This window comes from Sciurus carolinensis, chromosome 18 (genome assembly GCF_902686445.1).
Source record: "Sciurus carolinensis chromosome 18, mSciCar1.2, whole genome shotgun sequence".
NCBI lineage: Eukaryota > Metazoa > Chordata > Mammalia > Rodentia > Sciuridae > Sciurus > Sciurus carolinensis.
In genome coordinates this window covers 14,056,922-14,117,315 of record NC_062230.1, presented here as the reverse complement: position 1 = coordinate 14,117,315, position 60,394 = coordinate 14,056,922, and the positions used below count along the sequence as shown (strand labels likewise).

Here is a 60,394-nt window from a genome sequence, read left to right as displayed (position 1 = left end):
TGTGAAAAAGGGCATTTAAGGTTGTGATTGTTTCTTTTAGCTGTTGCTGGTTGTCTCCTTGGGTGGAAAAGCCCCAGATGACCATGAGACAGCCCCTGAGATAGGCCATGGCTCCTGGTTTCAAGGTGGGAGAGGGGAACTTCACCCTGCAAAGAGTAGGTGCAGCCCCTTTGTTAGCAGGGCAGACTCACTATAGGCCAGTGAGACCTATGGACTTGGGGGTTGCTGTGGCGTTAGGAGGTGCACAGATAGGAAGCCTGCGCTGTTACTGTCTCATATTCTCTGGTCCTAGTCTTGGAGAGGTTCATAAGCTGGGGAGCATGTTGCCCTGGCCCCAGCCTTGTGGCCCCTGGGACCCAGCTGATGTCATGGGGCAGGGCGGGGCTGAGCCTAGACCGAGCCTGCCTTTGCTTCTGCCAGGATAGCAACCCTGTTCTGCAGCATGCCTTCTCACCAGGTCACTGGCCCTTCCCCAGCCCAGGGTAGCCCAGCCTTGAGAGAAATGGAGCCCAAGGACCAGCAGCTCATGGTAAGCACTCCTCACCCCTTGGGTCCCCTGCCCTCCCAGGTCTTACTTCCCTTATACTCTGAATCCACCACCCTGGGTCAGTCTACCATGTCCAGGGCCCCATCTCTGCTCCCCATTTCCTTCCCAGAGATCTAGTAACCCCTGCCCTCCTCACCTTGTCTCTAGACTCCTCACCAGCTACCCTGTTACCCCCGCTCTGAGGGAACTTAGGACCTGGACCAGGACCCAGATGTGGTCAGGACTGTGTTCCTCAACCCCTAAGTAGGCCCCACCCAGATCTACCTGTTGGATGATGACTGGACCTCAGTCCTGACTTTGGGGGAGCTAAGGTCAGGGACTGGTCCCTAGTGGACCAGTTAAAGAGAGACCAGCAAGGTTGGCTACAGTTCATATATAGTCCAATCCCAGTTATCTTCCATGCTCCACCCTCTTAGAAAAGACCCCCAGAGGATGCAGACATGCAGGGACTGTGGGTTTCCTTTGGGGAAGTAGAGTGCTCACTGTTGGCCTGAGGGGCTGGGCTTGCTGTGCCTCCCTCCTGGGTGGTTCCCTCCATAACTGTGTGGCCTTCGGCAAGTGCTTGCCCTTTATGTGTCTCAGTGTCTTCATCTGTTCCACATGGGTGACATTACCATATATTTCTCAAAGGGTTGCTGCAAGGCATAAACAATCTCATGCCAATGTTAAGGTAGGTCAGGGGCTAGGGTGTGGCTCAGTAGTGGAGCCCTTGCTTAGCTTGCATGAGGCCCTGGGTTCCATCACCAGCACCACAAAAAGGTGAACTGTCCCCAGAGGGCACACCCTGCTTCACTGAGTGTGTGTGGGAACATCATAGGAGCACAGGAGGGAGTTTGGGCTGGGGGTCTTGGTGTTTGAAGAAGAGGAAGGAGCAGTCCTTTTTTTAAGTATCTTTTTAGTTGTAGATGGGCATAATACCTTTACTTTATTAATTTTTATGTGGTGCTGAGGATTGAACCCAGTGCCTTACACATGAGGGGTAAACACTCCTCTACCACTGAGCCACAACCCTAGTCCCTAGGGAACAGTCTTAAAGGGACCCCTGTGAACGTGCTGCTCCTGCCCTACCCATAGGTGGCGCTTCGAATTCGTCCACTCAATGCAGCAGAGCTGGAGGAAGGAGCCACCATCATTGCCCACAAAGTGGGGGACCAGGTGAGGTTGGGAGGCACAGAGGTCAAGTTAGGTAGCTGTGAAGCTCACCCAGCTGTGCACATTTACCTGTGTCACTCATTCTCTCACTTGACAAATGCTTATACAGTAGCTGTAGCTCCCACCCAAGGATCAAGTGGAGGCTGACAAGGGACCCACCAAGTTTGCTTTTATTAATACTGTGTATAATGTTAGGGAGTTCATCAGAGTTGCTGTGGTAGAAAGGCCTCTGGTGAGACACTGGAGCAGGGCCCGGAGGCAGGAGAAACAACAGCGGGCATCAGGCCAGAGTTCTGAAACAGCCAGGTGTGGCCTATTTGAGAAGCAGCCAAAACCCTAAACTGGAACGAGCAGGAGAGTCTGGGAGAGAAGTTTTAGTGGGCCCAGGTCTAGATCTGCTGTCAAAGTCCCAGGAGATTCTCCTTCATAGCTGGCTTACTGCCATTGCTAGGGATTTCTCCTTAGAGACAGGTTCACAGCCAAGTTTCCCACATGGTTAGCAAACTTTTGCCATTGATTGTCACCTGCAAGAACAAATGCCAAATTTGGTGTATGTCATGGTCAAGTGGGTAGGTTTTCTCATTTGTCATTAGGAAGATGTCTTCCATGAGGAATGAAATGTTGCTCTGGGGAGGTTGTTTATGGTCAAGCCCAAAGGACTGAAGATCTTGGTGGTGGGCAAACCCTGTTGACAGCTGTCCCCTGGGGTGGGAGTACCCAATCCTGATTGGGCAGGTCACGAAGAAGACAAGTGGACGGAACATTTTGGGGGTGGATGGTTGACTGAAAGGTCGGGATGAATTGGTGCTGAAGTTGGGGAAAAATAAGCTAAAAACACAAAACTGCTGTTATATTGAGAGAGCAAAAAGTTTTGCAAGAAAGGATGTGGATCTGCTATGAAGGCTGTGTCTTAACGTCGGAGCACTGAGCGTTGCTCTACTGAAACTCATGAGGTAACCGCATTGGTGCTGTCAGTGGTGCAACTGTCACTTGATAGCAGCAAGTGAGGCAGTGGTGGAGAACTGACAGACGCCACCCCCAGCATGCCGGTGTGCAGATATGGTGGTGCAGACCCAAGCTCAGTGGGAAGAGGGGACGAGTCAGGTGCAGGGCCTGCGCTTCACACAGGCTCATGGCATCTCACTGCACTGTAGATGGCTCACTCTGAAAACAGTTCACATCACCTGTGGTTCACCATTTTAAAGTGCAACATCCAATGATGTTTCATCCATCTTTGGGACTGTGTTACCAGCACCTCTATCCAGTGACAGAATGTTTTCCTCTCCCTAAAAGGAGGCCCCACTCCTCTTCCCCCTCTTCCTGCCCCTGGAAGCCACCAATCTGCTTTCTGTCTCTATGAATGCTGGACATTTGGTTTAAATGGAATGTTGAAATATGCAGCCTATTGTTTCTTCCATCTAGCCTGAGGTGTGAGGTTCACCCATGTTGCAAAATGTTTATATATTTTTTAAACTTTTTTTTTGGTACTGGAAATTGAACCCAGAAGTGCTTAAAACACTGCAGCCCTATTTATTTTTTTATTTTTTATTTTGAGACAGGATCTCACAAAGTTGCTTAGGGCCTCTCTAAGTTTCTGAGGCTGGCCATGAACTTTTGATCTTCCTGCCTCAGCCTCCCAAGTCACTGAGATTACAGATGTGCACTACCCACATGTGGCATATTTAGTTTTAACTTTTTATGTTGAAGTAACTTCAGACCAATTGAAAAGTTGCAAGAGCTCTACAGAGCTCCCACATTCCCTGTGTCCAGATTTCCCAAACATCTTCTCATGTTTGCCTGTCTCCCTGTGGTACAGACCTTTTTACTGGAGTGCTTGGACTAAGTGGTGGGCATTAGACCCCTCCCCACCCAAATATTTCAGCATATGTCTCTTAAACACCAACATTCTTGTATCATCAGTGCAGTGACCAAAACCAGGAAGTTCATATTGATCCAAATATTATCTAATCTATAAACACTCATTTTGCTGATTTTTTGCTGATTTTTTCTCAATAATGTTCCTCATGATAAAAGAAAAGTATTTTTCTGGTCTAAGAGCCATGCAGCTGTTTTATATTTGTTTAAAATTTACAGGATTCTCAATTTTTTCTTTTTAACCTTTATTTGTTTTTGTGTGGTGCCTGAGAATCACACCCAGTGCCTAACTCTTGCCAGGCAAGTGCTCTACCATTGAGCCACAACCCCATCCGCAATGCACCTGATATTTGTAAACACCCAGGACTCAGTGCTCTCTCATTGTCACATAGTGATATAGTCACGGAGCCCTGACTATGATCACAGCCTTTTTATTGAGGAGAAAACTGAGGCCTAGAAAGTTAAGGCAAAGGATCTGAGGCCTCCCCGCTGATAAGAGACAGGAATCCAGGCTGCAGGGCTCTAGAGCACCCTCTGTGGCTCCCAGCACCACTGCCCTGGCTCTGGGTTGGGAGCCCCCAATAGAGGCTCATCTAATTCCCTCCTGTGACACAGGGCTAGCCTGCAGTGGGTACACATGGGGCTGTTCCTGCAATGTCCTGTCCAGTGATCCTCTGTCCTTAGAAGGAGAAGGAAGGCACAAGAAAGAGAGTTGACTTATGTCATGGAAAAAGTGCTGGCCAGAGCCAAGAGCAGCCCTGGGGACCTGGGTCCAGCCCTGTCATCAAATCCCCAAGAACGTCTAGTAGGCCCTTGCCTCCCGGGACCTCTATTTCCAAAGTTGTGAACAAATGGAAGGATCAGGCTGTAGCTACTTGGTGGGGCACTTGGTGTGGCCCAGCAGTGTCCCTCAACTCCATGGTACTTCTCAGGTCACCACCAGCCAGGATGTGTTTGGTTTCTAATTGCCTCTGTCTCCCCTACCTCCCAATTCCCTGGGAAAGATTTCTTTGAACCTCTCTGTCCCCAGAGAGCCTAATACACTTTGCTTCTTGATTACGCATGAGGTTGGAGACACCGGGTGGGGGTTGTGGGGCACCAAGCTTTCAGAAACAAAGCATGTGGACAGAGGGTTTGGGTGGTCCTTTTGTTCTCTTTCCTTTCTCTGGTTTCTCCCACCCCTGGCCCCAGCCTGAGGCAAGAGCAGAGAAGGAATGAAAATACTTGGAGCCTGTGGTATGACTGCAGTGTGAGGTGGCCAGCCCGGCACTTTACAGTTTATCCCCTTTTGTCCCTTTAGTTTGCGGAAGGATTTGTCACACGGGTCTCGGCCCAGAGTGTGCACTGCTGATGCTGGCCTGTTGTGCTGAGCTGGGCTATACCAAGTGAGGCTGGGTTGCCCTCCTCAGGCTGCAGTTTGTCCTAGGGACATTTATGGGGTGAGTGTGAATGTGGCTGCAGAGCTCAGCAGTACTGGGTTTGCCCACAGTCATGCTTTGGTGAATCAGTAACAAGAGACATCACCCCCTCAGAAAGTGAGTGGAGAGGGTGCCAGAGCGGGGAGTGGTTCTTCAAATGCACTACCAACTTGAGTGCAAAAGCCCTTCTCGAATCTAGACCTCACCCCTGGATGTGGTGAGCCCTTCTGGGGTTCTGACAGCCCTCCTCTGCCCCCTCTCTCATTGCTTCCAGGTGGTAGTGCTTATGGACCCCAATGAGGATCCTGAGGACCCTCTGCGTGCACACCGGTCACGGGAGCGCACCTTCATTTTTGACACTGTTTTCGACCAGCAAGCATCCCAGGTGCCCACCCATCCTCCTTCCCCCGTCATATTGGGCTTCAGCATCATTTGGGAGGGACTGGTGGCCAGGCTATCTCATCTCTCTTCTCCCCAGGTCTCCCTAAGGAAGAAGGAGGGTGTGGGCAAAATACCCATCCCAGGGTTCAAGAGTAGGAAGCCCTTCCATGGACACAGGGGACACCAGAGCCTGGCACTGCTAGGGGGCTTTTCTTTAGCTCATTCACTCACTTCTTCATTCCACAAGGTGGGGCCCTGTCCTGCCCCAGGTTGACACAGTCCTTGCCCCTCAAGGTGCACATTCCAGCAGAGGAGGCAGATGAGAGCAAGGGGAGAATAAGCTTGTTTGTGACATCCACTCTACCATACTAGGCAGGGGGTGGGCAGTGAGGGCCTTTCTGAAGAGGGGCAATTTTGCTGAGATCTGAAGGAAGAGTGAGCCAGCATGTGAACAGAAGAGGAAGGGGTCTGGGTAGAAGCTCCGTCATACCCATTTCACAAGTGGGGTGCCTGAGACTGCAGAGCCACATAGGCCCAGAGCTGGGCACTTGGGTCTAGTATGAAGATCCACTCTCTCATCCTTCATATCACCACCACCAGTTAAGGACAAAACACTGTCCAATATGTCATGTGCCCCTCACTTGTGGGTGGGACCTGGATATTCCACATTACAGAGGGATCCAGGGCTTGAGGTATGACAGTAAAAGGGGGATTGAGCCCAGTATTCCTGAAATGGGCTGTCACAGTGCCAGGGTGTTGGAGCCTGGGACGTTTGACCCAAGTCAAAACCCAGATGAGGATGTAGGACCTGACTTATGCAGCCCTGTGGCGAGTGGTTCCCTTTCACAGTGAAGCAGAAAGCCAGGGACAGCCCTTACCTTCACCCCAGACTCCTTTTGTAAGAAGCCTGGGCGCGTGGACACACAGGTCTCTTCCAGGTATCGATTGCTACATGATACAGCACTCCAGAGCTGAGTGGCTGAAATCTACTATTTACTGTCATCTTCCATGGTGGGTTGGCTAGAATCTGCTGGGCAGACTTTCATGTGTTAAAGTTGAATGTCAGGGGGGATTGTGGTCGTCAAAGGCTCTGCTGGGCCTGATGTCCCAGCCAGCTGCTTACTCCGTTGTCAGTGAATTCTGATATTCACAGAAGCTCCACCAAGGTAGTCAGCTGGAGTGTCCACCTGGCCTTCTCCCTGTGGGGTGAGCTTCCTTGCATCACAGCCCTTTCAGAGCTGCAAGAGGGCAAGGTGGGAACTCCAAGAAACTTGGCCTACGACAGGCATGAGATACCTGTGCACACTTAACAGGGTAAACCAGTCCCCAAGGCTGGTCACCTTGTGCGGGACAGGAATTAGACTCTATGTCTCAGTGGAGAAGTGGTGGAGTTTGTGGCCATCTTCAGCCTACCACTCTTTCTGCCCTGCACTGTCTGCCCACTGGACCCCAGAGGCCAGGTTCCCATGGAAGGCATCTCAGCAAGGATTTGTAGAGTGCACCAGAAGGACCTGTTGGAAACACACTGGCCACCTGCTGGCACTAGGAATGACCCCTTTAGTTCAGGACTCATTGGGAAGCAGAGCACAGCCCCCACAGCTGTCTGAACAGGCTGGTTTTCCTCATTCTCAGGGTCTCCATGGCTCTGAGGGTAGAAGGAACTGCTCATTGATACATATAGGAACACACCCTCATCCTGCAGATGAGGAAACAGGTCTCTGGAGGGCAGCCATCTGCCTGAGGTCACACAGAGTGGTGCAGACCCCAGATTCAGATTATATGTCTGAAGCTAGAAGGAGGCAGTGCCAGCTTTGGGATCTCCCAGTCCAGGCTCAGGGGAGCTGTGACCAGTCAGGGCTACTGGCAGTATCATGAGTGGAGAGCAAGGTCCAGAGTAGGCACCCAGGAGGTGCAGCAGAAGGAGTGCCTGCTATTTCTGTCAGGCCAGTGGAACCTGCCTGACACACATCAGCTCTGGAGTGTCTCTTGGACCCTCCTGTGGACAGTGGGTTCACCACCCACACAATCCTGTTGCTCAGCACTCTGCCTTGTATCTAATGCTCCACTTCCCCACCATCCCAGTTTAGACTCAAGAAAGTGGGGCAGGTACTCGTCACAGGTGCTTCCAGGTCCTACCACTCCTTCTAGTCCTTTGTGTTCTTTTCTGCTTCTTGCAATTTCTCAGAAACTTTGGGAAAGACTCGCAGGTGTTTGGTAACTGGCATGCATTAGTCCTCCTGGAGGCAGCTCCCTGCTACCTAATCCTCACTCAAAACCAGCCTGTGAGGTCTGATGCCATGTGGCTTTGCATGGTGGAGGCAGTGGCCCAAAGCTACCCAGTGACAGGCCCGGGGTCATACCCAGGCATTTCCAACACCAGGCTTCTCGCTAGCCTCCCTCCTGAGTGTTCCTGTACACATCCAGAGAGTGCAGCCATTTGTAAATTCTGTCTTCATCAAGTAGTCAGGTCTTCAGACTTTGGCTGGGCTGTCCTTTGATTATTCTTCTGTCTGCAGGAAGATGTGTACTGTGCCACCATCCAGCATTTAGTGGAAGGCGTCATTTCTGGATACAATGCAACAGTGTTTGCCTACGGCCCCTCAGGTACCAACCAGGGCTGGTGGCAATGGGCTCTCTTAATAGCATCAGGTCCCTGTGTATGGGCACCCTGCAACCTTTCAACAGCTCTGGGGGTGGGCAGAATATTCTTTCTCCACAGATGAGATATAGTGATTTCCCCAAGGTCATGCAGCTTAGGAGGATTTGGGGAACTTCCCCAAGGTCATGCGGTCATCAGGGATAATTCTGAAATTCCACCCAAGCCTACGCTTTGCTGCCCACAAAAACTTGTAGACTTCTGTGCAGTTACAAGTTGGGCTCAACAAGCATTTGCAAAGCTAAGTTACCTCTCATCCCTAAAAACTAGAAGCACAGAGGGTCAGAGTTGGACAGGCCCAGCCCTAACCCTAACGCTGTTTAGACAGGGAAACAGGCCCCAAGAAGCATCTTGGCCAAAGTCATGTTGTGTGCATCTGTTTCTTTCATTCATTCAACGTGCATAGCAAGTCCTACTATGTGCCAGACTTTAGAAGGAGAAGAGCAATCTGTTTCTCACCTTTAAGGGCAGAGAGATGAGGGGAACAGTGAAGCATCCTTAAAAGTAGGAACCTCCTTACACAATGCAATGTTAATTCTCTTATAATAAAACAACGTGTCTGAGCCCACTTCAGAAGTTCCCACTCCTCTTCAGGTGCAGGGAAGACCCATACCATGCTGGGCATGGATGCGGAGCCTGGCATTTACCTGCAGACCCTCACTGACCTCTTCCAGGCCATCGAGAAGACCCGGGACAACATGGACTATAGTGTGTCTATGTCTTACCTTGAGGTGGGCCTGCCCACCTGTCTTCATTGCCCCATCTACAAAATGGACATGATGGCACCAGATTCGACACAACTGCATGTGTGAAGTCCCCAGTTCTGCGCATTGCCCCAAATGCTAGTTGCCCTGTGGAAAGCCTTGGCCCTTGGGCTGGCTGTTCTCTGGTAGTTCAAGCCTGTGTGGTGTGTAAGTCCTTGTAGTTCTTTGCACCAAAGCTACTTTGTTGCAACCTTTCTGTCCCCCCAGATTTATAATGAAGTGATACGGGACCTTCTGAACCCATCCTCAGGGTTTCTGGAATTGAGGGAAGATTCAAGGGGCAGCATTCAGATTGCAGGCATCACAGAAGTTTCCACCTCAAATGCCCAAGAGGTGAGGGCTGCGGCAGACACACACCAGAGCTCACCAATCTTTCTTGGCAGACATCTGCACCATGCTCTGCTCCCTGCAGGTGCTCAGGGCAGACATTACTGATGGATCCTACATACTTTTCTTGGCCTCTGATGAAGACCTGGGTCCTTCTCAACCCAGTGCCCCAGTAATCACAGCATCAGAGTTGGCTCAGGTCCAAGTCCATTTGCCATCCTGACCCTAATGATGGCTCCCTTAATAAGGGCAGGTTGCATGTACTTCTACAGCCCCATCCTGTCTCTCCCTCTGGTATCTGTGCTGGGACACACTGGGCACAACAATCGGGGTGCTCAGCAGTTGTACTGGCCTGAGTTCTGTAGAACAGCAGATGGGTGTTCGTCATACTTGCCAACTCCAGCAAATCTGTACTGTTGCCTGGAGTTCCATGCTACAAAGTGTTCTGGGGCTGTGCTGAACTGTGGGAAGAAGGGGTGGGTAGTCCATTGGTGATGTCTGCCATGGGGTAGAGGACAGGACAGGCAGTGCCCATGCCAGGAGCCTTCCCTTCCCCATTAACTAGTTAACCAGAAATTGCTCCCACTTGGTGAGGCACTGTCTTCCTGCTGTAAGCATCCCAGCCTTGGGACCATCCTCTTTCTTTTTCCTGGGTGTTTCTAGAATGAAGTGTGGCCATGCAGAGAGCCCTTGACTGCCTGTCTGCTTCTTCTGTCCTCAGATCATGCAGCTCCTCACCAGAGGAAACCGGCAGCGCACACAGGAGCCCACAGCCACCAACAAGACATCGTCCTGCTCCCATGCCGTTTTGCAAGTCACTGTGCACCAGCAGAGCCGTGGCACAGACCTGGCAGAGGAAGCGCGCCTTGGGAGGCTCTTCATGGTAGACCTGGCAGGCTCGGAACGGGCATGCCAGGTCCATGCCCACTCTTTCAAATGTCATTTTGATCACTTGCTTGGTGTCTGTCCCCTTCCAGTCTAAGTGGGACCCTGTCTGTCCTTGCCTAGCTATGTCTTTAGTGCCTAGTGCATCTTCCTGATGGAGAGGAAGCATGTGTTAGTGTTGAGGGAAAGGGAAATGAGCCTGGAGTTATGGGGCCTTCCCTTGCAGCAGGCTCTTCGTGGGCCTGGAGATGCAAGCATGAGCCACACATGTGCTTGCCCTTGGAGAACTTGGAGCTCTTGGGCAACTTCATCCAGGGAATTTCATCCAGGGAAGCAGTTGCTTGAGAGTCAGGGTCCTCATAGAGGCTGTAGGAGCCAGAGGTGATGGGGTCTCAGGGCTGAGTTGGGCTAAGTGCAAGGAAGAGCGTTTCAGCAGAAGGAACAGTGGGCAGAGAGGCTGTGAGGGGGACAGTACGTGTGACTGGTGTAAGAGACTACAGGCCCTGCTCTAGGCTCTGCAGGGCACCAGCCCAGTGCCCCTCCCCAAGTTCCGGGCTCCTTTGTCCTTGCTCTTCTTGTCTGGGTCAGGGCACTAGGCTCCCTAGCTGTTGCCCAGTGGCCTGAGCATTGCTGGAGAGCAGGGACTAGCCTCGGGCAAGGCCAGAGAAGGAGCTGATGGAGCTGTATGGGACATCATTGTCATCATGTGACACTCCATGCCCCTCTAATTCACCAGGCACGAGGTTCATAGTCTATATGCCCCTCCTGGTGTGGACCGAGGTGGGCAGCATGGTACCTGTGCCATAAGGTTGAGCTGTGGCTCAAGTCAGTGTGACCTGGACATGCACAAAGGTGATAAGAAGTGACCAAGCAGGCTGGGGAGATAGCTCAGTTGGTAAAGTGCTTGCCTCGTAAACACAAGGCCCTGGGTTCAATCCCCAGCACTGCAAAAAAAAAAAAAAAAAAAAAAAAAAAAAAAAGTGACCAAGCATGAGGCTCATAGTCTATGTGCCCTTCCTGGTGGACTGAGGTGGGCAGCCTGTGCCATATGTGGAGCTGTGGCTCAAGTCAGTGTGATCTGGACATGCACAAAGGTGATAAGAAGTGACCCAAGCTTTGAACCTGGGAGAGTCTGGTCCAAACAATGCCATTCTTGCTTTGCGACTTCCTTTCTCACTATGGTTTGCACTGTATGCTCTGGGGTTGGGATGGCTATCTACTCACTCACTGCCCCATGTCTAGCCCCACCCTGGGTCCCTAGGTTGCTGAAGCGAAGCAGGGCCTGGCCCTGTCAGATTGTTTTAGAATGTATTAGAAATTGTAAGGCACAGTAGGGCCAGCAGGTCAAGGAATGATTGCCATTCCAAGCTTGTCACAGTTCTCAAGAGAAGCAGACACAGAACACTGTGCAGGACCACCCAGGGAAGCACTGTGTGGGTCGGGAGGAAGGGAGACGGGAGACTATGATGAAGACTTTGATGTGGTTTCCCAGGAAGGAAAAGGTGAGCATAACCAGGACAGGCCAGCAGAGTGCTGACCAGTTTGAACAAGGCCAGGATGCTCTAGGGTAGGGGGATGGTGACCCAGAGAATGAGGGCCCACAGCAGAGGTGGTTGGGGTGTGAGCTGTGGATTGGTGGGTTTGCAAGTGAAAGATGAACTCAGGTGAGTAGTTTACTGGCTCAAGGAATTGGCTAAGCCTGGGAGGGCGGTCCCTCCAGGGTTAAGGCCCCAGATGATGAAGCATTGGAATGCAGAAAATAGAAGATATGGTCAGTATAAACAGATCACACGCAATGCTGAGTGCAATAGAGGACAGCCCTGACCCCTGGACAGGAGCTAGGATGGCAGCTGTGACCTCAGAAGGCCAAGTGGAGACCAGACTGGTCTCCCCAGAGTGTGGATCTGGGAGAGGGTACCAGATATGGGATCCATGTCCTGGACCCTGCCCTCACTTTGCTTTAAATTAGTGTGTGCCTTTGGGCTTGCCACTGTCCCTCTCTGGTCTCAGTATTTTAGCTGTTTACTCAGTGGCCTTCCTGTACTATCTCTGGGGTCTGCTTTGCTCTTAACAGAAAACTACTCATGAAATAGAGCACAAGGTCTCCCAGAAAGGGCCTGGCCCTGTGTGTCCACGAGACACGAGTGGCTGGCCCTGGCTCTCAGCCATGCTGGCAGCCCAAGTCCTGCCCTGCACTGGCTTCTGCTTAGTGACAGCAGCAATTTTTGTTACCCTCTGTGTGCTTGCTCCATGCAGCTTTTCCACACACCATCCTGTGAAATCATCACCATCACTGCCCCTTTGAGCAAATAGGGACACAGACTGGGAGATCTGTCTTCAATAAGTAGTTTCAGCCATTCTCAACCCATGCTCCCAGTTGACTCCAAAATTCTGCCCTTAAAAAGAAAGCAATAGTAATTTCTGATTTCAAACATAAAATGGAGGAAATTTGGAAAATATAGGTAGGCAAAAGGAGAATAAAAACCTGCCCCTGCAGTCACTGCACTTCAAGGTCACTTTCTTAAGACAGTTTGGGCTTAAGAGTGTGCTGGGGGGCTGGGGTTGTGGCTCAGTGGTAGAGCGCTTGCCTAAGCACGTGTTAGGCACTGGGTTCAATTCTCAGCTTCACATACAATATAAATAAAGATATCTTGTCCACCTACGACTAAAAATATTAAAAGAGTGTGCTGGGCTACTGCATGTGCATGTATTTGGCATTTTGCTGTGTCTAGGGGACTGCAGATGTCTGGGCTCTGGGGACACATGACCAACAAGTGACAGGTGGTGCCTTTGTGCAGCCTGCGTTGTGTGGAACAGCAGGTGAAAAGCGCTGAACATAAGAAGAGTGAATAGCTTTCAAGAGAGTCAGTGATTTGAAGGAAACAGAGGATGGCATTGGAAAGCATAGAAGGCTGGGGCTGCGGTCTCCTCAGAGAGCCAGAGGGAGTTCTCAGAGGAGGGGTCCTACAGGACTACAGGGTCCAGGGCTAGGGGCAGGTCTTCCCAGGCAAAACCCACACTCCTATTTTTAACATAAAGCGGGTTGCTCTGGACGGAGGTCTCTGTGTCTATGTTTACCTCATCCAGCAACGAGCATCTTTTGCACATCCGTCAGCACCCAGCATCCCTGGAAATGGCTGTGTACCACCCCACTGCATGGCACCATGGGAGTCTTACAGTCCCAAGAGCTCACAGAGAACAACTACCCCTACCCCCCAGGACCAGGGCAGGATGGGGCCCTTCCACACCCCTGCCTCCAGGCCTTTGTCCCCTCCCTGGGGATGGGGGAGTGGAGGTGGAGAGTAGGAATGGGCCCAGAGCCCCTGCTCAGCCTGGCCTCTCCCTGCACAGACCCAGAACCGGGGCAAAAGGATGAAGGAGGGTGCACACATCAACCGCTCGCTGCTCGCATTGGGCAACTGCATTAACGCGCTCAGCGAGAAGGGCGGCAGTCGTGCACAGTACGTGAACTTCCGGGATAGCAAACTCACGCGTCTGCTGAAGGTGGGTGCTGCTGGCTGGGCCTCAGCAGGTGACAGTGTCTCTCAGGAGTTAAGTCTCCCACCAGGAGTGATGCCCAGGACTGAGTCTCAGGGTCCTTCCAGGAACCTCTGAAGGCAGGAGAACACAACAAAGTCACCCTGGTCACTGTCTCCCCCCTCCACCCCCTGAGTAAAGTCCAGCTTTATTTGCATATCCCCAGTGACAGGGAGCTCACTGCCTCCCTGAGGCTTCTGGTCCCTTCCCAGATGATTCTGATGTGAGAAGGTGCCTCTTTATACTGATCTGAATGCTGTTACCTTATTCTACAGCAAGGCAGGATACCAATAAACAAATAGGCAAAGCACTAAATAAATGTTCCCTATAAATTCCATTTCTTGGTCTAATCTGCTCCATTAGAATGGAAAACAGAGAGGGTGGGACTGGAATGGGTCCCAGTTCATTCTGCCGTCACTGGCCCCTTGGTCCCAAGCACCATTGGCCCTTTTCAGGGTTTGGTCCAGGCAGGTCTGGTGGTGGTTGGGGGAGGATTGTTGCCCTGGGCGGAGATGGGAGCCCTGGGGTTTCTACTACCCAACTCAGTGGCTTCCACCCGAGCAGGATGCCCTGGGAGGGAACAGCCGCACGGTGATGATTGCCCACATCAGCCCAGCCAGCACCAGCTTCGAGGAGTCACGGACCACACTGCTGTATGCCTACAGGGCGAAGAACATCAAGACCCGGGTAGGCAGCTCCCGCTTGCTCACTTGGTCACCCCCTCTCTCACTCACTTGCTCACTCATTCACTCTTTTTTGTTGTTGTTTTATTCTTATTAGTTATACATGACAGTTGAATGTATTTTGACATATTATCCAAATATAGAGTATAACTTCCCATTCTTCGGGTAGTACATGATGTGGAATTATTTTGGTCATGTATTCATATATGCACAAAGGAACAGTCATTTACCCTTGAACTCACTCGTCCATTCACTTACTGATTCATTCACTCTCTTGTTCATTTATTCACTCATTTACTCTCTCATTCTCTCATTCACCCACTCATTCACACTCTCACTCATTCACTCACCCATTTGCTCATGCCAGGCAAGTGCTCTACCACTGAGCTACACATCAAGCCCTTTTTATTTTATTTTGAGCAGGGTCTTGTTAAGTTGCCCAGGCTGGCCTCAAACTTTAAATCCTCCTCCCTCAGCCTCCGGAATAACTGGGATTATAGACTTGCACCACCACCACACCTGCTTCTTTTAAAATGACAATTGACATTGGATTTAGGACCCACCCTAATCCAGGATGTTCTCATTTTGAGGTCAATTATATCTGAAAGACCATTTTCCCTAATAAGTTTACACTCACAGGTTATGGAATAGGGCATAGGGAAACATTCTGTGTGCCAAGCATGGTTGGTTGTAAGCTTTCTCTGTAATTTGATTTTTTTTTTTTCATTCCCACTGAAGCCCTAGGAGGTGTTCTTTTATCTCCATTTTACAGACTGGACCAGGTGGAGCACAGGGAGGGATAAAGCAATTTTACAAACTTCCATAGCCAAGCCCAGGGGAGCCAGGTGGCCTGGGTTCAGGCTCACACCCTAAGTTGCTGTGCTCTGTCTACACTGCTACACTTAGTCCAAATGATCCATCTCTTAAGGTGTATGAGAATTCAGCAAGATAATGAGCATTAGCTGCTTAATACAGTGACTGGCACATAGTCAGTGGTCAACACGAGATAGGAGTTATTTTATTATTATCATTTGTTAACAAACCTGTGATGAGCCCTTTCTAATGCTCAGATCTGAGCTAGGAACAAGCAATTAAAAAAAAATTGTGTGTGTGTGTGTGTGTGAGTTTTTGCTCTCACATAGCCTGAACTTAGCAATGGGGAACGAGGGAGGCAGTATCCATCTTGAACTCACACTGTGGTCAGGGCTCTGTGTAAGAACCACATGCTGTTATAGCAAAGGTAACAGAGAATACTGAATTAGAGGGACTGCAGCAAAGAGGCAGGTCAGATGAGGTCTTCTGAGGAGGTGACATGGAAGCTGAGCCCAAGAGACAAGCATCTAACCTGCAGATAGAGGCCACTAAGTGGCAGCTGCTAAGATTACAGTGCACATGTTCTGTGACCCAGCAATTTTGCCCTCCATGTCTACCAGAGAGAAGTGGCACCCCATCAAAATAAATAAATAAAAGGTAGCTGAAACCTGATGCCATTTATATGAACACCCCCCCACACACACACCATTACAAACCATGAACACCTCTAGATATAGAATGGGTACAAAGCTGCCCAGGAGAGATGTAGAAAGGTCAAAATGATAGCAGTGGTTGCTGGTAGGAGGGGTTTAAAAACACCTCTTGATAGATTATTTGAAAAATGTTTTACTGTGGTAAAATATACACGAAATTATGATTTTAATCATTTTAAATGGACAGTCCAGTGGCATTCCACACATTCACATTGTTAAATAGCTGTCACTACTATTCATCTCAGAACTTCATTACAGAAATGGGAACCCTGCCATCCTCCCCAGCCTGGCGCCCACCATTCTGCTTTCTGTGTCTATGGATTTGACTGCTCTTATTTCACTGAGCATGTCCTCAAGGCTCACCCATGGTGTAGCATGGTTCAGAATTTCCTTTCGAGGCTGAAGAGTATTGCTTTGACATTTATAACACAAGCATGTTTATACATCATCTCTCAAGCAGTTTTAGCCAGCTCTGACCTAGGCCACGTGTCTTTTCCACTAGGTCAAACGCAACCTATTGAATGTCTCCTACCGCATTGCACAGTACACGGATGTCATCTCTGACCTACGCAGGGAGATCGAACACCTTAAATCAAAAATTGAGAAGCAAGAGAAGAAGAAAAGTGAACCTGGCATCCCAGATGTACAAGGTAGTATGAGTATAGGCCTCCTACCTCCTGCAGGCCTCCGTGGTTCTGTCCCCTCCCCATGGCTCCGTGACTACCATCCCTGACCCACGGATGCATTCCTTCTCCTGGCCTGAGCACACGGTGCCTGGTTCGCTATGAGCACCTGCATTCAGAGAGTGATTCAGTGACCCTGCCCTGGGCTTTTGTCCTCACTCAGATGCCTCCTGACTGAAAGCCATATCCCCAGCTTCTGTTTCCGTACCTGTAAAATAGGATTGGATTGTTTTCTGCTTTCCTCTAATTTTTCAGTTTTTTTCTTTTTTGTTTAACTTCTCCTTTTTCTCTATGTCCTCTAACCTTTTCATTTTTCCTTCCTTCCAAGTCAGATTTTTAAAGATAATCTTTTTATTTTGGAACAGTTCTTAGATTTACAAAAAAGTTGCAAATACAGTGCATTAAGTTTTCAACTCCCCTAACGTTTGCTTCTGATGCCTTTTAAAATGTTAGTGAGGTAGAATAACTTAAAATCAACCATCTTAAGCTGAATAATCCTGTGGCTTTTAGCCTATTTGCAGTTTTGTGCAGCCTCCACCTCCAAAGCCCTTCCATCACCCCAGAGTGACTCACCATGCTTTCCCTGTCTTCCTTGCTTGCAAGTCAGTTTTATTCAGTTAGCCTCCTCCCCAGTCTGGAAGCACACCATAGTTTGACTTTAAGATGATAAAATTTGTCAGTAAGTTAAGAACACTCAAGAATATTTCTATCAAAGGTGAGTGCAGTGGCTTACACCTGTTATCCCAGTGATTCAGGAGGCTAAGGCAGGAGAATCTCAAATTTGAGGCCAGCCTCAGTAACTTAGTGAGGCTCTGGGCAAATTAGTGAGACCCTGTCTCAAAATAAAATATATAAAAAAAAAAAGACTGGGGATATAGTTCAGTGGTTGAGTGCCCTTGGATTAAATTTCCAGTATAGGAAAAAGAAACGAACAAAAAAACAAAAAAAAAATTCCATTTCTGTTAAAAATCAGATTCAGTAGATCCAGTAGATATACACACATGCATGTTCTTTTGCTCTGTTAAGAAGGTAAGTTTTGGGCTGGGTCTGGGGCTCAATGGTAGAGAGCTTGCCTAGCACGTGTGAGGCACTGGGTTCGATCATTAGCACCACATAAAAATAAATAAATAAAGGCATTGTTGTCTGTCTACAACTAAAAAAAAAAAATTTAAAAAGATGTGCTCAAGTTTATATTGGTATCACTAATGAAAAATAATTAAAAAATAATTTTAAGAAAAGATAAGTTTTACCAAAATTTATAAAGAACTTCTAAAATCAATAAGAAAGAATAAATGGCCCAATTTTAAAAAATGAGCAAAGCACTGGCAATTCATAGAAGAATTCTTAGTGACAATAAACATGAAAAGATTGTCAAATGCACTAGAGAGCAGAGATGCAAATTGGAAATAATTTTCACTTCTCAGACCAGATAAAGTTAAAATATCAGGTAACATGAAATGTTAATTAAATGGACAATATAAAATAACGTAAAATCAAGTGTGGAAATGGGTTCAATCTCCAGCAACGGGAGAAAACAAAAACCAGTGACTAATCACTGGTCGACTACTTAGGTAAGAATCTATCACAGGAAGCAGAAAGACAAACCTAGGTTTTCTCCTGCTCTGTGGAGCTCACAGTCTAGAAGGAAAGCAGATATGATGTATTTATTGCAAAATACCACCTAATTATAGGCGTGTAGAGGACCGTGATGGAGAAGCCAGGTGTTATCAGAGCAGGTGGCAGACGCAGAGTGGGGGTCTGGCAGGGTTTTGCTGAGAAAGTAAGGTCTGGACTAGAATGATTAGCCCAACCTTGCCCCTCTTTGAATTCCTAAGACTCAAATGCTGGTCACTTGACCAGAAATCAGATGGAGAGAGGGTTTTAATCCTAAATCATCTATGGTTTATCTATCAGAATAACCATCTAATCTACACATCCATGCATCCACGTACTTACCAGTCCTCTTCCTTCCTCTCCTCCTCTTCTTTTTTTTTTTTCCAGGGAGTACTGGGGATTTAACTACTGAGCCACATCCCCAACCCTTTTTCTTTTTTATTCTGAGACAGAATCTTGCTAAGTTACTTAGGGCCTCACTAAGTTGTCCAGGCTGGCTTCTAACCTGCAATCCTCCTGTCTCAGCCTCACAAATTATTGGGATTACAGGTGTGGCCCACTGTGCCAGGTCCTACCCATCTTCCTACCCACACACATGTGCATGCATCCATCCACCCATCTTCTATCCATTTACACGTGTATCAAGCCCCTCCATGGTGGGCAAGCATGGGGTTCAACTCTGGCTCAGCCAAACTGCTCCTGATACAGCCAGCCTCCTTCCTTCCTGCAGTCACAATCACCCCCCATGAAGCAGAGGAGGAGAGCCGCCTACAGATGAATAAGATCCGGGCACAACTTATTGGGGCCTTCAAGGAGCAGATGGAGATGCGCCGCAGCCTGGTGGAGCTAGAGAACACCAACATAGAGCTGCACATCGACCTGTCTCGCCACCTGCTGACCATTGCAGAGTGAGTGTAGCTGCCTGCTGCATACAGCGCACCCCAGCGCTGTCTTTCCCAACAGGCAGAGGGGCCCATATGAGGTATTGGGAAACCACTGGTGAGAGTCCCCTACATCCTCTCCTGCCTTTGTTGCCCAAGAAGGACTTTAACCAAGGTAAGACTCCTTTGCCCATCCCCCCCTCCCCCGTTCTTCTGCCACAGTAGCTAAGCGGGGAAAGTAGAAGCTTCCAGACTCCTTTGTTCTCTCAAGATTGGGATTCAGGGTCAGCCCTGAGGGTTGGCAAAGATCAACACCACTTGTGGAAGAGAGTGTTGAAGCCTAGGGGGACATTAGTTTGTGCATGGTGTTGCAGCTCCTTGGCCTCAGCTCTTGCTCCCTGTCCATCCCTACTGAGGGAAGAGTGACTGTGACATCCATCTCTACCTCAGGGCACATTTGGGGCCAAAAAGGGCACTGTTTACCTTTACACTGGGATAAGAAGTATCCCCTCAACTGCCCTGGACAAACTAAGACACACAGCTAGTCACTTATGGTTAATTTAAAATAGCACTGTGACTTAAACCCATTTTTTCCCTTTACCCTCTACTTCCAGTTCTACACATATTTATCCTCCTTCCTTTCTGTTTCTTTTCTTTTTTCAATTACACACAGTACAAGACATTAGAGGGATCCTAAATTTTTAAAATGTGCTCATAATCTTGCCCCTTTCTTGCCAGACATCTTCTGCTCTAACTCCCTTTATCCCTCTTTCTTGCACAGTTTCCATGGAATCCTCCTGTGTAGATTTAATGTGGCACCTCCTGCAGAGCCCTGAGCTGTCAAAGTTATCATCACAGGGGGCTGGGGAGATAGCTCAGTTGGTAGAGTGCTTGCCTTGTAAGCACAAGGCCCTGAGTTTGATCCCCAGCACCCAAAAAAAAAAAAAAAAAAAAAAAAAAAAAAAAAAAAAAAAGTTATCATCACAGAGTCCCAGAACCTGCAGGCTGTCATTGTGCAGCTTCTTTAAAATATTTTTTAATTGTCAGTGTATTTTGTGTATTTGTTTATTTATATGTGGTACTGAGAATTGAACTCAGTGCCTCATACATGCTAGGCAAGTGCTCTACCACTGAGCCATAGCCCCAGCCCCATCATCCAGCTTCATGGTGAGGAAACTGAGGTTCAGCAGGGGTACATTTCTGGAGGAGGTAGTCAGGGGAGGTCCTGGGCAAGCAGTGGGGGTGAGGAATCATATGTAGAGAAAGGATCATACAGAAGACCTAATTTTGCTTCATTTTCATGTCCATACCTGTGAAATGGCCAGCTGGGGCCAAGGGGTACCAGGACTCCCATCCCCTGGTGTGGCTTGCACTCTGACCCCTCTGTCGTGCTACAGCTGGGAGCGGGAGAAGACCCACCACCACATGCACAGGGACAAGGGCGAGCCAGAGAAGGATGAGGAACCTGCAGATGCTGACGGGGATGAGGGCGAGTCTGCAGAGCCACAGGAAGTGGCTCTGGCCAGAGAGGAGGTTGGCCTGCTTTTAGCTGAGCAGCGGAAAACTGCAGCTCTCAAGGTAAGGGAGAGGGACCCAGCATTTTCATGGTAGTGGGGATAGTGCTTATTGACCAATGACTGGGTGGGCTTTTTGTGAACATCAGCTCATCCCATGGAGTAAGGTCAATCGCATTCATTTTAGAGATGAGGAAACTGAAGCTCAGATTAAGCCAGGCACAGAGGCACACACCTGTCATCCCAGCAATTTGAGAGGCTGAGGCAGGAGGATTGAAAGTTTGCGGCTAGCCTGGGCAACTTAGTGAAACCCTATCTCAAAATAAAAATAGAAGGGACTGGGGATGCCGCTCAGTGGTAGAGCAGAAGAAAAAAAAGATGTATTGGGTAAATTGCCCCAAAACCCTAGAAGGCAGAAGGAGCAGAGCTAGGACTTGACCTGGGTCTGACCCGATGCCTGTGCCACCTCCTGAGGAGTTTGGTTGCCCTGGGGGTGGCGGGGGGCGCTCAGGCCAGGAAACCTGTGTGTGTGGAAATGGGGCAGGAGTGGCCGTGTCTGCTCCACTGAGACTGCCCACCTCACCTTCTCTGGATGCACCTTGGAATGGCAAAGTCTTGCTCCTTCCCTTGCAATAACCCCCATGCAGAGTGGACGCTTTATAGTTTAGAGTGATTCCATGGGTATCTTGCTCACTCCTCCCCTGATTCTAGTCTTGGTCATGTCATGTGAGGACCAGGGACCCTGCCAGAAGGAAGCCACACTTAAGTTCCTCTCTGGAGAAGGAATTCTTTTCACATTTGAGCTATTTATGTAATAGTGGGTTATCTAATAGTCTCACTTCAGAAAAATTGCAGAACTGGTGCATACTCTGGGGAAGCGGGTACTGTTGCAGCCCCTTGGTAAATGCTTGCAGGTATCTTCTCAGGTAGTACAAAAAGTGTCTGATGCCATCATGTTGTTAAGAGCAGGTGGGATTTATTTCTCTTAAAAGCTATGACCTAAACCAAGAACGTAATATGACTACAGCATGGGGATCATGCAATTTCATTTCAGGATTCAAAATTGGATGTCCTCCAACTTTTAAAAATAAGAAAAATGCTTTATGCTTGAGCCAATAATGTGCATCAACAAGAAAGCATGAGCTTCAAGAGCTAAACATGAATATTGATATGTCATGGCGGCTGCAAATGATGAGCCTGTTACTTGACTAATTAGTTAACAGTCAACCAAACACAAATCAGTGTTTTAAGTGTCTAGCTTAATGACAGGCTCTGGAGACCTAAAGATGAACGAGACACCTTCCATGACTTGAACTCACACCTAGTGGGAAGAGACAACATGGTAGTTCAATATGGCAGCACAGCAACAGTGCCGGACAGGGCGCAAGGGAGGGAGAGTGCAGCCTGGGAGTCCGGGAGGTCTTCACGGATAGAGTGATGCCAAGAAGATGGAGAGCAGCTGGGGAACTGGGCCAACTCCTCCAAGGTGGTCCCCTGTGGATCCCAGTTAAAGAAGGTGGTCAGACGCAGCTCCTCAGTGCTCTGGAAAGTGTCTTTCTACCATTCCTGGGCACCTTGATTCTGGGCTCACCAGGTAGCTTGGGCCCAAGTGTTACCCTCTGGGGGCCTGGATGGAGTTGTGAGGTGTGATGGTTACTTCGATGCATCGATGCCATAGGATGCAGTGATTCCATCAAACACCAGGCATGCTGGGCACGGTGGCACATACCGGTAATCCCAGCGGCTCGGAAGGATCTCGAGTTCAAAGCCAACCTCAGCAAGAGTGAGGTGCTAAGCAACTCAGTGAGACCCTGTCTCTAAATAAAATGCGAATAGGGCTGGGGATGTGGCTCAGTGGTTAAGTGCCCCTGAGTTCAATCCCCGGTACCAAAAAAAAAAAAATAATAATAATGATTGGGCATTGCTGTGAAGGTGTTTCGTAGGTGTGGTTAGCATATACAATCAGTTGACTTTAAGCACATACACACACACGCATGTGTATAGACATGTACATAAACAAACACGTCTATATCTGTGTACCAGGCTCCTAGGGGTTCAGTTTCTCTGGAGAACTCTGACAGGGCCTCCAACCCATTTCCTACAAGGGGTGGCAGCAGTCCCTGGGCCTACAGCAGAGGAGCTGGGCCTTAGCCCTTCCTGCTTCCTTTCATGTGCTGCTTGGTTTGGGAGACACAGGACCTTGGTTGTGGACCATCTGTCATATGGTGGATACAGGGGATGCTCCACAGTGTCAAAGTGGGCAGCTCTGTTTCCCATGGTGACACATGGTGAGGGATAAGCCCTGGCACTGTATCTAAAACACCATGTGTCAGTAGAAAACTTGAGTTTCGGTGGGCCAACAGGTCAGGAGATGACTGCCATTGAAAAGAGTTTGCTACTTGTGGTTCCCAAGAAGAGGGCTCACTGTGCCATGCTATGCAGCGTCACATGAGGAATACCAGCGTGGGTTAAGAGGCAGGAAAAGCAACATGGTCAAGGCCTTCACTATGGTTTCTGCAGGAAGGAATGAGCCAGGCAGGATAGTAAGTTTTAGGAATGACTGGCTAGAAAATTTGGGCCTAGGGACTGTCCTACTTGTCTAGTACTAGCTCTGGGGAGATTAGGATGGGTGGAAGGTAACCCAGAGTGTGAGAGTCCTGGAGAGGAGGACTCGTGGATGAATCATTTGCCCTGTCCAGAAGTTGGCTAGGCCTGGGAGAGCCTGCCACTCCAGAGTCGGTGAGGCCCCAGGTGTCAAAATGTCAGAATGCAGAAAGTAGAAGACCTATGTAGTCCAGGAGACAGGGGCACATCCTTAGAGCCTGCCACCATGTGTCTCCTGAGTGTGATTGGCAGACCTCGGCACATAGGAATGAGCAGCCATGGCTGGCAGGATCCCATGTTTTCCCTGAGTTCTCAGTTTCTCCCTTAGGCTGGGCTGGAGCAGCGCCTGGCCCATGCCAAGCAGAAGGCCTCACAGATGGAGAAGCTGCTGCCTGAGCAAGTCACCAATGAGGACCAGCGGGAGGTGCTGAGGCTGCTGTGCAGGGCCCATGAGCTGGAGGTGGAGAACACAGAACTGCAGGCCGACAGCCTCTACCGGAAGAACTTGCTGTGCCAGAAGGACTTTGTGATCCAGCGCTACCACCAGTACCGGCTGCTATGTGAACAGGTCATCCAGGAGCAGCGGCAGCTGATGCAGGGTGCGACCACTGCTGGATGTGCTGTTCATCATCATTGTTCTCTGGAAAGAGGAAGCCATGCCTGTGGTTGAAAACCCTAGGCAGTTCCCCATGGCAGAGCAGAGATAGCTCCTCCCTTCCCCTCCAGGAGCCTGCCACTGCCAACTCCCTGCACATGCTCTCCAGAGGTCTGTGCAGAGATGGTGTTTGTTTTTGTTTTGTTTTGTTTTTTGGGGGGTGTGTGTGCTGGGGATCGAACCCAGGGCCTTGTGCTTACAAGGCAAGCACTCTACCGACTGAGCTATCTCCCCAGCCCCCAAAGATGGTGTTTGGATGGGGGTTTTATACCCACACAAGCATGCCACACACCCTGACCAGGCTTCACCTTCTTTTTCATTTACCCATGAAACTGCTCTGTAAGGGGGCAATGGAATCTGCCTCATCTGTAGGAATGCCTGCACCTCCTTAACTGTCCAGTTGAGATGTTTGCTTTGTGTTGGTACCTGCCCCTGTGTCTGCTCTTGTCCGCATGCATCCTGAGTGTGTGCAGATGCTGCAGTCATCCTGTCCCTGCAGTCAACACTCACTAAACTGTGTAATGAGTTTTTCTTTGGAGAGACATCACATGATTTTCTTTATTATGAGAAAAAGGCATGAATTATAACACCACTAAAGAATGTTCTGGAAAAGATAACAGGTTCTCTATAACCCAGCACCCTGCCTGTAAGCAGTGAAATTAATTTTGTTAGAGTTATAACTGTACTTTTTTTTTCTTGCTGTGCTAGGGATGGAACCCAGGGCCTATGCCTGTTAGGCAAGCACTCTACCACTGAGCTATATCCCCAACACTTTTTTTCTTTTTTTTTTTTGAGGCAGGGTCTTGCTAAGTTACCCAGACTGACTTTAACTTGCAATCCTCCTGCCTAAGGCTCCAGTGTCACTGGAATTACAGGCGTTCAACACCACACCTGGCAATTTCCCACTTTAACTTTGTTTTCTTTATGATACTGGAGATTGAACCCAGTGGTGTTCTACCACTGAGCTACACCCTCTGTTCTTTTTATTTTTCTTTTTAAAATTTTGATATAGGGTCTTAAAAAATTTCCCAGACTGACCTTGAACTTGAGATACTCCTGCTTTAGCCTCTTAAGTAGCTGGGATCATAGCGTGTACCACTGCACCCAGAAATTTGTCCCTTTTTAATGACTGAATCCTATTCCATGTAGATTGATCATTTTGTTCACCATTCATCTGTTTGTGGGTATTGGGGTTGGTTTTGTCTTTTGGCTATTGTGAATAATATTTGTGTTTTAAGTTTTTCTTTAATTATTTTGGATATATCCCTAGGAGTGGTCCTTTAACTTTTAAAAGTTTTTTTTTTAATTGTAAACAAATGGGGTACAACTTGTTTCTCTGGTTGTACATGAAGTAGAGGCGTACCATTTGTGTAATCATACATTTACATAGAGTAAAGATGTTTGATTCATTCTGTTATTTTTCCTTCCCCCCACCCCTCCCACCCTTCTTTTCCCTCTATAAAGTCCCTCCTTCCTCCATTCTTGCCTCCCTCCCACCCCCCATTATATATCATCATCCGCTTATCAGCGAGATCATTTGTCCTTTGGTTTTTTGGGATTGGCTTGTCTCACTTAGCATGTTATTTTCCAACTTCATCCATTTGCCTGCAAATGCCATAATTTTATTCTTCTTTATGGCTGAGTAATATTTCATTGTGTGTGTGTGTGTGTGTGTGTGTGTGTGTATATATATATATATATATATATATCTCATAGTTTCTTTATCCATTCATCAATTGAAGGGCATCTAGGTTGGTTCCACAATCTGGCTATTGTGAATTGAGCAGCTATGAATGTTGTTGTGGCTGCATCACTGTAGTATGCTGATTTTAAGTCCTTTGGGTATAAGCCAAGGAGTGGGATAGCTGGGTCAAATGGTTGTTCTATTCCAAGTTTTCTAAGGAATCTCCACACTGCTTTCCAGAGTGGCTGCACTAATTTGCAGCCCCACCAGCAATGTATGAGTGTACCTTTTCCCCCACATCCTCGCCAACACCTATTGTTGCTTGTGTTCTTGATAATCACCATTCTAATTGGGGTGAGATGGAATCTTAGGGTAGTTTTGATTTGCATTTTTCATATATCTATTGATTGCTTGTAGATCTTCTTCTGTGAAGTGTCTGTTCCTTTCCTTAGTCCATTTGTTGATTGGGTTATTTGTATTCTTGTTGTAGAGTTTTTTGAGTTCTTTATAGATTCTGGAAATTAGCGCTCTATCTGAAGTATGAGTAGCAAAGATTTTCTCCCACTCAGTAGGCTCTCTTTTATTTGTACTTTAGAACTGTTAATAACAGGGCTGGGGTTGTGGCTCGGTGGTAGAGTGCTTGCCTAGCACATGTGAGACACTGGGTTTGAGCCTCAGCACCTCAAAACAGTTAATACATAAAATAAAGGTTTTGTGTCCATCTACAACTAAAAATATTTTTTTTCTTTTCTTTCTTTTTTTTTTTTTTGGGTGCTGGGGATCGAACCCAGGGCCTTGTGCTTACAAGGCAAGCACTCTACCAACTGAGCTATCTCTCCAGCCCCTTAAAAATATTTTTAAAAGATTGTTAATAGCAACATTTTATGACTGAAAGACAATACATGAACACAATAGAAAAATTTTAAATTGGGATTGGAGGAGGTGTAGCTCAGTGGTAGAGCACGTTGGCAGGTGAGACCCTGGATTCAATTCCCAGCACTGCAAAAAACAAACAAAAAATTTTTTTTTAAGTAGACAGAAACAAAGACAATGTAACAGAAAAGCCTCTTCTATCAGGTCGAAGTGTTTGCCTTCAGATTTCCCAAACACAATACTGTCTTCTAACAAGTGGTGGACTGGTTTTAGGGGTTGTCCTGCCCCACTCTAATCCTGCTTTCCTGGCTCCTCAGACAGTGGCATCCAGGTTCCGGAGTCTCTGGACAAGCGGTACCGGCTCTACTCCCAGGAGCTGGGCGAGGGCACTCTGGACCGCCTGCTGCTGCTGCACTCGGTGGTCTCTGGCTCCCTCCGGGTGAGTCCTGCTTGCCAGTCATTCTCCCTCTCCGCCACCCTCAGCCCAGGGCTTCTACCATGGTCAGTCTCTTTCATTCTTGGCCCTGGACCCTGTCTCTGCCAGGCCCCATGAAACAGAAGAGGAAATTTGGAAATACCCACAGACCACCTGCCTAGGGCCAGAGCAGTGGGTTGGAGGACAGGCAGAGGCACAGGCTGGGGATTCAGGCAGATTTCAGGATGAGGCCAGCCAGCTCCTGGGCTCTGATGGACATGGTCTGGCCAGAGATGGTGGAGGAGGTCTACTCACAGGGCCAGGCCACTCTGCTGTCTCCTAGGACATCTCTAATCCTTGGCTATTACCAGAGATTCCTCCAGTGGCAAAGGCCAGCAGGGAGCCCTGAGTTTCCCTGATCAGAGGGCCTCGATGACCTAGAGAGGTCCTCTGGGACCCTTGGCGAGATCTCAGGTGTTAGGTCTTTCTTTGGGTGTCTTGTTGTCAGGGATGGGCTTGGTGCTCTTGGGAGTTCACAGGGAGAGGGCTGCAAGGTGGCCTCTGTATTTGCTATTGAGTGTGAAAGCTGCCATTCCTGATCCTCCCACACCCTAGAGGAGGCCTGGTATTCCAGACCAAAAAAAAAAAAAAAGATCCAGAGAAAAGGAAGAAGAAACCTCTAGCCCTTAACCAGGTGGGCAAGGCATGGCATGAGGAAGGCTCAGGGACCCCAACCCACCCTGCAGGCTCAGGCCCTGGCACTGCACTGTCGGTTCCTTCCAGTGGTGTGCAGGGTCAGTCAGAGGGTGCTGGGCTGCTCTGCTGGGTCAGCAGGCTCAGTTACCACTCGTATATCTACTTCCTGCTTGAGGAAAGCCTCTGCTCTGCTCTGCTTCCCCATCCTTCCCTGAGAGGTGTCTCACTTGGTTTTTATCTTTCATTTTTGTTTTAATAAACTCTCTTTTAGAGAAGTTTCGGGTTCACAGCAAAGTTGAGCAGAAGGCACAGAGTTCCCATCTACCCCTACATACACAGCCTTCCCCATTACTGACACCCCACACGGGACCTCAGTGGTCCATTGCTACAATCAATGGACATGTCAACACATCACTATCACCCAGAGGCACAGTTTCCAGTGGAATCCCTTTGTGGTCTGATGCTGTAGGCTGGACATTTTCCAGGCGGGTGTCCGCCGTGGTATTGTCATACGGCAGTCTCCCTGCTCATCCATGCTCCCTTGCTCATCCTCCCCGCACCAGCTCCTGGCAACCACCCCTCTTTTGGTTGTTTGCCTCTGTCTTTTTGCCTTTCCCAAAACCATATAGTTGGAATCATACAGCAGTTAGATTTTTCAGAGTGGCTATTTGTACTTAGTAACAGGCATTTAATGTTTCCTCCATGTGTTTTCATGTCTTGATCACTGTTTTTTTTTTTAAATATTAAGTAACTATCCATCACTCATCTGGCTGTACCAAAGTTTGCTTTTCCATTTGCCTGCTGAGGGACATCTTAGTTGCTTCTAAATTTTAGCAATTAGGAAAAGAGTTACTATAAATATCCATGCTCAGGTTTTGTGCAGATGTAACTTTCTAACTTGTTCGGGTAAATTCCAAGTAGCGTGATTGCTGGATCATGTATAGGGGTAAGTTTAGTTCTATAAGAAGTTGATGAACTGGGCAGGGGATGTAGCTCGGGGCAGAGCACTTGCCTCGCATGTGCAATGTCCCGGGTTTAATTTCCAGTACTACAAAAACAAAGACAAGAAAGGAAAGTGACAAACTGTTCTCCAGAGTGGCCATAGCATTTGCATTCTTCACTAAGGACCACGAACTCCTCTTGCTTGTGTCCTGGCCGAAGCCTCTGTTGTCTCCTAAGTGGTGGGTGACAGGAGCATGTTCTGCAATGTTTTTTCACACTAGTGTCCTTTTCTGGTCTATAATCCCACTCAGGATTCACATTCCTTCAGTAATTAGGTCTCCCTAATCTCCCTCAGTCTGAGAAGGCTCCTTGGTCTTTCTCTTTTTCCCAGGTCTGACACTTGAAGACCATTGCTCCATTACTCTGAAGAATGTCCCTATTCTGGGCTGGCCTGGTGTTTTTTCATGAGTAGATTGATTGAGCTCATTCTCACGATGGTGCATTTTGGCAAGAATGCCACAGCAGTGAATTCTCTTTTGAGTCCCTGCTTTCCATTTTTTGGGGTTTATAGGACCCTGAACTAAAATTTCCAGGTCACACAATAATTTGTTTAACGTTTTGAGGGCTTGCAGACTTTTGAGGGTTTCTCACAATAAGTGTCTCCTTGCACACCACTTTTGCTCAGGGTTGAGGTTGTGGGATGATCCCTGGGATCTGACATGAGGGATCGCTATGGTGGTGGCAGGAGTTAAGGAGTCCGCTGGTTGGCCTCCCCACTGCATGGTGGTGGCAGGGAGGACGTGGACCTTCCCATGTCCTTCAGAAGCCCTCTGCTTGATGTGGCTTGCCCACATTCCTGCCAGCCTCACTTAGCAACTATCTGGTCCCAGGATGGCTCCATTCTGAATATCTCACCCACGCCAGAGGAGCCCAGTGGAGACCAGCTGGAGGACAGGAAAGATTTCCCACGGAGCACCCAATTTGAGCTGCCCTTGATGCTGCAGGAGAGAGACAGGTAGGTGAGGTGGAGCCTGATGAGGACCAAATCAGTGGATCCTAAGCTCTTGGTTGGCAGGTGACTGGGGACCCATCTCAGAGCCAGTGCTTCCTCTTTCCTGGAGTGTCCAACATCCTGTTCCTTGAGGGATCCTTTTAAGAAAAACAAGTCATTCTAGGAAATAACCACTACATGGAGTAACTATGAGGTTACACATTTAAATAAAATAAATGAAAATATCAGAACACTTCACTCCTAAATATAGTAGCATGCAGGTCTAAAGCAGGGACATTTCCCTCTGAAACCACAATGTAGATAATCATTCTCAACAAAATTAGCGATGATTTTGAATATTACTCCATATCTTGTTTATTGTCAAATTTCTCCAAATTTTACCCTAAATGCATCTACAGCTGGTTTGTTCAAACCAGGCCACAGTGAAGGCCCAGCGCAAAGCCCAGGTCTACCCTCATCACCTTTGGGCTGTGAAAACCACAGACTCCAGGCAGAGGTGGCATGATTCCTTCAGTATGTGGGCCTATGCAAGCATGTTGGTGTACCAGTCTGTGCTTTGCATGTGCACGTTTGTGCATTTGTGCATGAAGTTGTGTTTACAGAGGTTTATGTACACACAAATGCACACACACATTCATTCATGTGAGCACACACATGGGTTTGTGTGCAAATGCGTTCACGTACCTGTATACATGGCACATGTATGTCTGTAGGTGTTATGTACATATGTTTGGGGACAATAAGAGGACAGTCCCTTTCTTTCCCATCTTGATGGTCATGGCTAACACCCCATAACAAAAGGCAAGTTAACAAGAGAAAAGCATATCCAAATTATTTACTTATTTAGTGGTACTGGGGATTGAACCTAGGGCCTGGAGCAAGAAAGTGCTCTACCACTGAGCTATACTCCCAGTCCTTTTTTTAAATTTAAATTTTTAGTCTTTATTTTTAAATTTTTTAATGTTGATTTTTATTGGTGTATTATAATTATACATAATAGTGGGATTCATTTTGACATGTTCATATATGCACACAGCATAATTTGGTCAATTTAATCCCCTCCCCATCCCTTTCAAAATTTTATTTTAAGAGAGGGTCTTGCTAAGTCACCCAAACTGTCCTTGAACTTACAATGCTCCCGCCTCAACCTCCCATGACACTGGGAGGCCACTGTGTCCAGCAAGCATAGCACATTTATTTGATCATAGCCATATGTAATACTAGAGGCTTCAGATGAAGACCTAAGGACCCAGGGTGAACTCTCCATTTGTCTGCTTAGGTCTGATGAACCATGTAGAAACACGACTGGAGAAAAAGTGTGTGAGTGGAGGTAGTAGACTTAGGGGGACCCAGCCAGGCCTGTCTCTGCAGGCTCTTCTCGGCCACTCTGCAGCGTTCCTTCTGGAATGAGTGCCTGATGACCTGCAGCTAAGCAGGGTAGATCAGAGGAATTTCTTTGCTACCAGCTCTTATACGGAAAGGTGGGAGGAAAGTTAGAGCAGCATTCTTATGTTTCAGGGCTGCTCTGAGGACCCATCTTAGAGAAGAGGAAGTCTGGTTTCTATGGCTTGCCTTGAGGGAGGAAAGATGGCAGATAGGAAGGCCTTGGAGGCCTTCACATACAGTGTCATTTTTTTGATTTCCAATGTGTTTCACGTGCACACACGTGTGCCTGTGTCTGTGTCATGAAGGTGCATGTGGGGTTTTATGTGCGTGGGTATGTATGTGTTTGCAAACACAGTGCCCAGGGCCCCAGTTCAGGCCACACACCTCTCTACTCCCTCCTGGGTGTCCTGCTGTCTTCCTGTCCTTGGCTCACACCTGGCATGCACCTGCTGCTCGGCCCATGGAGCTCTGAGAACAGTGTGCTCAGAGGCAGGGCTCCTGGAGTTCCGCCGAGTGCCAGGAGGGGCTTCCCCCTCACTTTCCAGAGCCACACCTGGGAGCAGCCAGGACTGTGGCAAGACCAGGCTGAGCTCCCTCCACACTGTGCGCAGAGCAGCGCTGTGTGCAGCTGAGGGGCCAACTGTGTCGAAGTCAGGTCCTGCCAGCCCTGGAGCCACACCCTTCACACCAGGACACCATGTGGAACCTCAGAGCCCACAGAGTTTCCTGGGTTTCATTTTGTGGGCGTGGTGGATATCTCCTTGGCCAGGTGACTAAAATCAGTCCCCTGCCCTCTCCCCTCACTATAGGTCCACCGGCCCAAAGTCCCAATCCTCTGGCCACAAACTTGGTAGCCAGGCCCACCAGGAGCCACCTCATCAGCATGACAAAGACCTCCCTGTCACTAGAGACAAGGGGAATGGTCTGTGAAGGTCTTTGTGGGGTCAGGAGGGGACCAGAGGGCAGATGTCTTCACTATACCTCACCTGTCCTGAGGTGGGTGCGTCTTCTGCTCACCCACCTGCTTTCTGTTGTCCTAACCTCTTGCCCATTGGATGTGTATCTTTGATTTTTTTTTTGGGGGGGGGGTTCTGGGGATCGAACCCAGGGCCTTGTGCTTACAAGGCAAGCACTCTACCAACTGAGCTATCTCCCCAGCCCCGGGTGTGTATCTTTGTATGTGGCGTGAGACAGCCTAGTCTGCCCAGGACAGTGTGTGCCTGGCCCTAGGGATAGGCATAGCTACAGTAGGTGACCAGTGTGTATTGTCAGGTGAAGAGCCCAATTGGCCCCAACCACAGAAGCCTGGCCAAGGCTACCACTGTGCCCTGGTGCATGAGACCACCACTCTGTCCCCATGCATGAGCCATAGCCTCCTGGCCAGGGAAGAGGCAGAGGCTCAGGCTGGTCCCTGGCTGTATCAGAGGACACAGTGGCCCTAGCAGTGACCCTACTGGTGCCTCCACTTCGTCCACAGTGATGGTAACAAGTCATCAAAAGCCACGCCGTTGAAAAAGCCGGGAAAGCAAGATTGTCTTCTACCTCCACCATCCCTCCGCATCCTGCAGACTCCTCCCATCCACGAGGTTGGTGTGTGGTGCTCAGTGGGGCCTGGACCCTGCAGAGTTCCCCATTCTCCAACAGGGCCTCACACCCTCAGTCAGAGCTGCACAGGGCCAGGGGTGAATGGGTGGGAGCTTCCAGAGGGAGGGCTGTCCCCGAGCAGCCGGCAGGACAGTGGCCTGCACAAAGCAAGGGTTTGGCCTGAGCCAGCACCCTGAGGCTGCTGCAGGACCAGCACTGACGGTGGAACTTGGGGCTGCGCTCTCCCAAGACCTGAAGGCTGGGAGTCCCAGGGAAGGTCTGCCCGCCACGTTCCCTCCAGGGTTTGGAGGAGCCCTCCTGCTCTCAGTTCCTGGGGCTGCAGCTGCACAGCTCCATCTCCGCCTCACCTTCCTGTGGCTCCTCCCTCCTCTCTGTCCTTTCCTTTCTTGTAAAGAATCCAGATTGCGGGTTACAGCCCACCCTGAATCCAGGATGACTGCCTCTAGGGAGCTTTAAGTAAGTACGACTGCAGAGCCCCTAGTTCTGTACAGGGTCCCTGCAGGTCCTGAGCAGATGTGAATTTGGGGGTCCCATCACCCCAGTGCTGGCTCCTCCCACTTGGCTACCAGGCAGGGCCTTCCTTTTCTTCAGCTTACAAAGTAAGAAAATGCAACAGAAACGGTCTGTGCTGGCTCATGGTGGCTTTGTGGAGTCTCCCTTTGCTCATGTAGTTGGGGTGATCACCCCTGCCCCTCGGGGTGCTTGAAAGGATTACAAGAACGAATGAGTTAAAAGCATCTGTGTGTTCCTGTGGCTCCCACTTGCTCTTTAGCTCTCCTGGGGCGTGGGCACCTTGGGGCTCAGGAACCAGCCAGATCTGGGCTCTAATCGCACTCTATCCTTTGCTAGCCTGTGATCTCAGGCAAGCTACTGCACGTCTCTGGGCTGTTTCTTCCCCTATAAAATGGTGAATGTAGGAGTCTAAGTGTGGTGCAGACTCAGGACAAAGCAGTCTAACAACCCAAAGGACAGGTCCCACTCCTTCCTTGCATGTCTCTTGAACGTTGACAGGGCTTCTCCTCGTCCTGAGATACTTGCCTGGAGAAGCCCTGGTCAGTGACCCTGGGAGCCCCTCCCTGTTCTCACGGCCTCTTATCCTGTTCTTGAGTCTCTATACCAGGCTTGGATTTTCTTCCTTCTCTCCTCTTCTCTGCTTCCCTTATTGTAAGCCAACCTCACCTGCTCCTAGAGAGTAACAATCTCCCTCTCTAGAGTGCTGGGGAGGGGCAGACATGGGAGACAGAATGCAAACTCGAGGCTCTTGGGGATGGGGGGGCCTGGTGAAGGAGAATCCCGAGTCAGTGATTTGGTCCTTTCCTGTGAGCAATTACTGCGAAGCCGTTGGTGCTCATTTTAGTACGGACAGGGTACATGATCCCGCTGCTGACCGTTGTGGTGAGGATGCCCTGGCTCCATGGGAGCTGCAGGGCCACTCTGCAGTGGAGAGGTGCTGGGACTCCTGCCTGGAGAAGGCCTGGTCAGTGCCCTGGGAGCCCCTCCCTGTGATGACAGGACCCTATGTGAGTGCCCCTTGTTCCTGTGTGTTCTGGACATTCAGCACAATCACCAAAGTGGCCTTGGCTAATCACACACCCTCCTTGGCCATGTGACTCCCTAATGTCTTTACCCCTCATAAACTACCTGCTTGGAGTCATTGTCTCCAGATCTGCTTCTGGGACACTAATGACACTAGGGGACAACAGTCCCATCTAGGGCCTCTGACCACTCTGTGGTTCTGCCATCCTACAGAAACCGAGGTCCCTGAACATGAAGAGCCTGCTTTCCAAGCTGTACACCCCAGCCAGGCTGGAGCTGGGCACCCTGTGGCCAGCGGGGGAGGCTGGCAACCCAGCACTGAGCACCCAGATGCTCAAGGAGATGGCCCTGGGCACCAAAAGTATCGCCCTCATCGCAGCCAGCCGACGCTCCAAGGCCCAGGATGGGGAGGGCAACAGCAGCCACTCCTCCTGCCACCTCTTGGAGGAGGCAACCCTGGATTCCAGAGACCGGAAGCCCAGCACCACCCCTGACCCCAGCCTGGCAGACAGGAACTTGCCCCATGCCAGCCCATGCAGGGCCCATTCCATGGACAGGAAGTCCAGGAGGAAGCGGTCACCTTCACTCACCTGGAGTGTACAGTCGGTGGGTGCTTAGGTACTAGAGGAGGACAGGAGAACAGGTCAGGGACACTGAGTCATGGTGGACATGGGAGGCCTCAGACTTAAAGGAGGTGAAAGAAACGATACCCTGTTACTCACCCGTCCCTCACCACTTCCAAGCTCATGTGTGATCTTGAACCACATGACTTCATGTTCCATGCAAGAGAGATTGAGATTTGTTACCAGGAATTGGCTCAGGTGATTGTGGAGGCTGGAAATTTCCAAGATCTATAGGCTGAGTCAGCAGCTGGAAGCCCCAGAGAGCCAGTCTCAATTCAAGCCTAAGGGTTGGAAAAAGCCAATGGCCCAGCTGGAAGAATTATCTATTATTTGGGGGAGGGTCTGCTTTCTGTTCTGCTGAGGCCTTCACCTGATCAGACGAGGTCCACCACATTAGGAGGGCCATTGCTTTTCTCAGCCATCTAATTCAAATGTTACCCAGAAGCATCCTTCCAGATACCCCCAGAATAACGTTTAGCCAAGTACCTGAGCACTCCTGGCCCAGGCAGGTTGACCCACATAACTGACCTGGGTTTAGATGAAAACTCCCTCTGTTAGGGGACTTGATAAGGGGAAAGGGAGACACACAGCTAGAAAAGTCTCATTTATTTGTTCAGTGGGGGCTGAGGAGATTAGTAGTAATTCTGCACATTTTTGTACCCAGAGGGTACAACAGTCTGGCACACAGTGGTGTTTAATCAGTGCTTGCCCTTGCCATGCTGTCTCTTCAGCACCCATTCCTCACACCACACCCTGCTATGTGACCTTTTCTGCAGGAGAAACTTCAGTCTCACTCTGCCGAGCACCTGACTGACAGCCAGGTGCTCCCAGCACACCTTCAGCAGTCAAAGTCGCCAGGAAGGAGCTTTCTCCCTGCCGTCCCCATGGCCTCCAAGATAAAACCTAGCCTCAGTTTCCACGCAGGTACCAGATTCAAGACAGAAAACATCATGTTAGTTTCTTTCTGTATCTTATGACACTGTCCTTCCTTCCAAATGAGCATCTTAGAAAGTGCAATGGGCTGGCCTGTAATAGGCTGTCTGCGTGAGCTGGGACCACTGGTTCCTGCAGTGAGCACTTGCAGAGGCCTTGGGCTTGCCTCAAGCCTGTCGGCACTCCGACTGATGGTTGAGATTGTGATAGTCGCCAGCTCGATGCACCCTGTGCTCCCGCCTCGGAGGCCAGTTAGTGCAGGTCAGAGGGTGGATCCTTGGGTGTTATGACAAAAAAGTAACTTTATTTTGCTACATAGATCAAAATTATAAATAAGAAGCACCATTTATGAACCCTGCTGCCCAGAAGTGGTCACTGAGGACAGCATCCTCCTGTTTTCCTCAGTGATGTGAACAGCTCCCTCCCCTTACAGGAAGTCAGGGCTCTATGGGATTCATCACCACTGCAGACGTGGCTTGGTGGTTCGCTTCTCTCTAAGGGTGTCCATGGTGACCTGCAGCAGAAGTTGAGACCAAACATTTGAAAATACAGTACACGTTTGGTGGTGCCATGACTCGTGACCAATGCCTAGTTCTTTATTTTTGTTTACTTATTTATTTTTGCAGTATTAGGGATTGAACCTAAGGGGACTCTCCCATGGGAAATATCCCCAGCCCTTTTTTATTTTTGAGACAGGATTTTGCTAAGTTGGAGACTGGTCTTGAACTTGTGATCCTCCTGCCTCAGCTTCCCAAGTCACTGGAACCACAAGTGTGTACTACTGTGCCCAGCTCATTCTGTATTTAAAAAAAATACTGCATTTTGCTGGGGGCAGTGGTGCATACCTGAGGCAGGAAGACTGCAAGTTCTAGGTCAGCCTCAGCAACTTATTGAGGCCCTGAGCAACTTAGCAAGACCCTGTCTCAAATAAAAATTAAAAGGACTGGGGATGTGGCTCAGTGATTAAGCACCCCTGGGTTCGATCCCCAGACCCTCCCAAACATGTTGCATTTCATTTTTCTACTAATTCACTTTTGTTATATTTACAAAAAGTCAGTTTATAGCAGATTGGAAGGAAGCAGAGCAAGCTCCTCACCAAGGTGGTTGGGAGCACAGCTGCCACGGGGGTTACAGACGGTGCTCATTTACTGAGCACAGGCTGCGCCAGGCACTGTGCTAGGCACCCTGCGGGGGTCCCTCTATTTGGGCTCATACTAGTACTGTGAGGTAAGGAATGGCTATCCTCCATGTAATACAGAAGAGTAAACTGAGGCACAGAGAGGTTGAGGAGCTTGCCCCAGTCCACACAGCAGGGAGTGGCAGTGTTGGGGGTTGAAATCAGGTGGGCTGGCCCCAGACTCCCAGTTCAGATCAATAGTTCCATTTTTTTTTTTTTTTTTTTTTTTTGGTGCTGGGGATCAAACCCAGGGCCTTGTGCTTACAAAGCAAGCACTCTACCAACTGAGCTATATCCCCAGCTGATCAATAGTTCCAGATGTCCTTTTGTTTTTACTTTATGAGGGCATGGTCTCTGGCTCAGAGGTGGGCACATTTGTGGTGTTCTAGATGGCACTTCAAGGACAGTGGAGGCAGGTGTCACCAGGTTCTCCCATCTGCCTTGCCACCGATATGCAGCTTGGCACACTCTGATAACACACACAGACTCAGGCTTTGGAAAGTGTTTGATCCTGAGGACAAAATCAGCAGAACAAAGTCATCTTCAGTACCAATTTTTTTTTTTTTTTGGTACCAGGGATTGAACCCAGGGGTGCTTAACCACTGAGCCACATTCCCAGTCCTTTATATGTTTTGTTTTGAGACAGGGTCTTGCCAGTTGCTCAGGCAACTGCTGCTGAGGCTGGCTTTGACCTTGAGATCCTCCTGCCTGAGCCTCCTTGGCCTCCTGCGCCTCTGGGAGGCACGCGCCACCTCACCCAGTTTGTAGTGCCATTTTTTCAAAACTTGGCACACTTTTTTTTTTTTTTTTTTTTGGCGGTACTGGGGATCGAACCCAGGGTCTTGTGCTTGCAAGGCAAGCACTCTACCAACTGAGCTATCTCCCCAGCCCCACTTGGCACACTTTTAAAAACAAAATGTTCTTTATGGGATTTTCTCTTTTCAGAAGTCCCCCCACCCCATTATGTGCTCTTAAAACAATAAAAGTCACAGAGAACAGAGTGGCCAGGAGTGGGAGCTAGGAGTCAGGGACGGGCTGGCCTTCCCTAGCGCTCCTCGCTGGCAGGCAGTTGCAAAGTGCCAGGCTCCAGTTACTCCAGGGCGGGGTCCACGATAGCCCCTTCCTGGGTCAGGGACTCAGAGATGCCTATGCAATTATGTGTGGCGACTCAGCCTGATGCAGCCACAGTAAGTGCCACATAGCCATACCCTGTAGCTCTGCTGAGCCAGGAGGCTCCCCTACCTGCCCACAGGAGGTGAGTGGGTGTTCCTGTCTCCTCTAGAAATGAGCCTGTCAGGATGTGTTTGTATATGTGATTGAAAGTTACATTTTCTTTCCCCAACATTTTACTGCAAAATTTCTAAACATGGAAACTGAGAGAATAATATAATATCCTCAGTGTACTCACCACCCAGCTTCCACAGTGACCAGAACTTATTTCCTCTGTCTCTACACTTTCACTTGTTTGCTATTTGATTTCCTGGGGATGTCTCCAGAAACCCCAAGATCATGCCATTTCATTTCATTTCAAGAACTCCCTAACTGACAAGAGTTTTCCATGTCATAGATAGAAGAACAAAGAGCAGTTCCTTAAAATCATCTCTTGCTATCTGTGTACAAAAGATAGGCTTTGCAGATAAGTAGGAGTAGGCTGTACTGGCCCTCTCAGTGGGCAGGAAGGGGCTGCTTCTGGGGGGCTGGGGAGATAGTTCAGTTGGTAGAGTGCTTGCCTTGTAAGCACAAGGCCCTGGGTTTGATCCCCAGCACCCCAAAAAAAAGGGTGGGGGGCTGCTTCTCCAGGATCAGGCTGAATTCCTGCTGTCCTCCCCAGGAAGCAGCTAGACACCCTTCTCAGTAGTGCCTACAAAGTCTTTGCGGGGCCAGCGTTCTCAGCTCCACAGCTGTGGGATTCTGTGATCAAAAGGTCAAAGCATATTAGAGCTGGATGGTCCTTCAAGGTCTGTAGCCCAGCCAGTTCAGGTGGGTAAACTAAGGCCCAGAGAGTAGACATGACATCTCTAGGGTCACGTCAGGTGTTGATGGCGTGGTCAGGATTGGCACCCAGTGTCCCTGTCTCCGTGCCTGGCTGCCACACTTCAAGAAAAAACACACTTGTGTTTGCATGTTTGTAGAAAGGGCTGGCAGGTGGTAGGGTAGACCAGGTGTCCCTTCTTGGCTGGTGCCGTGCAGCTCTTCACTGTGCTTCACACACGTACCATGTCTGCCAAAGGCTGGGCTCCTCAGATGGTGCCTTGGCCCCATGAGTGTTGGGAGCTGAGTGAGACCAGCAGGGACGAAGAGCATAGGAACAATGTAATTTCAGCTTGGGCACTCGGGGGCTCCTCTATAGGGTGATTGTTAGGCAGAGACCTGAGGAAGTGGGAGCTCAACTCAAGTGGAAGGGAGAGAAGCCCTTCTCTCCCCATGGCCCATCCCCTTGCTTCCTTTTCTATTTGATTATGTTCAATAAACCCAGCAAGTCCACTTCATTGCCATGTAACGGCCAGCCAAGGGCACGAGGGGATGGAAGAAGGAAGTACCAAGGAAGAGACAAGAACCAAAAGCTGGGGTGGGGAGACTTCTGGAAGGACGGAGTGCAGGAGTTCACATAAAAAGTAATCCCTGGGGGAGGCCCAACAAGCGGTCAAGCCCAGACCTGACGTGGGGGGAGCTCTCAACACATTGTGTGTTACCCATTCTTCAGTTTTAGTTCCAGGAGTCGCTGGGTAGTCCTGATAATAACATTGTCCTGTCTCTGGTCTCACTGTTCAGACGAGAACACACTCCACGTGCCTGAAGTCAGCTTCACCTTCCCCAGCACCATGTGGCAGAGCAGTGTGGGCCCCAGCAGGCCGCCCCTCCTGCCCAGGGATATCCGAGGTCAGTGCCTGCTTCCTCCCCACCATGCAGTCCTGTAGCTCCCTCCCCACTGGCTTCCAGGGTTCCCCTGGCCTCTCCATGGGGAGAAGTAAGGGCAGGAGGGCAGATGCGCACCCCTCCGTCCACACTGGCCTGGCCTCGCCGCCTCTGTGCAGGCCCTAGGATTATTCCTACCTGCAGGACCCTGATGCTCACAGAAGATAGGGATGTGGCTGAAGGTCACTCGGGAGTGAGAGGAGAGCCGGCACTTGATCTTGGGCTTGTTTGTCTCCAGCGCTCAGCTAGTTCTGCTGGTAGAGAAGAGATGGCTGGAATCTGTCCTGGCCCCAGCAGAAGCTTTGGTCCCTGAGGCTGTACTTCACTTGCCTCTCACACAGTTGCCCAGCTTCAAATGAGCTGTCAGACCCCAGCCCGGTCAGGCTGGAAGGCTGGAGGAAGGCAGAGGGCAGCGGAGGGTTGGAGTTGGGTTGAAAAGGGGAAGGCCGGGCAGCCCCTCTGGTGGGGTACAGGGTCTGGAGCTGGAGAGCCACCTCAGGTGAGGGTGGAGCAGGTGAGTCCGCATACAGCAGTAAGCTGGAGTGTGAACTCAGAACAAGGAGATGGGACTCTCAGGACTGGGTCCTGGTGATGTGGAGCCAGACATCTGGAGGTTGGAGAGATGCCTAGGAAGGACATAGGTACCTGGTTGGCGGGTGGGAGCCTCACTGAGCCCATTTCCTATGTGCTAAGTATATATTCATCCAATTCTTTAAAAAAAAACTTCTATTATTTCTTGTAACTTCAGACATGTACAAATAATAGTTTGATTTATAGGATAGAACTGCACTTCCCAAGCCAGACATGGTGGTACACACCTGTAATCCCAGCGACTTGGGAGGCTGAGGCATGAGGATTGCAGGTTCAAATCCAGCCTCAGCAACTTATCAAAGTGCTAAGCAACTCAGTGAGATCCTGTCTCAAAGTCAAATACAAAATGGGCTGGGGATGTGACTCAGTGGTTAAGCACCCCAGGTTCAATCCCCAGTACCAAAAAAACAAAAACAAACAAACAAAAATCCCTGCACTTCCCAGAATTATGAGGTAAGTCATAAATATAATTGCAAATGTTCTAATAGGTACCGAGGAAACCAATAATGTGTTTTATTTACCTCAATATATAATCAATGTAAAATTAATAATGAGAAAATTTAAATTCTTTATTTTGGCTCCATGTGAGTTTGGCATGTACAGCACACCCCAATTTTGCATTTTGGGTGCTAATTAGCTGCATGTGGCCAGTGGCTGCTATATTGAAGAGCACTATCCAGAACGTTACCAAAGCCACACCACCTGGTTCTTGGACCCCTTCTGGGAGGCAGGAAGCTCCCTCTGGCATCATTGACACCATTTTGTCACCCTCTCAACCATCTTGCAGCCAAACTGTCAGGAAGGATGGGTTCAATCCCCAGTGGGCTTACAGACCACCAGGGACCATCTGGGCCCATGTTAGGAGGTTCTTTCTTCTGTGATCTCAGTGCCTGCTCCTGTACCTTTGACCCATTTCCTCACGTCACTGATTAAGAACTTGTCATTATTATGCCATTCTTTTAAGGATTCTTTGGTCTCAATGGTGTTTACCAGTGGGACCAGAACTCCTGAGCCAGAGCATGCTGAGTGACAGAATGGGGCCAGTGTGTCTCTAAATGTGAGGGATGGAGAAGGGTCCATAAAAGTCACCCCTCCTAATTGCGTCTGGCCAGAGCTGCTAATCACATGGAGAAAGTAGCTTTGGGAAGGTCCCAAGGATAGGCCTGGGGATGCCAGAGAAGCCAAGGCCATATTAGACCTGGAGGGTTGCAAAGAAAGTCCCTGAGGGCCCAGGGGTGGCCCTGGGCATGGCAGAACCAGAAGAGGAAGGGCCCTGTGGGTCAAGCTGTCTGGGGAAGTGGCTTGAGCCATGGTGAGGCATCCACACCAGGAGGTGCCCAGATCAGGGACCCCCAGCTTGGGGTGCTTGCTTCACTTGAGATTTCCTGGACTACAGACTGAGGTCTTCCCATCCACCCCAGGGTCTACAGAGAGTGGAGGCCGATACCACAGCCCACTGCCCCCCAGCAACCCCCGAAAGCTCCAATGTGGCAGTGCCAAGAGGCCAAGAAGACCCAAATAGATGGTGGAGCCGGAGGAGGCACACAGGGAGGCCAGAGAAGCTTGACCTCAAGCCCAAGTTGGATTGGAGAGAAGGGGGCTCCGGCTGGGACACAATGGGGACAGTTCCTACTCTAGATTCAGGGGTTACCTCACCTTCCGAAGGAGGGCTGCCCGTGGAATGCCAGGGCTCTGACCATGGGTCCTTCCCAGAGGTCCCTGGTCTTTCTTGGGTGACCACATTTGCAGAGACTGTTCCTGGAACCACAGCACAGCCTGTTGTTGACTCTGGGAGGACCTGTCTCTGGAAGTTCTCAGGTCACTGCCCACCACTCAGCCCAGGATGAAAAGGATGCCTAAGTAGCCACTGGTAGGTAGTGGAGAAGAATTTGTTCCCATCCCCACAAACCTCAGCCAACCTTCAGAGTGGACCTGCTCTCTCCCAGGTGCGCAGGCTCCTGGGTGAGCATATCAGGGATAGATGAGGACAGTCTTCTGCCACATTCTGCTGACTCCTGACACTGCAGTGGTGCAGAGAGGAAATGTCGCTATCAGAAGCGGGATAGAATTGTTAACTCAGATGAAGGCTGTACACAAAAGCCTCGAAAGCTGGGCACCCGTGAGGAGAGGGCCTAAGGGGTTTATGAGCTTCAGTGATTTTTTTTCATCAGATCACACAGGAGGCGCAAGCACTATCCTATGAAGAGACGGCTGCAATCTGCTCTGGTTGTGTTTGGTGCTCTCTTTCTCAAATCCAGGCCTTCACCCCTTGCACTCTGGGGCTCCTGTGTAGAAAACCACCTCCCTGGTGGTAGGAGTCACTTTTTGTTGACCAGCCACCTCTCAGTCAGGAGGTAAGAAAGATCAAGATGGGAACAGAGATGAGCTCTGTGGACTTTGGCATCAGCACCTCAGGGCCAGGAGGTACAGGTGGCGTTGTGGCCTCTTGGCCTGAGTAGGATACCCATAATTGCTGTGCAGACTCCACGGCTGATGCAGTGGAGTTGATGCAGGCGGGTCTCCCCGTCATAACGCCCCCTGTCAAGGCAGGCAGGCTTGGGACTTGCACAAAGCCAGGCTGCCCTTCTGGAACTTCTTGAAGGCTCTGCTTCCTGCTCTGCTGCAACTTCTGGGGCACATCAAAACCCACCCCTTCACTTAGAGGGAGGTGCCAAGCCTGGGGTACAGGATTTTGACATTTCTACCTGGCCTCAGAGCTGAAGCCAGTCTGGGTCTCAAGTCCCTTAGGACTGGTGGGCCCCGATCCTGACATTAGGTACCTCCTGAGATGGGTATGAAATGACCTCAAGAAGGTCGTGGACAGATATTTTTATTTTTAAGGATATTTATCATAATGTATATTAGAAAAATATAAAATTGGTCCATAAGACATTTGAGTTCATTAATCATGTCCAAACTTAAAGAGTGAGTTGCTTCAAAAGAAAAAAAGAATCAACCCTCTAACTGTCCAGGTGGTACCGGGGCAAAGTGACAACATGAGTGTAGTCTGGAGTCTCTGAGTGCAAGACACTAGCCTCCCTGTGTCTCTCAGAGGCTGTTTGCTGCTAAACAGAAAACCCCCAGCAGTGACTTAAACAAGACAGGGCTTATTTGCAGGGAAAAGCAGGAGATAGCATTGTGTAAAACTGCTCTGTGAAGTCATCAGAACCCCTTAGGAGGAAGCCCAGGGCTCAAGGTCTCCAGGTGTCTGTAGAGCTATAGCCAGCACATCTGCATCCCAGGCAAAGGAGGAAAGCCTACCTGCCAACCTCTGCCTCTGCCTCATTGGCTAACACAGGAACATCATGGCCCTCCCTTCTGCAAGGCATGCTGGGAAATGTAGCTGTGTTCTTGCTGCCACCAAAATAACTAGGTTTCCACAGATCAGGAAGGCAGAATGGACACTGCAGAATGTCCCCAGCATGTGTGCCACCCTCTCCAGGGTGCATATAGCGAAGTTGAGGCCCAGAGAGGGATCCAACATTGTTGGCTCATGGCTGCTGAAAATTGAGGATGTCCTTGGTTCAACTTTGAGGCCCCTCCCATGCGGCCTCCTGGCCTTTCCATTCTCTTCCCAGCCTCCCGCCTGGCCCCTTGCAGAGCCTCGGCTGACTTCAGGACCTTCCCTTGCCACCAGCACTCAGGCTCCTGCCTGTGCTGTGCTTGTGGGGTCCCTTCCCAGCCCTGCCCATGCTCCTCCTTCCCTGCCCCAGCTGACCCATAGACTCTGTCCTGCTAGAGACAACCCTCCCCACCTTGGGCTCCTGCAGGGCATGACCTTGCCTGTTGAGGGGGGGGTAGCAGTCATGCCTCCTGGTGGGGTTCCAGGGTGGTTGAGGGGACAAGTGGGTGCACAGTGCTTGGAACAGGGACTGCTGCAGCACAGGAACTTGCTGTGCATTAGCTGAGGCAACTGTCATTGCACAGTTGTCACCTCATCACCCGTCTGTCTCCTGAGCAATCAACCTTGAGCTTTCTCAGAGCTTGTCTGGGATGGGCAGCCCCACCCAGGCAGGCGCACAGTGGGTGCTCAGTAAATGCTTATAACACAAAGGGAACTGCAAGAGAATGGGATACCACAGGCCTGTGTGCCAAGGGAGAGGATGGTCTCAGTTCCCTGGGTGACTGCACAGGTGTGGAAGGCAGATGTGGCCCCAGCAGCTCTTGTTTAAAAGCAGTGATTGTACCATTTGGTTCATCAAGCACTTTCTCATCCGTCAGCTTACCTGAGTCTCATTTAGCAGCCCAGGAGGCCTGTGGGTAGGGAGGAGCAATTTTCCTTTTAGAACTGAGAAACAAAGGCTCAGAGGGGTTCGAGACTTGCTGAAGTCAAGGGAAATGGGATCCATGGAGGGTGGGTCATGCCTCCACTCTGAGAGCCAGAACCCTGAGCTCTTCCTTTCTCTTTCTCCTAAGGCCACCGAGCGATGTGGCATGAGAGCTTCCCTTCATGCCACCCCAGCAGGCTCTGGCAGGAGACATCCAGATGCCTCCCAGACAAAGCCCCAATGTGTCTCTGACCAGCATCTGTGACAAGGTCATACAAAAGGCCAGTACTGGGCCAGCCATGAACGTCTGAGTTTTTCTGACTCTAGGAAAGTGCTCAGGTATTCTATGAACACACAGGGAAGTTCACGTGTGCCCATCATGTGTGCCCCCACCAGGATGGAGGTGAGAGCACGTCCCCTTGGGAGCTCTGCTCTGACTCCATCTCCACAGGGCAGTGCCTGCCCCACTCCTGAGACACTCAGATGTCCCTTCTTCTCTGCTGCTGTGAGAGCCTTCACCTCCTGAGGGATCATGGCTGTTCTCTTTTGTGGCTGTGTGACACTGCTGTTAAATGTCACGATCTGCTTCTCTGGTCTTTTGCTGACGTCCTCTGGGTCGTTTCCAGGTGGGCTGATGGGCTCCAACAGCTGCGAAGCCCACAACTGGGCACACACGAGCCCTCTCCTAAGCTTGTGTATTAGGTTAGAGTTCCAGGAGCGGAGGTGCTGGGTGACCAGATTAGTGCTAGTCTGCTCTCAGGATCATATGCTGTGGACAACCGCCTGTGCATCTCTGAGTGGGACACTGTTCTGGCCTTCCCGGGTTAGGACCTGGGTGTCTGCTCTAGTGGGCAGTGGCCCCATGTGATCCTCACACTGCTAGGGTCTGGCAGGCAACTATTCCATGGAAAACCCCTAACAGCCAGGGCTGTGGTGGGGCCTTTTGGAAGTCCCCCTGGAACTCTCTCCAGGGCATTTTCCCATGACCTCTTAACCCCTGAGACTCTGGCCTTTGCCCTTCCGTTGTGTCCCTGGGCTATGGCAGAGGGAGGGGAAACTGCCCTAGATCTGATCACTCACTGAGCCCACTGAGACCATGGCCTCTTTCTCACTTCCACCTGGATTCAGGACCTTCATTCTGCAAATGTGGCAGCTTGTACTGACCTAAGGGTGTCTATTATGGCCACAGCATGGAGGGAAGCAGTGTGATATGGTGGCTAGGGCCATGAGCTTCAGAATCAAGTAGCCTGAGATACATGCCTGCTCACATCTCCTTCCTGGGCCTCCATCTGCAAGATGGAGTCTGTAATCCCCAATAGCAAAAGTGAAAGAGAGGACTGGGGCTGTAGCTCAGTGGTAGAGCCCTTGCCTAGCATGTGTGAGGTCCTGGGTTCCATCCTCAGCACCACATAAAAATATAAATAAAGTAAAGGTATTGTGTCCATCTACAACTAAAAATATTTTTTAAAAGTATAAGAGAGATTCTCAGTATAGGGCTCAGCATGCAGTGAGACATGATTCCAGGGTTTCCAATTGGCAACCTCAGTTTCCCTCTGTGCAAAAGAAGTAGCAGTCCTTTCACTCTGATGAGTAATTTTTTTCTAATTTCTTTTCCCTCCCTCCCTCCCTCCCTCCCTTCCTTCCTTCCTTCCTTTGTGGTGCTGGGGATGGAGCCCAGAGCCTCACACATGCTAAACAAGCACTCTACCACTGAACACACCCAGCCCTTGATTAGCAATTTTTAAGCATACAAATATGGTTTTAAAAACAAGAACAGGAGCCAGGTGTGGTGGTACATGTCTGTAATCACAGTCATTGGGAGGCTGAGGCAGGAGGATTGCAGGTTGGAGGCTATCCTGGACAACTTAGCAAGACCTTGGCTCAAAATAAAAAACCAAAATGGGTGGGTATGTAGCTCAGCAGCAGAGTGCCCCTGGGTTCAAATCCCTGGCACTGAAAACAAACAAACAAACAAAAAAAACGAACTGCAAAACCTCCGCAAAGACAGCAGGAGGCTCTTGCACCATGACAGGCCTGGGAGGGCAGCCAAAGCTGTGAGAAGGCTAGAGTTTCTGCTTGTCACCCAACAACTCACAGACAGTCAGTGAGTGTATTCTGCCCAACGGCGGAGACCAGCGCCAGCCGTTTCCATGCACGAGGAAGCTCACTGAACGGGCTTCCTTGTGCAGCTTGGAAAGACCTCACAGGGATGGACAGACCTAGGAAGGAATCTCATCTCCACCACATGTTCTTTTCCACCAGTCTCAGAGGGTGGGAAAGTAGGAGGATGTTCTTGGTGTGGTCATTAATGTCCTGGGGTTGCCCTCACAAACGGCCACAGTCTGGGTGGCCTAGAAGAGAGACTGATTCTCTCCCATTCTGAGATCCAGGGGTTGGCCAGGCATGCTCCCTCTGAAAGTGGCAGGGAGGTCTGCCCCAGGTCCTCTGCAGCCTCTGGTGGCTCCTTGACTGGTGGCAGCATCTCTCTGATCTTCCGGTGGGCATGTCTGCCTCATCACATGGCTTTTGTTTTCTTGTCATCGTCGTATTTTAGTACTGGGACTCAAATCCAGGACTTGCACATGCTAGGCAAGCGCTCCACTAAGCTGCACCCCAGCCCACATGGCACTGTTTTTATAAGGGCCCACCCTGCTCTAGTATGATGTCATCTTTACACCTATAGCAGCCCTGCCTCCACATACGGTCCTGTTCTAAGCTATGGGCAGTTAGGGATTCAGCACTGGATTTAGGGTTGGGAATGGGGTGCACAGCTCAGCCTATCACCCAGGGAGGCAGAAAGGCCAGTAAAAAGCACCCAGAGGCCACCACATAAATATGTTTGCTCACAGCATACAGTGTGAGCTAGGGTTTTTGCAGAGGGGATGCTGTATCAGTTGTACGAATGTATCATTTTTCATTTTTATAAGTGTATACAAAGAGATTTGTCATATTTAAATTCTTATTAAAATGTCTGATAAAGTTGTTTTCTATTATCCCTTTATTCATGCTTCTGTAGCTATTTGTAAGCTATTTGTTTTGTTTGTTTTATTACTGGGGATTGAACTCAGGGCATTTAACCACTGAGCCACATCCCCAGCCCTTTTTTGTATTTTATTTAGAGACAGGGTCTCGCTGAGTTGCTTAGGGCCTCACTAAGTTGCTGAGGCTGGTAGTGATCCTCCTGCCTCAGCTTCCCAAGTTGCTGAGATTATAGGCATGTGCCACCTCACCTGGCTCTATAAGCTATTTGTAAAGTGACTTCAAACATATATGTTAAATGGATCTGCTGGGGCTCAAGTGGCAAATGATGATTATGATGTTTCTGGGTACTAAAGGTTAAGTTGTGTTAAAAGTTGCAAACTTGCTGGGCATGGTGGCACACACCTGTGATCCTAGCGACTCAAGAGGCTGAGGCAGGAGGATCATGATCATAGTTCAAGGCCAGCCTGCGCAACTTAGCGAAGACCTGTCTCAAAAGAAAACATTGTAAAAAGGGCTGGGGATTTGACTCAGTGGGAGAGTGCCCTTGGGGTCAACCCCCAGCACTGGAGGGGGGGGGGTGGGGGGGAGAAGAAGAAGAAAGAAAGAAAGAAAAAATGAAAAAAGAAAAAGTTGCAAACTTGTCTTTCACCCAAGTTACCAATACATGCGAAAACTGGGCTAGCAGAACCCGCGTTCCGAATATATTTGTCTTGGCCAAATCTGTGGCATCAAAATGCCTCAACCACCTTCCATCTCCTCAACCTGGACACAAGTAGTTCATGGACAAGTGACTTTCTCAGCCTGGCTGCTTTGCTCTGCCTAGGCCAGCTGTGACCCCCAGCTGTGCATTAAAACCCTACTTGCCTCCACTTGGATTATGTTCTGAGTCTTGGTTTTTCCACCTGTGTAATGGGATAGTGGCACCTGCCTTCCTCCTGCAGAGGGTTAACCTGAAGGTGACTGGGGATGGGACAAGGTTGAGACTCAGGTCCTCTGTATGTGGCAGAGTTGTGTTACATATGAGGAAAAAAATCAGACAAGCCCCAACCATCAGTTTAAAAATATCTGAATCACCGATTCAGGGGAAGGTCAGCCCTTTACCAGAGTGCGGCAAATGGGAGAACCCTTGAGCTAGACTTAGGAAGGTACCCAAGGAGGCATGGGTGTTCCAGTGACTGAAAGAACCAGCATGTTCTTGTGCTGTGACAGAGGTCAGGTGAGAGCTTCTGCCCTGCCCTGCCGCTGGCAGCATGGACCCTGTTCTGTGACCGAGCTGGGAGCACAGCGTCTTACATCAGAGGCTGACGTCAGCCCCATAGGGCTCATACCAGGTCCCTCCACTGGGAACGTCCTGGGTGTTTACTACCATGGCTGATCCCAGGCATCATTGCAAGGGAGAGATGTGTAGGTGCAGAGCCGACAGTCTGACCCAGAGAGAAGCCAGGGAAGAGTCACACGGGAAGGGTGGAGAGCATTCGTGGGGTCTCCTGGAGAGGAGAGGCCTAAAGTCTGGGTGGCAGATAGACCACTCTGGTGGGGAATGAGCTTCCCAATTTGGAAGTGTGCAAGCAGGTGAGTGCCAGATTGGTGACATGGGCATCAAGTCCTAAGCAGTTTGGGGATTTCTCAGGCTCCTTGTACAGAGCCAGTCATTCCACAGAGGAGGCCGAGACTCATGTCTCACACTGTCTTATCCTTTTGATGTTCTTGCATAGATTAGTGTCTCAGTCCATCCAGTCTCTACAATAAAATACACAGGCTGGCTCACTTATAAACAGAAATTCATTTTCTGTAGTTCCAGAAGCTGAGAAATCCAAGATCTGGGATCTGGTGAGGGTCCGCTTCTGGGTTGCAGACTGTTGTCTGTTGGCTTGTCCTCACATAGGCAAACAGGGTTCTCTGGGGTCCCTTTTAGAAGGGCACTAGTCCACCCTCATGACTTAGTCACCTCCTCAAGGCCCCCTCCTAACATAATCACTTTGAGATTAGGTTTCAACATAAGATCAGGTGACACAAACATTTCATCCATTGCAGTTAGTCTGTGTGTGTACTTCAGTTCTTTTTTTTTTTTTTTAACATTTTTTTAGTTGTTGATGGACCTTTATTTTCTTTATGTGTGGTGCTGAGAATCAAACCTAATGCCTCACACATGCTAGGCAAGCACTTTACCCCTGAGCCAGACTGAGTCCCACTGAGCTAGTCTGAGTACAGACTGAAGTCCTGTACCTCAGTCCTTGAGTACAACTTCCCCAAGCTTTCTGTCCCCCATGGTAGCTCTCTGCATGTGGAAGGGGGGGGGCTGATTTATGCGGAGGCAGGCACTCTACGTGACGGGCTATATTGCCAGCACTAGGGGGGTGCTGATTTATACCCACCATGATTTGGGAACTCTTCAAGTCCACCCTGCCTTGGTCTTCCATGACCCACACAGAGCCTAGTCCCCACTTTCCTTCCTTTGGGGGCCCCTTTGTCTTCAGAGTGAAATGTAGCCCCAAGCATCTAGCTGCCCCTGGTCATTCCAACAACCAGGAAGGTAAAGCAGGAGACAGGGATTGGGAGGATCTGGTTGTGGGATGAGGGCAAGACTTGGCTTGGTGACCAAAGCTGAGCCACTTCCAGAGCTTAGGTGACCAGCCCAAGGTCACACAGCTGCTGGGCGACAGCCTCAGTGTCCAGACCCAGCGCCCTCCTTCCCTTATCATTCCATACTGCCTGCAAGACATTGGAGATAGAAACACTGCAGAGGTAAGACTCCAGACCAGGAGCAGGAGTAACGAGCGCACAGTAAATCAGGAGGGGCCATCTGTCCATTCTGGATTTTCACATCACCTTGCATAGACCAATGGATTTTCAATTCATGTTCTTCTTTCCTTCTTCCTTTCTTACCCTGTCCATGCTCATAGTGACTGGGGACCCAGGAGATATCAGAACCTCTCAGATAACTTTTTCCAGGGGGTAGCTGATGTGTCCTTGCTGATCTCTTGTTGGAGTCACAGTTACTGTTCTTTCCTCTGTTGCAACCCTGGTTATGAAATCAGAACCAGTCCAAGACAGGAGGGGACATGGAAATAACTCAAACACAGACTGAGCCAGGCTGTGGTCAGCCCTGGGGAGGTGGCAGCCTTTGCACAGGGGTCCTGAAGTGGGTTGCAGTCAAAGTTGCTACAGGGAAGGAAAAGGATGGCTAGCTGAAGAAGCTTGGAACCTAGAAAGACAAGAGATGCCAGTTGCCACTGTGGGCACCACCAGGGCAGAACTGGCCTCCAGTGATCCCTCCTAGCAGGTGCTCTTCCTTATAAGAAGTCACTGGATTCTATTGCAACTCTGGTTCTGGAGCCCAAACTTTAGGTTCTGGTTCCAACCCTCTCATATATATGCTGTGTGCCTTTGACTGGTTGGTTAATTTCTCTGAACCCCTGCTTCCTTGTCTGTAAATGGACAAATAATATGCAGTTACTTCAGGCAGACTAAGTAAAAATGTTTCTGCATGTTGCTAATTCAAGAAGTATGTTTTAAAAACAGAGGTGAGATTGACAAAGTATAATGTGGAAAGCTGATGAACTCCGGGCCATCAGCTGATCCTGCAGTGTCGGCAAGAAGCCAAGCCCAGGAAATACTCCTTGCCAAAGGCGACCATGTTATCAGCCTTGACCCTTGGCTCTGATGCTAACAGTTATCAGATGTCTAAGGACAATGGGGGGTGTCCTAGGTATAGCAGGATAATAGCAAAATGTTCTTAGCACTGCAACAGTAGGATAGCTGCAAAAAATGTTTCTAGTTCTGTAACTTTTTAGTGCACAAAGAAGCCTCTGACAATTTACAAGCCTTGATCAATTTACAACGCCCCTATAGTTTAATTTCCTGACTATGAGACCCTATATAATAAACTTACGGAGCTAGTTCTGGGTGCACTGTTCCTCCCTCAGAGTACAGTCTCCCACCTGGCCCCAGTCTTTTGTGAGATTATCTCTGTGCCTTCTTTGTCTCTGGGTTTTTCTTCATCTCCCGTTGCCCCTATTGGAGAATCCTTTGTTGGTGCTGTGCGGTTCGCGACCAGCGAGTGGCTCAAATGCAGGGCAACTCAAACAGAATCAGAAGAGGACACTCCTGGAACGCACGTGCACTTTCTGAGTTCTCCACGTTAGCAGTAATCACTGTGAAACTTCAAGGTGAAGAGCGCATATTTGTGGGATCAGTCTCTGGGTGGAAAACATGGGAAATTCCATGTTCTCCCAAGAGAAACCTTCATGTGCAAATACTTAAAGCGACCCTGAAAGGTCAAGGATGCACTTTTAAAAAGAAACAGCTTGTTAAATTTTTAAAATTTGTTGATAAAAATTGTCATTGGTTTCCAAGGAGGGTACTGTCCATTTAGATCCCTGGGGAAAAGTAGGAGAGCAGCTGTGTGCTTGCTATATTAATGAGGGTTTGGCTAAAATTCTCATGTCAGGGGCTGGGGTTGTAGCTCAGTGGTAGAGTGCTTGCCTAACACATGTAAGGCACTGGGTTCAATCCTTAGTACCACATATAAATAAATAAAAATAAAGGTATTGTGTCCATCTACAACTAAAAAAATTTTTTTTAATTCTCATGTTAACTTTTACTTTATAGTTATTAATTAAAGACTGTTTAAATCCTACCCAGGAGAAATCAAGATTACTTTCCTTTACCAACGCAACAGAGTTAAAACAAACTTTAGATGGGTGTCATATTCTAGTCTCGTCTGCTCTCATACCGCCTCCCTCTCTAAAGGTTGTAGCGATAAGCTCAGCTACAGGTGATAAATCATCGCCCTTACAAAATGAACAAGAATTAAAATCTGAGATGAATCAAGGTCAATACCAGCAGGCAGAGAAAGATATTTTTGTTAACAATAAAGAAATAACTAAAGACTTTGCCACTGTAATTTTTAATGTATCTTCAGTGCCCTCTACTTTGGGTGCCCAATCAAAAATGTCACCTATTCCTGTGCTGTAGCCTTTGTCTCCATTTACATTGAGCCTACCAGAGGCTAGACAGGCTGGGGAAGATATTTTTGGCTTTCAAATTTTCCCTGTAATCAAAAGGTACAATCCTAATTATCCATATATGCATATATGAGCCTATTCTTTTTAAAACCTTAAAGGACTTAAAAACAGCTTCTAGCTTGTATGGGCCAACTTCTCCATTTGTTATTAGCTTGCTTGAAAATATCTTTAATGAGGCCCTAACTCCAAATGATGGGCAAACTCTGGATAAGGCATGTTTCAGTCCAGGAGATTATCTAATGTGGAAATCAGACAGAATGGAAGCCAGTAAGACCAAGCAACTCGAAATCAGTCACATGGTGTAAACATTACTGTGGATATGTTACCAGGAACTGGAGCTTTTCAAAATGTACAAAATCAGCTAAATTATACACTACAAGCTTATCAGCAAATATATATATGTGCAATAAAAACAACTAAAGGAGAAAAGACAACAGATATCGGTAAAATTATCTGAGGACCAGATGAGCTGTGGGCTGATTTTGTGGCTCGCTGTGTCAGGCTGCAAGTCGAATTACTGCAGATCCTGAGGCTGGAAATATTCTGGTAATACAATTGGCATTTGAAAATGCAAATAAGACTTGCCAAGATGCATTGCACCCTTATGGAAAAAAGAGGACTGTGAGTGGTTTTTATTCGTTTATGTGCAAACATTGGACCATCATATATTCAAATGCTGCTCTCAGCATTAAAAGAGGTTTTCATCAAAAAAAAAAAAAAACACACAAATAGGTAAGTTCAAGGGACTTCATTTCAATTGCGGGGAGTCTGGGCATTACGCCAATAACTGCAAACAGCACTCCCTTCCTGTAGTGGGTTAGTGGAAGGCAGGGCTTTCCCCAGCCGTTGGAGAAATGCCCTCAATGTCAGTCAGGTTATCATTAGAGTGAAGAATGTAGATCTAATACGGACATACATGGATGCACTTCAGTTCCTTGGCAAAGAAACTGTTCAGGGGCCAGCTCCAGCACCCACAAACATTGGGGGCAATGATACACCACCACAGCCGTATCAGCCATGGCAACCAGCAAATCCATTCAGAGACCTCTACTGTGCCACCCTCAGAAGCACAGGATTGGACCTCTGTCCCACCTCCAGGTTCCTGTTGACTCCAGAGATGGGTTGGTCCTTAAGCTATTCCTAGAGGAGTTTATGATTTCCTGCCACAAGGTGTTATGGGACTTATTTTGGGAAGAAGTAGTTTAACCACGAAAGGTTTTTCAAGTGTTACCAGGAGTCATAGATCCTGACTATCAAAGGGAAATTAAGATCATGGCTCAAACATTTAATACTATTATTCAAATTCTTCCTGAGACTAGGATAGCACAAATTGTTCTTTTACCCTACATGCTAAGTGGTGAAATTATTTCCTGTGAACCTAGAAAAGAAAGAGGTTTTGGCTCCTTCAATTGGGTGTACTGGTCACAATTGATTAAACAGGGTCGTTCAGAACTTGAATTAAAATTAAATGGAAAATCTTCTCAAGGTGTGATAGATACTGATGCTGATGTCTCTGTCATTGTCCTGCAATGTTGGTCAAAGACTTGGCCTCTAGATCTGGCCGATGCAGACTCAGAAGGTATTGGTCAAGTTTCCTTGCCTCAACAAAGTGTTCAATATCTTAAATGGGAAGACTCCGAAGGTAATACTGGATTGGTTAACGCCTTTTTTTATTAACATAAAAAAATTTTATAGTTGTAGATGAACAGAATGCCTTCATTTTATTTGTTTATTTTTATGTGGTACTCAGGATTGAACCCAGTACCTCACTCATGCTAGGCAAGTGCTTTGCCACTGAGCTATAGCCCCAGCCCAAGCTTATGCTCTTGATCATGTTCCTGTTAATCTTTGGGGAAGAGATATACTAGCTGAGATGGGTGTCCTATAATTCAGTCCCAACTCAGTCGTTACCTCTCAAATGTTATATTAAAATTTTGATCCTACTAAAATGCCACAAGGCAGAACAGTTTCTAATTCCTGCCTCCCACCAACAAGGGTGACTAGAGCTAGGTTATAATGACTCCTCACCTTTTCATGAGGGGCCTTGATCACCTCTCTCACCCAAAAAATAGCAGCTAAAATTACCTGGTTTTCTAATGACCCTGTTTGGGTCAATAAATGGTCCCTAATGGGAGAGAAGCTCTAAGCAGCTCAACTGTTAGTTATAAGAACAGCTTCAGGCTGATCATATTGAATTTAGTTTTAGTTCTTGGAATGCTCCTATTTCTGGAAGATGGAGGCTACTGCAGGACCTTAGAGCAGTGAACAGAACCGTGGAAGTTATGGGTCCTCGATCTGGACTACCACCACCTACTGCTATTCCTTTATCTTATCGTTTATTTATACTGGATCAAAAGATTGTTTTTTCACAATACCTTTGTACCCTGAAGAGTTTAAGTGTTTTGCTTTTAGTGTCGCTGAAGTAAAATTTAAAGAGTCAGTCAAACATTATTTCTGGAAAGTATTACCACAGGGAATGGCTAACAGCCCTACCTGGTGCCAACATTTGGTAGATCAAGCTGTTTTCCCCAGCCATATAAAATATCCTAATGCATTTATTATCCATTACATGGATGATTTCTTAATAGCTCATGCAGAATTGTTTCTGCTCCAGGAAGTCTTTATGCACTTGTACGCTTCTTGTATCACACATGGGTTGTGTATAGCTCCAGAAAAGGTTCAAAGGACTTCTCCATTTCAATATCTTGGAAGTCTGATTGAAGGGTGCACAGTTTATCCCCAGTGACTTCAAATTAGAATAGAAACCTTATGTACTCTCAATGACTTCCAAAAACTTCTCGGTGACATTAATTGGTTACATCCTTCTTTAAAATTAACTACATCAAGCCAGGCATGGTGGCACATGCCTGTAACCCCAGTGGCTTGGGAGGCTGCGGCAGGAGGATCGCAAGTTCAAAGTCAGCCTCAGCAACTTAGTGAGGCGCTAAGCAATTCAGTGAGACCCTGGGGATGTGGCTCAGTGGTTGAGCACCCTGGGTTCAATCCCCAGTACCCCCCCCCCAAAAAAAAATTTAACTGTATCAGAGTTGAGGCCTTAGTTCATATTCTCAAAGGAGATCCCTCTCCATCTGCTCCTCAGCAACTTACTCCAGAAGCTAAAGCTGAGCTAATTCGTGTAGAGTCTGCTCTTCAAGTAGCCCAACTAACTAGGATTGATCTAAAAAGATCTGTTTAAGTACTATTTTTTTCCTACTATTCATACCCTTATGGGAGTTCTTTGGCAAGAAACAGGAATTACAGAAGGACTTCACCTGCCATATTCTTCTTCTAAATCCTCAATGCCATTTCATGATTTAGTTACTCAATTGCAAAACCTCCATATAGAGTGCAGCAGCTCTTAGGGCGGCTCTTAGACAGATGGCCCCTCCTGATTTACTGTGCGCTTGTTACTCCTGCTCCCGGTCTGGAGTCTTACCTCTGCAGTATTTCTATCTCCAATGTCTTGCAGGCAGTGTGGAATGATAAGGGAAGGAGGACGCTGGGTCTGGACACTGAGGCTGTCGCCCAGCAGCTGTGTGACCTTGGGCTGGTCACCTAAGCTCTGGAAGTGGCTCAGCTTTGGTCACCAAGCCAAGTCTTGCCCTCATCCCACAACCAGATCCTCCCAATCCCTGTCTCCTGCTTTACCTTCCTGGTTGTTGGAATGACCAGGGGCAGCTAGATGCTTGGGGCTACATTTCACTCTGAAGACAAAGGGGCCCCCAAAGGAAGGAAAGTGGGGAGTAGGCTCTGTGTGGGTCATGGAAGACCAAGGCAGGGTGGACCCGGGTCCTGACTTGAAGAGTTCCCAAATCATGGTGGGTATAAATCAGCCCCTCTTCCACATGCAGAGAGCTACCATGGGGGACAGAAAGCTTGGGGAAGTTGTACTCAAGGACTGAAGTACCTTTCTAGAAGGTAACAATGTTACACAAATGTCATCCTGTTACACCAATAAAATGTCACCTTATTCCTTAGCTCAAGCATCACACAACCTCTATCATCAAAAAGCTTCCAGTTTGCGCAAAGAATTTCATCTCACTAGGGAACAGGCGCAGACCACAGTTAAGCAAAGCCCTCAATGTGTTATTCGCCTCCTGGTCTTATTGATTGGGGGTGAATCCTCAGGGCCTAAAACCAAATCAGATGGATGTTAGCCTTTACAGGAGTTTTGGAAGACAGCATGGGTACATGTGTCTATTGACATCTATTTTCATCTTAGTTTTGCTACAGCACAAACAGGAGAAAGTGCTAAACACGCCATGATCATTGACTGCTTTTGCAGCTATGGACAAACCTCAGGAATTCAAAATTGATAATGGCCCAGTTTATGCCAGTTCTTCTTTTAACACTTTTGTGCTTCTTATCAAATTATTCATAAGACACGAATCCCATACAATGCTCAAGAATGAGCAGCAGGAAAACATGCTAATAAAATGTTAAAAACTCAACTTCAAAAACAAAAAGGGGGAGACAGGCATTATCTGTCTCTGCAGAATCAATTGCATCATGCTCTTTTTACTTTAAATTTCTTTTTTTTTTTTTTTTTTTGAGGGGGGATTGAACTCAGGGGCACTCGACCACTGAGCCACACCCCCAGCCCTATTTTGTATTTTATTTAGAGACAGGGTCTCACTGAGTTGCTTAGGACCTCACTTTGAACTCTCGATCCTCCTGCCTCAGCCTCCCAGACCACTGGGATTGCAGGCGTGCATCACCGTGCCCCGCTTAAATTTCGTAAACCGTGATGAGGAGGGCCACACTGCAGCCGAGAGATACCAAGCCTCTGGTTCAGTTTGTTCAGCAGGCATGGTATGGTGGAAAGATTTAATCAGGAAAATGGAATGGGCTGGATCCAGTAATGATGTAGGGAAGAGGTCGTGCCTGTATCTTTCTAGAAGGTGCAAAGAAGCCTTTGTGGGTACCTGAGAGAACAGTGCATCATCAGCATGGATCCAACAGCTAGACTGGAACCCCAATTCAGAAGATTGAGGCTTGCTCCAGAAACAGTGGTGCCACAGTAACAGCTTCCCCCACAAATCTCAGAAGAAAAGAAAAGGCGAGAGATGCAAGCAACCAGTGAAAGGCACACTAAGTTCAAATCTCCTGACTTGGGGTCAGATCAAGGAATTGGCAATCAAAGCACAGGATGTGGGTGAGAGTCAAGGGGCCCCTATGACACCAGCTACCATGTTTGTGGTAATGCTGGCTGTGGTAGGTTGTCAGGTACGTATGGTAACAGGAGAAACTTATTGGACATATTTTCCAGATCCTCTGGTAATTAATCTTGCTACTTGGGTTGGAGGATCTATCCCAGTGTTTACCAATTATTCTGCCATGGGGGGGAGTCAATCTGATTTTCATATTATTCCCTCTCATTTCTTTAATTATACTTATTCTGGACCTAAGGGCTGAGATTCTTACTTGTCTATTCATCAAAAAGCTGGGTGCTTACAAGTGTCCCAGGAATATAAGATATCCTACGGTGGTACTGTTATGGTTTGGATGTGAGGTGTCCCCCAAAAACTCACATGTGAGACAATACAGGAAGGTTCAGAGGAGAAATGATTGGGTTGTAAGGGTCTTAACCCAATCGCTGAACTAATCCATGATGGGATTAATTGAAGAGGTAGGGTGTGGCTGGAGGAAGTGGGGATTGAGGTGTGGCTTTGGGGTATATATTTTATATCTGGAGAGTGGAGAGACTCTCTCTGCTTTCGGATCACCATGTGAGCTGCTTCCCTCTGCCATACTCTTCCACCATGATGTTCTGCCTCACCATGAGCTCCAAGGAATTGAGCCAACCTTCTATGGATTAAGATGTCTGAAACCCTGAGCCTGCAAATAACCCTTTCCTCCTTTATAATTGTGCTGGTCAGATCTTTTAGTCACAGTAGCGAAAAAGCTGACTAAAATGGATACTCATGTTGCCAAAATTTCCAGTCCCTGGGATTTTAAAAAAGATGTACAAATTATTATCAAAATAGGTTTTCCTAATTCTGGTTATAAGGATTCTGTCAAATTCCCTTCATTTCCTTGTTACCCTAATTCCACCACTTGAGAACTGGGCACTTTTCCTTATTGGCTAGGTTGTGTAATTTAGTTCCTGTAGGACATAATGTTTTCCAGTTTGAGTCATATATACTAGGCTGGTCTCTTAAGTTTAATTTAGCACATCCTCATAATGAACTAATGACTTCTGGAGGGTTTGTTAGTAATATCTTGACCATACCATCAGGAGGCATTCAGAAGGATTTATGGCATCTAGCTGCTGCTTTAGATTTTGTTAACTTTAGTCAATCACTTGCAGATCTAACCAGTGATTGTACCAATAACTCATGTTGTGGTTTGAGGGCATGTGTTCAGATTCCTACGTGTTATTAACAGGAAATACTAATATCACAAAATGGACAGTAATTGATATTTTGTACAGTGTGATACCTATAATCTCACCAATTGTGTGACTAGACACAACAAAGATCAAGGCATTTTGGTTTTATACCAGCCTTCCTTCCTATGCTTCCCACTAGCCTTACAGAGCAAAGACTGGTACCAAGATACAGGGCTACAGGTTCTTCAAGAACTTCATAAGTGACTGATTTGATCGCACAGTGTTGTGGGACTTAGAGTCTTTGATATTGTTACTTTAATTATTGTGATTGCTTCTGCGATCACTGCTTCTGTCGCTCTGGTGCAGGACATCAATCAGCTCATTGTGTTGATGCTTTGGCACAAAATACAAGAGCCCTCCAAGATCAGAAGGCTATTGATGGATAAACTTGAAGTTAAGTTAAATGCTTTTTAAGCTACTTTAATGAGTTTAGGTGATCAGATACAAAGTCTTAAGGTCACACAACAATTACAATATCATATTGCTTATCAATTTATTTGTGTTACACCTGTTTTATACAATAGCTCCCAATGGGGTTGGAATAAGATAAATATGCATCTATTAGGTATTTGGAATCATAACGTTAGTTTAAATCTTTTACAATTACACATCCAAGCTATGCAAAAAAGTAAGATTTCTATGTTATTGCCTGTCAATTTTGCAGAAAAGCTGTTAAATGACCTAAATGGTTTCAATCCTTGGAATATGCTAAAACATACTGCATGGTATCTCAGAGGGCTTGTTTCCTTACTTTTAATACAGTTTTATTTTCTTGCAATTAGCAGTAAGCTCGCTCCAACACCTTCAAGTAAACATGCATTGGTTGCAGTTAAAAAATAAAAAGGGGGGAGCCAGGCACGGTGGCACATGCCTGTAATCCCAGCTGCTTGGGGGGCTGAGGCAGGAGAATAGAGAGTTCAAAGCCAGCCTCAGCAACTCAGCGAGGCACTAAGCATCTTAACGAGACCCTGTCTCTACATAAAATATAAAAAGGGCTGGGCCTGTGACTCAGTGGTTGAGTGCCCCTGGGTTCAAATCCCCTGTACCAAAGATAAATAAATTTAAAAAATAAAAAAGAAAAGGGGGCGATGTGGAGAATGGAGGAGCCCCCTTCATAAGCTAATCCTGCAGTGTCAGCAAAAAACCAACCCTGGGAAACATTCCCTGCCAAAGGTGAGGCCTGATGCCAACAGTTATCAGACAACCCAGGACAATGGGTGTCCTAGGTATTGCAGAATAATAGCAAAATATTCTTAGCACTGCAACAGTAGGATAGCTGCAAAAAATGTTTCTAGTTCTGTAACTTTTTAGTGCACAAACTTACAAGTCTTGAACAATTTACAATGCCCCTACAGTTTAATTTCCTGACTATGAGACCCTATATAATAAACTTGTGGAGCTAGTTCTGGGTGCACTGTTCCTCCCTCAGAGTGCAGTCTCCCACCTGGCCCCAGTCTTTTGTGAGATTATCTCAGTGTCTTCTTTGTCTCTGGGTTTTTCTTCATCTCCCATCATCCCCACTCGAGAATCCTCTGTCAATGCTGCACAGGTCGTGACAATACAATGCACCATTTTAATAGTGAACAGCTCCATGGCATTTAGTTCATTCACAATGTTGCACACCATCATCTCTGA

At 48.4% G+C, this 60,394-nt stretch overlaps 1 protein-coding gene across 1 annotated transcript; it reads left to right on the top strand.

Annotated features, from left to right (window-relative positions):
• Nucleotides 1-442: 442 nt before the first annotated feature.
• On the top strand, nt 443-41,640 carry LOC124970544 (kinesin-like protein KIF19). The gene is made up of 20 exons (XM_047533951.1): nt 443-529; nt 1,622-1,702; nt 5,267-5,377; nt 7,890-7,977; nt 8,624-8,760; nt 9,001-9,126; nt 9,842-10,036; nt 13,357-13,509; nt 14,107-14,229; nt 16,254-16,401; nt 18,779-18,956; nt 20,327-20,507; nt 23,376-23,646; nt 26,577-26,698; nt 29,203-29,327; nt 32,188-32,296; nt 34,065-34,457; nt 35,254-35,398; nt 39,357-39,464; nt 41,513-41,640. Exons 1-20 carry the CDS (start codon nt 443-445, stop codon nt 41,611-41,613), a joined length of 2,982 nt encoding a protein of 993 aa, XP_047389907.1. The 3' UTR covers nt 41,614-41,640.
• The last annotated feature ends 18,754 nt before the right edge of the window (nt 41,641-60,394 follow it).

Coding starts and splice junctions, on each gene's coding strand:
- LOC124970544 (XM_047533951.1), top strand. CDS start 443: ATGCCTTCTCACCAGGTCACTGGCCCTTCCCCAGCCCAGGGTAGCCCA. Junction 18,957..20,326: donor CACCTGCTGACCATTGCAGA/GTGAGTGTAGCT, acceptor GTCGTGCTACAG/CTGGGAGCGGGAGAAGACCC. Junction 23,647..26,576: donor GCAGCGGCAGCTGATGCAGG/GTGCGACCACTG, acceptor CTGGCTCCTCAG/ACAGTGGCATCCAGGTTCCG.